Genomic DNA, 72089 nt, shown 5'->3' with positions numbered 1-72089 from the left:
AAAGTTAAAGTTTGGGTCTGCTAACATAAATGGCTCTGGATCAGCTGCATCCTGCTCATTATCTTTATCAGCATCTGAGTCTAGACTCTTCTAAAGAGTAGGATTCTGGTGGATCTGGAATTGGCAAGTCCTCACATGGGGTAAAGGACGCAGTGCGGATGGAATGTTTTGGAATCCCTTTTTCAATTGGGGGAACCATGCAAAAATAGCAGTTGCTACTATGATTGGTGGGTTCCTTAAAAACCATTGGAACTGCGAAAGGCGTGGACTTTTTCTTCCTATTTAGCCAATTCGCATATACGATGCACATGTAATGCAACAATAATGAGGGCTCCAACTTTTGTCCTGATCCCCTATTTTGTATTCAAAATATAGGTGGCATTCTTTTTACCACTGTGTACTGCACTTTTGAGATGCAAATGTACCCTGGCCACAAATGTAGCAAATGTTATCTGCGTTGTTTACACAGTTTTGAGGCGTCTTGGCTTCTGAGGAAAAATATATACAACTTTTCATTGGAAATGTTAGGCAATGACACTTTCACAAGCCACCAGATGTAACTGTATGATGCGTAGATCTGACCAAGACAAATGTACCTTGCAATAAAAGAACAAGAAAATAAAGTTAGATAATAATTTTTAGTCTCAAAATGAAGATACATTTATATACTTCCATGTGGTATCATTTTCTTTCAAATAACATTTTATTTGTGTAGTATCAAACAGTACATGTCATACACTTCAATGCGACATTGGTGGAACCAAAAACAAAAAGTTAACAAACAATAAGAGCATACCAGCCTGTGGAGTATAGCCACTTGGAGCAGGTACTAACCAGGCCAGGTAGTGCTGTCCGCAGGCATTAGAATCATCCTCAACAGTGAATAAAAAGTAAAGATCAATCAACAGTAAACTGATCCTCAAAACTCTTTGTCTAATGAAGAATTACTTGCGGAGACAGCAGGTATCGACTTAAAGTGCTATATACTAGTACATAACATTATCAAACATATGTTCCTGGGAGAGTTTGGAAAGAAAGAGAAAAGTGAGAGAAGAGCCAGGAGCTGGGAAAAGAGAGGGATACTAAAAGAGTGTTAAAGAAAAGAGAAGAGGGGAAAGAGAGAAGTAGGGGAGGGTAGTCACCGTAAACATTCCGCATGTCTGTCAGGTCCGGCTCTCCCTGAGGTTCCAGAGACTCCAAACCACATCATGCGCCTCCAACTGGTCCTGTATCCTGGCGGTCATCTTTTCCATTAGTTCCACGTCCCTGATTCTGGCGTGTAGTGCACCCGGGGTAGGGGGCTGTGTCTTTTTCCAGTGCAGGGCCACAAGACACCGCGCTGCCGTCAGGATGTGCCGAGTTAGTTTTTGCAAGAATTTTGACAGTTTGAGGATGGGGACACCAAGTAAAAAAGTTTTAGGAGTCAAGTCCAGCGGACGGTCCAGAATACTGGTCAGGAGTTGTTGGACCTCCCTCCAAAAAGGCACTATACGGGGGCACTGCCAATAAATGTGTAGGAGGGTGCCCTTGTGCTCCCGGCAGCGCCAGCACCTGTCCGTTGCAGAGGGGTATATGGCATGAAGAACGTCCGGGGTCATGTACCAGAAGAATAAAATTTTGTATGCGTTTTCCCGATAAAGTGTGCACATGGAGCTTTTGGATGCCTGTGACCATATCGTCCACCATTGCTCCTCCGTGAACACCTCACCCAGAGCCTCCTCCCATTTAAGCATGTATGCATGTTTGCCTTTAGAGCCCATAGAAAATGCATTAAGTATTTTGTAAATCTCTAAGATCATCCCTCTCTGGGCCGTGCCCGCTAGAATAACGTTTTCAAATGAGGTAGGCGGAGAGAAGCGGAGGTCGGAGGAAATGGTCTGGGCAAAGTGACGGATTTGCAGATAGCTATAGAATCCCTGACGGGGGAGGTCGTATTTGGCTTGGAGGTCAACATAGGGCAGAAGTCTCCGTGATCTGGGGTCCGCGAGGGCCCCCAGGTGGAAGAGGTTCCGGGAAGACCAGGGGTGTGACATCTGGTGGGATAAGCTATCTGGCACCTGGGGGTTGCATATAAAGGAGGTCAGGAGCGATTTATCCGAGGCCAAGCCAAACTCTTTAGAGAGCTTACGCCAGAGGCGTTGCAGATGGGACATGGATCCCAGCAGTCGGGACTGGGGGACCGATGTCGCGCGCACTCCAGAGCATGCAATTAGGGTGTGTCGGAGCCAACCATAGTTTTTCGATTTCCGACCAGCGGTTGTGAGGTCTTTGGGTATACCAGGAAGCGACCGCGCGGAGTTGGGCCGCCTGGTGGTATTTAACCAGATCAGGGAACGCTAAACCCCCATCCGACCGGGAGGCAATCATGACAGATCTAGGTACTCTGTGCCGCTTATAATTCCACGTAAATTGGAGTAGGTCTCCTTGTATTTTTTTCAAGTGTGATGAAGGTACGGGGATGGGGAGAGTCTGGAAAAGGTAGAGGAGCTTCGGGAGAATTGTCATTTTCACAGAGGCTATTCTACAGAGGAGAGAAATTTGGTGTTTCCGCCATTGTAAGAGTAGTTGCCTAATATCTCCATAAAGGGGTGGGTAGTTCGCTTGGTATAGGGAGGTGAAGGTTGGGGTAATGTTTATCCCCAGTTATCTTAGGGATGTAAGTTTCCAATTGTAGGGAAAGTTGGATCGTAGATGGTCCACCTCCGGTGGAGGGATGTTAATTGGGAGGGCCTCCGACTTCAAGGCGTTGAGGTTGGGTCAGGGTGAGGATAACATCGTCCGCAAATAACGAAATCTTAAATTCCCTGCCCCGAACCGGAATACCCCTAATAGCTTGGTTCCGTCAAATGGACGCCGCCAGGGGTTCTATACAGAGGGCAAACAGTAAGGGTGACAGAGGGCATCCCTGACGTGTACCGTTGGAGATAGAAAAGGTCGAGGAGGTGGCGAAGGGGGTCCTCACTTGAGAAGATGGGTTGGAGTAAAGGTGGCGTATGGCCCGCAAAAAAGGTCCCCCTATCCCAATATGGGTCAGCGTGGCGAATAGGAAGGGCCACCCCAATCTATCAAAGGCCTTCTCCGCGTCCATGCTCAGAAGCAAGGACGACATCCCCTCCCTGTTCGCCACGTCGACCAGGTCTATTACCCTCCTAGTGTTATCCCCCGCCTGGCGGAGGGGGACAAAGCCCACCTGATCCCTGTGAATCAGGGAGGGTAGGACCCTGTTAAGACGCAGAGATAGCAGTTTAGTGAAAATTTTTAAGTCTGGGTTCAAGAGCGCTATGGGCCTGTAATTGGCGCAGAGGCTGGGGTCCTTATCTGGTTTAGGGATCAAGGTAAGGAAGGAGCGTTGCATATCCGAGGGGATGGGGGTGTTCAGTAGGAAAGCGTTAAAAAGTCTACTCATATGCGGAAGTAGGAGGGGTAGAAAGGCTTTATAATATTCGTAAGGCAGGCCATCCGGACCCAGGGATTTGTGCGCAGGGAGGGATTTAATGGTCAGTTCCACCCCCTCTTCCGTGATGGGCACATTCAAAGAGGCCAAGTCTGACTCTCGGATACGAGGGATATCACTGTCGGATAGATACTGCTGCATACGGTTCGAGAGCTCTGCCGGTATAGTACGTCTGTTTAATCCGCAGTAGGGCTTTTTCTACCCGGCGTAGTGCCAAGTCTCAGAGCGCCGTGCGTAGGTTGGTGATTTTTCTGTGGAGTGGCACGGATGGAGATGTGTGCAATTTCTGTTCTAATTGTCTGAGCTCCTTCTCTATGTGTAATTTAGTGGCCGCGACGTCCCTCTTCATGGCTGAGGAAAGTGCCATGCACTTACCCCATACAACCGCCTTGTGGGCCTCCCACAGAGTGGGGAGGGTAACATCTGGGGTCATATTTTCTGTAAAGTAGTGGCTGAGGGTCGAAACTAATTCCGAGTGGGAGGGGAGGTGTTGTAGAAGGAATGTGTTCAGCTTCCAATTATAGGGCCGAGCTGCAGAGGAGCCCAATTACAGGGTAAGCATGATCGGGGCATGGTCCGCGGGGCATGATCCGACCATGAGATCGGCAGGATAGACGCACTACGGATCGCTCTCAACGTAGTGTTATTGGTGAAGAATGAATCTATGCGGAAGTGCATTTGGTGGGGAGCTGAATAATACGTATATTGCCAATCCCCTGGATGGAGGGCTCGCCAGGCGTCAAATAGTGCATGCCGTCGGGTAAGTTGCCGAAAGAGTTTCGAGTCCCGGAGGGCCTTGATCAAAGGCACACAGGTAGCCACCACTAGGCGGTCCGCCATAGCCAGAAAAAAGAAGAAAAAGATCGCGCTACAGAATAGTGTATACAAATCAATAATGCTGCAGTTCTAATATATACCAAAAAAATATATGTGAGTGAAAAGAAAACAAAGAGAACCGCGCAATCCCTAAAGTTTAAAATAGGGTAACTGGTCCCTCCAATCGAGAGACAAAAATTAAAGGGCACACTAGTGAACAAATGTAATATCCCCTAATACAGGGGCCAATATGTGATTAAAAGAACACTGTGTATAAATTGTGAACTTAATAAACAACAAAAGTTCTGTTAAATATACAAAATATGCGTTTACATACAAAAGCAAAATTGCAGAAATCATATGTGTAAACAAGTGACCTGAGTGGAAATACCACTCTATAGTGAGATACAGAACGTGAGGCAAAATTGGTCAGAAAATAATCATAAATTATAGTCCATAAATAAAACTAAGAAAGGAACACCACGTGTATCAGATAGCCTCAGTATTCTGGTTGCCGCTCCGACTTATGGAAAATGCTATAGTGCACCACCACCAAAGGGATAAGATGGCTTCTTACCAGATATCCTGGTAGATCACGCTTTGACAAATCAAACCGAACACCGTGGGTGTCTGATTTCCCAACTTTGTTAATGCTCAGATGTCCTGGTAGATCACACTTTAACAAATCGAACCGAACCCCGTGGGTGTCTGACTCTCCAACTTTGTTAACACTCTTAGACCAGGTCCCAGTTCAAAGGTATTCCAATGGATTGAAGGGAGGTTGACCATAAAACGGAAAGATACTCCAAATAGTGAAATACCGTTTATTAAAATATATAAAAGAGGAAGAAATACACTTACAGTGTTGATGAAAACGAAGGTATATCAAAAAGGGATGCGTCGGCCGAACACAGTATTCCACAGTTTGTATCCTTATGTTGAACGAGAGGCAAATCCTAGCGTGTCACACCGCCCTACGCGTTTCGTGATAAATCACGTCGTCTTGGGGTACGGGTGACACACCATTCTGCCTCATATTTATATGCCAAATAAAGGCCTAAGCCCCCTCCTCCGTGGGAGGCCCAGGCCTTCTATACCGGAAGTGACGTAAATGCGTCTGAAACAGCTACCCAATGGCCGCCTCCGGCTATCGCCGAGCGGCCAATCTAAGGTCTTATATACATCATGTGTAGGAATAAATCCTGCCCTAATCATTGTGCCCAATCGGGTGATCGAATTCCCGTCATGGATGGGCGGAGATGACGTCCGCCATCGCCGTACTCCGCCCGCGTAAGGGCGGAAGATCCCACCTCGTACATTGTGCTCGATCGGGGGATCGAATCCCCGCAATGTATGGGCGGAAATGACGTCCGCCCTTGCCGTCCTCCGCACACGCAAGGGCGGAAGTGACGTTTATGCTAATCCCCGCAATGTATGGGCAGAAATGACGTCCGCCCTTACCGTCCTCCGCACACGTAAGGGCGGAAGTGACGTTTGTGCTAAGACGGAAGTGATCGTCTTCCTCCCAACACATGTGAGGGAGGAAGAGGACACTCCCTGACGTCACTGCCCAAAACTTTGAAGCCCAACTGCGGGACACCTTCCCACGGCACATGGGCAACCAAGCCTCGCCCTCGATCTGCACCAACGTCAGCGTGGGCGCGCACACTCCCCCCCGCCGACGGCACCAATCGAGAAAACTAAGCCCTACTTCCGCTTGTATCGGAAATTAAGGCTCGGACCAGAAATTTAAAAAGAAGAAAAAGTACATTAGGGATAAAGGGGACTATCAAGCGGGAATGGTCTTCTCGTGGCAAAAAAAAGTTGGCTGCAGAGAAGGAGCAGATGGATATACTCCCCCATATTATCCCTAATGACTCCATAAGAGGTTCCCTGGGAAATGCTATAGGGGGTAATATAATCCATTACCCCACAGGGGAGGAACAGGGCCCGAGAGGGATGACTAACAATCAAGCTAATCCCGGGCGGCCTTTTCAGCGACCGTGGGGCGAAGCCCCTTTTTGGCCCTCTCAACAACCCTTAGGGGGAACCCCAGTGAGGGGACCCAACAATAGGAATAGGAACAAAAATAATAGGAAGAATTCCTACCAGAATCCAAGGCCTCTTCAGAATCAGAGGTCAGAAAACCGTGAACCATGGGGTTCTATTCGGGGTTTTGACCAAGAAAGATCTGTGTACCATAATGGAAGAAATCAGGATTATGATATTCCAACTCATAATCGATTCTTTCCATTATCGGATTTTGAAGCCCCTAATATGAGGAGGCAGAATGAGGGTAACTACCAACAAGGATCATATCCGAGTAGACCCTATGAGTTGGGTTTTGGCCCGAGATATGAATCCTCCCAAACAAGATATGACCCCAGGGATAACCAGAAATGGGATTTTCCCATGGACCACAGAGGCCTAAAAAGGCCGGTGGAACTAAGAGAGGAGTCAGAGGGGGAGGCGCATACAGTCAACAAAAGCGAAAACGGTCCTAGGTAAGGGGATTTTTAATCTCAGCACGCAGGAACTCACTGATCCAGAGAAAAAACTTTTAGATAAGGGTCTGAAATTTGCTCCGCCAAGGGGCCTGAGCAAGTTTCAGACCTACATGGATGTGCATAAATATGTACGGAAACTCAATATCAAGAGATACATGTTGGGTAATCCTATTAAAGAGAGTACCGCACCGAGATCTGAATTTCAACATTCTGGCCTCGCTAACGCATCACTTTTCAATCCCCCAGGCTCTTTGGCACCTAGCATTAAGGTCTTTAGGGATGTAGTGTTGCGAGACTTAGAAAAAATAGAAGTTAAGAAAGTCCGGCTGCAGGGTTATTTACAAAAAGGTTTGGATACCTTATGTAACAACAAATCCCTTGTAATTAGACCAGCCGACAAAGGGGGGGGGGATTGTGGTCTTAGATAGGGATGACTATCTAAAGGAGTTACATCGTATTGTCGATGACGGTGAGACCTACACAGTATTAAATAGAGACCCAGTAGTCAAATATAAGAAGGAGCTAACGAGGATAGTTGAGGGTGGTTCCCGAAGGGGAATTCTTACCGATAAAGAGAAACTCTTTTTGATACCGGTAGCCCCACGGACACCAATAATATACTACCTTCCTAAGCTACATAAGAGCATTACTTGCCCCCCGGGACGTCCAATAGTCAGTGGGATAGACTCAGTGACGTCACGGGTGGGCAAGTACATAGACCATTTCCTCCAACCGTTAGTGCGGAAGATTCCATCTTATGTGAAAGACACCAAACAAATTCTCAACATGTTGAGTGACATTAGGCCTAAGGAAGGTCTCTGGCTCGTGACTGCTGATGTCACATCATTGTACACCATTATCCCTCATAATCTAGGGCTGGAGGCAGTTAGATTGTACCTAGAGCGTGATTCGAGTCTTCCTCAGATTCAGATAGAATTTATTTTAGAGCTCTTGGAATTTGCTGCAGGGCACAATTATTTCTGGTTCGATAACCAGTTTTTCCGCCAGGACAAAGGGGTGGCCATGGGGGCGAAGTATGCCCCCAGTTTGGCCAACCTGTTCATGGCCAAATGGGAGAAGGACGTGGTCGATTCTCCAAGAAGATCTGAGATAGTGCTGTGGGCACGATATATCGACGACGTCCTCCTCCTATGGGATGGGGACGAACCGGAACTCCATGGCTATATGGACATGCTGAATAGCAACAATAGCATTAGATTTAACTATGAAGCCAGTAGGGAGGAGGTTAATTTTTTAGATTTAAACATCAGGGCGAATAACAACACCTTTGTCACCTCCACATTCTTTAAATCAACAGATAGAAATTCATTTATTCCGTGGGGGAGTTGTCATCAAGACTCATGGTTGAAGTCAGTCCCCCTGGGGCAATTTTTGCGCCTAAGGAGGAACTGTACGGAGGTCACCATGTTTGATGAACAAGCCACTATCTTGTCCCAGAGATTTAAAGAAAAGGGATATGAAGCAAACTTACTTACAGAAGCAGTTACCACTGCACGCAATAGGGACAGATCATGTTTGCTGGCAGAGGGGGGTGGTGATAGGGACAGAAATACGGTGGTCATGCCTTTTGTCACCACCTTCTCTGTTCAGCATCAGAAGGTCAAACAACTAATTCGCAAACATTGGTATCTGTTGACTAACGATCGAGTTTTGGGCACTATCCTACCCGAGACCCCTAGAGTTATTTTCAAAGGGGCCTCTACGTTGGGGAGTAAGGTTGCCCCCAGTGTACAGAACCCTCCGGAAAGGAGTAGATGCTTCTTCCAGAATTTGAAAGGGTATTACAGATGTAAAAATTGTCAAGTTTGCTCTTTGAATAAAAATAAAAACTCTAAGATATGTGAGTTTGTTTCAACCAGTACCCAAAAAAAATATACAGTTGAACCTTTCATTACTTGTTCTTCGGAGGCTGTGGTATATCTCATACAATGCCCCTGTGGACTCCAATACGTGGGGAGGACTAAGAGGGCCTTAAAAGTGAGACTAAACGAACATATCGGTAACATCAAACGTGGCTTTGACAAGCACCCTGTGTCTAGACACTACGATGAGGTTCACGATAGGGATCCCTCTAGTACCCTATTCATAGGGATAGACAAGTATAAACCACACTGGAGAGGCGGGTCATTAGTGAGAGAGATTTCCCGCTTAGAAATGTCGTGGATCTATAGGTTGAAAACTTATGCCCCCTTCGGGTTGAATATAGATACGGACGTCAATGCCTTTATAAACAATGCCTAGTTCAGAAATATGGGCGATAATAATGTCCTGAGTTTACTTGGCCACCTTCCCCCCCTTTTTTTCTTCCTCCCCTTCTTGTAGAGGAGAGAAGTGGAAGGGTGGGAAATAGAATGAATCAATTCCAAGTTACTATTTGCATCAGAAATATATATCAATAGTTTGTTCGAATAAATTGATCGGATCTTGAAGCATAATAGATGCTGAAAAAATAAAAACACATAAGAGTGGGATTTTGATGTGTTTGGTTATCATATATGTCATTTCAGTCTGGGGTCATGATTTCTTTCTTTTATTATTTATTTTATTATTTTAATGTATAATTTAAAAAAAAATTTTTTTTACATATTATAAATATTTCGGTTCAGTGTATCCATGAAAGTATGTATAGGGTTAATATGAATATGGAGTAATAGGCCTATTTATTTATTTTAAGGAATCTTTAGGAAGTGTCGGATTGAGCCTTGTATTAGACAACTGTCATTTGTAATGTAATGTTTATTGATTTGCTGTTAGTAAAATTGCTAATGGTTTGTATGCTGGGGGGTGGGCTTCTTCCTCCGTTGGAGTCACCCAGTGCCTGATGAATTATATTTAGGGATATAATGTGTCCTAATGTGTGCTCCACCTCCATCCCCCCAATGGGTGTGTGGTTGGGAGGAATGCATGGTGGGCATTGGGAGAGACCGCTTGTGTGTGCGGGAGGTGTTGAGTCACTAAATGCCTGATACACTGGGAATGGGGCTTGGGGTATACCGAGCCTTAATTTCCGATACAAGCAGAAGTAGGGCTTAGTTTTCTCGATTGGTGCCGTCGGCGGGGGGGAGTGTGCGCTCCCACGCCGACGTTGGTGCAGATCGAGGGCGAGGCTTGGTTGCCCATGTGCCGTGGGAAGGTGTCCCGCAGTTGGGCTTCAAAGTTTTGGGCAGTGACGTCAGGGTGTGTCCTCTTCCTCCCTCACATGTGTTGGGAGGAAGACGATAACAATGGACGTCACTTCCGTCTTAGCACAAACGTCACTTCCGCCCTTACGTGTGCGGAGGACGGTAAGGGCGGACGTCATTTCCGCCCATACATTGCGGGGATTAGCATAAACGTCACTTCCGCCCTTGCGTGTGCGGAGGACAATCCCCATACATTGCGGGGATTCGATCCCCCGATCGAGCACAATGTACGAGGTGGGATCTTCCGCCCTTACGCGTGCGGAGTACGGCGATGGCGGACGTCATCTCCGCCCGTCCATGACGGGAATTCGATCACCCGATTGGGCACAATGATTAAGGCAGGATTTATTCCTACACATGATGTATATAAGACCTTAGATTGGCCGCTCGGCGATAGCCGGAGGCGGCCATTGGGTAGCTGTTTCAGACGCATTTACGTCACTTCCGGTATAGAAGGCCTGGGCCTCCCACGGAGGAGGGGGCTTAGGCCTTTGTTTGGCATATAAATATGAGGCAGAATGGCGTGTCACCCGTACCCCAAGACGACGTGATTTATCACGAAACGCGTAGGGCGGTGTGACACGCTAGGATTTGCCTCTCGTTCAACATAAGGATACAAACTGTGGAATACTGTGTTCGGCCGACGCATCCCTTTTTGATATGCCTTCTTTTTCATCAACACTGTAAGTGTATTTCTTCCTCTTTTATATATTTTAATAAACGGTATTTCACTATTTGGAGTATCTTTCCGTTTTATGGTCAACCTCCCATCAATCCATTGGAATACCTTTGAACTGGGACCTGGTCTAAGAGTGTTAACAAAGTTGGAGAGGGGGCGTGGCCTGAGCATGGCTGAGTAAAGACGTGTGTCTCTGAGCTCCAGGCCGTCTGCCGTATATCCCGACCGCCTCACATCACCGGAGGGAGCATGCACCCCTCGAGGAGGAAGACCACCCAGCGGAAGAACAGACAAGGCAAGTCTTCGCCCAAAACGCCGGCTCCCGGGGAACTGAGGCGCCTGTTTCAGTTCTCCCAGCGCAGCACCCCGGGAGAGGCTGCCTCGCCGCACTCAGAGATGGCGCTGGAGGATTCGTTTCATGACACGCCGCCGGACCTGTGCCCGGAACCGGGAGGCTCTCAGCAGCTCACCCCGCTTGCCTCTACCATAGACCCGGAGCTCCGCTCCCTTATCCAAGCGCTTCCCACAAGAGCGGACATTCTTGCCCTGATTGGCTCGGTGGAAGCAGCGCACAGGAAAGACATTGCAGCGGTTAAGTCAGATATACAAGGGCTGACAGTGCGGGTGTCTGAGGGGGAATCGTCCCTGTCCTCACTGGACCAGCGTGTGGCAGCTCTGGAGGAGCAGCAGGAACAGCAAATGGAGACCCTGAGGGACCAGCAGCTACACCAGGAGGACCTTGAAGACAGGAGTCGGCAAAATAATATCCGCCTCAGAGGACTCCCGGAGGCGACGGGTGTGGAGGACTTGGCGGACACTGCACGGGCCATCTTCCGTAGCATTGCGGGGATTGATCTCCCAGACAGAATGTCTATTGACCGCATACACAGAACGCTGGGACCTAGATCGCCTGACCCTGAGAGACCCAGGGATGTAATCTGCAGGATGCATCACTATGCCCACAAAGAACAGATCGTTAAAAAGGAGTGGGAATCGGGGGTTCCTGACTTTGATGGCGCAGCTATCAAGATCCTCCCGTACCTTTCCCGTGCGACGCTCCAGCGCAGAGCGCTCCTTAAACCCCTGCTTGATGTTGCCAGACGCCGGAATTACACCTACAGATGGGGATACCCGTTCTCAGGGACGTTCAGACGGGATCAAGGGTCCTTCACACTGCGGAAGCCAGCTTCACTCCCAGCCCTCTTTGAATTTTTGGAGGTGGAACCCTTCACAGTACCCGACTGGCTGGAGCTCATCCCGCGATTCCCCACACGCCAGGATCGCCCGCTTCCGCGGAGGGAGGGGTCTGCCTCACGTTTGAGGGGTCGACGCCGTTTACGTGTACCCTCGCTGGAGGAGAATCGTGAAGTTTGAAGCCGTGGAGCTGTAAGTACATCCTTCTGACGTTTGACATTTTCCTTTTTATTTTTTACTCTCAAATTCCCCATTGCGGCTCTAGACTGTGCCTCCCTCCCAGCTGGTTATCCCTACTTTGAGAATGCTCCCACCCTCTATGGTGACCGCTCCGGATGACGTGTGGGATCTCAGCGTGGCCTGTCAGCAGTTACTCCCTCCGCTGTCGCGGTCCCAGGGTCACAACATCATTAGAGTGGCTTGAGCCAGAGAAGTGACGACAGATCTACGAGAAGCTTCCTGTTCCCGTTTTGGGGTGGGTGGTGCCGGCTGCTCTTGTTGAGGGGGTGGAGGGGTGCATCGGCCGCTGAGCGGAATCCCGGCTCAACAGACACTTCTGATAACCTGACTCCGTTCTATTCCACGATACGCTGTTGACTCTTGCTATACCCTGAAGTGAAGTCTGGTTGATACCCATGCAGGATTCTCTACTGGGGGTGGAGGGGCTTTGACATGTGCAAGTTCTGGGGGAGAGGGAGTGGGGGTTGATATTTGGGGGATGTACGGCTTTGTTTATTGCTGAGTTATTGCACTTTTCCAGCAAAATGTGGGTGCGCTGTTTGAGTGGTGTGGGGTTTTACGATTGATTTCGTGACCAGATGAAAGTTAACTCCTTTAGTGGGTGCATGTTGTTTTTCTGTTCATTTACCAAACACTGCTGACTGAGCGGTCGGGGTGGAGGGACGGTACTGGGGGCTCATCTATGGTGCCTTGCCCTCCCTCACCCCCCAATTAGGATTGCGTGCTTACTCTGGGTCCAACTAGGCTCCGGAGTAGTTTCTACGCAGACACCGTGTGTTTACACGGCCTCTAGCCTTTCTAGGCTGAGATTTAGTGGTTTGTTGTTTTTTTTTTTTTTTTTTGATACCCTCCGGCTCTCTTGCTCGGACGGCTTTCTCCCTTTTACCTCTATCGCTCTGCTCCCCGTCTCTCTGATCTTGTCTACCGTCTCCGGTGGGCAGGCCTCCGCTCTCCCTTTCCCTTCCCCGCTATTCCATTCTCCCTTTCCTCGGCCTCAGACATGACGCTAGACGCGATCAAGGTATTGTCCCTGAATGCTCGAGGACTCAACACGCCTGAGAAAAGGCGGATGCTGCTTGCGGACCTTAAAAGGATGAGTGCTGACATTGCCTTTGTGCAGGAAACGCACTTTAGGACTGATAAGCTAGCTTACTTGCAAAATAAATCTTTCCCGCTGGCGTTCCATTCCACTAATCCTAAAGCTAAGTCCAGAGGGGTGTCCATACTGATCTCCAGGAGCACTCCCTGGCGTACGCAGGCCACCCAGATGGACCCCGCGGGACGGTTCGTCTTTGTTAGAGGTCTGGTGGGGGAAGTGCAAGTTACCCTCGCGGCAGTGTATGCCCCTAATGACAGTCAGGCAGCGTTCCTGGAGACAACACTGAACAAACTGCGAGAGTTTCAGCAGGGACACCTTCTTCTGGGCGGGGACTTTAATGTGCCACTAATCCCATCAATAGACACCTCTACGGGTAAATCGTCGATCCCCCCAAGTCACATTAGTCGCATTGCCAAATGCTTCCACAGGAGCCAACTGGTTGATATCTGGAGGCTGCACCACTCCGGTGAAAAGGACTATACGTTCTATTCGCCCCCGCACGGTGTATACACTAGAATTGACTATTTTATGATTCCTCATAGCCAACTACACTCCGTACGGGACACCGCGATCGGAAACATCACATGGTCGGACCATGCTCCTATCCTAATGACATACTCATTGACTGACTGCACGTCACACAGACACCGTTTCTGGCGGCTAAATGAGAGTCTCCTGCAGACCCCAGAAGTTCTAGCAGAGGTTACTAGGGAACTGGATTTCTATTTCCGAACAAATGACAGCCCTGACTGCGACCCCGGTGTACTTTGGGAAGCCCACAAACCCGTTATTAGGGGCATTCTGATTAAGCACGGGGCCCGCATCAAGCGGGAACGGACACGACAACTTTCTCAACTTCTGCAAAAGCTGGACTCTATGGAGTCCAGGCATAAACATAACCCCTCCCTGGTTTCGGGGGCGGACCTGGCGACTGTTAGAGGGCAGATTACTGACCTAATGCTCTATAAGGCTAAAGCAGCTTTACAATTCTGCCGTAAGGTGAGCTATGAGGCAGGTAATAAATGTGGGAAGTTGCTGGCGAGACAGGTGCGAGAGCACAAACTCTCCTCATATATCCCCAGAGTGACCAGACACGACGGACGCCATGTGTCCCTTCCAAAAGATATAGCTCAGGAATTTGGAGAGTTCTATTCCCGACTCTATAATCTGCAGTCGCCCGGGGCGCCTCCTACGGTCCTGGAGGATTATATTCGTACGTCACAGATGCCGTCTCTTCCTGCGGAAGTTTGTGAGGCATTGGAATCTCCTATTACTCTTGCGGAGTTGCAAAAAGCGGTGGGCGCGATGAAGCCAGGTAAGGCTCCGGGCCCAGATGGGTACACCCTGCAATATTATCAGACGCTGCTTCCTATTTTGGGTCCGAGACTGATTCAACTGTTTAGTGCTATAGACTCGGGATCGACGTTCGCCAGGGAAACGCTTAAGGCCCACATTTCGGTAATCCATAAAGATGGGAAGGACCCCACATTATGTGGAAGCTACAGGCCCATTTCACTCCTCAACACGGACCTTAAATTGTACACCAAGATTCTAGCGACCCGACTGGCCCGACATGTTCAGACCGTAGTCCACTTGGACCAGGTGGGTTTCATACCCTCCAGGGAAGCAAGGGATAGCACGTCTAAAGTGCTCAACCTTATACACGTTGCACGTAGCACCAGGACCCCATGCATTTTCCTGAACACGGACGCGGAAAAGGCGTTCGACCGTGTGAATTGGTCGTTCATGTTTTCCGTTCTCAGGCACGTGGGTCTGGGGGGGGTCATGCTGCATCGAGTAGCAAGCATATACTCCAGCCCTGCGGCACAGACCAAAGCCAACGGACTTTTGTCTGATCCCTTCCAGATTAGAAATGGGACAAGACAGGGGTGCCCTTTGTCCCCCCTGCTGTTTGCCCTTTCCTTGGAACCCTTCCTGTCTACGATAAGAGGGGACCCCAACATACAGGGCGTGCAAGTGGGTGAAACACAATACAAAATCTCGGCATACGCTGACGATCTCATGTTTTCCATAACGAACCCGATTATATCCCTCCCGAACTTGCTTAAACAATTCGTGAACTATGGTAGAGTATCGAATCTCAAAATTAATTTTACAAAATCAGAGGCGATGGAGATGAATATGACGTCGGCCAGCCTTGAACAACTGAAAACGGAATTTAAGTTCAAATGGGCACAGACTGCACTGACATATTTAGGTACGAAAATTCCACGTGATTTATCTCAAATATATGCACTCAATTTTCCACCCTTGCTTTCCACGACCAAAGCGATACTCGCTAAATGGCAACTGCAATTACACTCCTGGTTTGGGAGATGCAATCTCTTGAAGATGTGTATACTCCCAAAATTTCTATACCTATTCCAGGCCCTCCCGGTCCACATACCGCAATCATTTTTTCTACGAGCGCAATCGTTGTTTACTGGGTTTGTCTGGGCACACAAGCGACCTCGCATTCAACTTACACAATTGACTATGCCTAAACACTGCGGCGGCATTGCACTTCCGGATGTTAGGGGGTATTATTTGGCAGTACATCTCGGCAGGGTTATTGACTGGCAACGACACGGGGAGCTGAAGTTATGGGTGCAGATAGAGCAGGAGCAGTCGCCCATTCCACTGGCTAGAGCTTTGTGGTGCTGGGAAGACACACCGCCCGCCCTTAAGTCACACCCCTTGATCGGTAATACCCTGACGCAATGCACAAAAGCCACGCTTCGAATACAGCAAACGACCAGGTCGTCTCCTCTGACCCCTGTTCTGGGGAACCCTGGTTTTCGCCCGGGCCTGCCGCCAGCGTCTTTCCAGACTCTGCGGGACTCTGGGAGCGTCATCGCTGCTAAGTTTGTGATGGGAGATAGATGGCCTACCATAGCTGAACTCACTGACCCCCTAGGGCGTTTTCATCTTACATTCTGGCCGGCCTTGCAGCTACACCATTTCCTGCAAACACTTAAGACGCCAATGGCATACACAAGACACCTCACTACTTTTGAGGAATATTGCTCGGGAATAGAACCCCTCCCACAAGTACTATCCAGGACGTATAGCCTACTTAACACACCCCCGGACCAACCGGAGCTACCCAGTATAAGAAAGTGGGAAACAGACCTGCAGCGCACATTTTCCGCTGTACAAATACGGAATATGATTCACTTATCCCTCAAATCCTCAATCTGTACCAAGACTCAGGAACTTAATTATAAGGTTTTGACGAGGTGGTACCTGACACCCAGCAGACTTCGCTCTATTTTTCCTGAGACATCAGATAGATGCTGGAGGTGCGGGTCGGGCATAGGGACGATCTTACACATTTTCTGGGAGTGCCCTAAACTGACTCCCTTCTGGACAGCAGTCCGTGAGATATTGCAAAAATTTACGGAGCTCTTACTCCCAGACGACCCAGCTTTTTTCCTGCTGCATGTCTCTGCCATGCCCGTCAAAACCTACAAAAAAGCCGTTCTCCGCCATTTAGTGAATGCTGCTAAAGCCTGTATCCCTTTGCTTTGGAAACAACGGCATCCACCAACTGTAGCAACCTGGTTGCGAAAAGTTGAGGAGATTAATAGGATGGAAGATCTGATTATGACTGCGAATAACAGAAGGGAGGTATATCAAAAAACCTGGACCCATTGGAATTTATTTAAATACTCACTGGAAGGCAGGTCCCTTATGGGAACGAGCCTCCGCATTTAGGAACGATGAAAGACGAGCCGATACGCAGGATAGCTGAGTCCTGTCTGTCATGTCTGTGGCCGTTTCCCGTCCCTTCTTTGCCCTTAGTCTCTCTGCCCTGCTACCCCCCCTCTCCACCATTTCCCCCCCTTGTCTTTTGCTCTTTCTCTTTTCTAATGCTTTTTGTTTTTCTCCTTGTGGTTGGACCCGCAGATTACCGAATCTCGATAGCAGACAATACTCGGAGAGGAAAGTGGCATACTATGCTGGGCTACATACTATGGTCTTTAGGCAATATATGAGTAGTACTTATGAGCCATTACTTCCTGGTCGGCTGACCTGGTAACGCTTGATCCTCTGGGGAAGATATATGCATATTTCTGTGTGCTGCTGTGACAAAACATATGAAAATCCCACGTGTGGGCCCGACTGTGGGGAACTGTCTTTGTATATCTGTTATGAAAACTCAATAAAGTTATATTTGGAAAAAAAAAAAAAAAACAAAGTTGGAGAGTCAGACACCCACGGGGTTCGGTTCGATTTGTTAAAGTGTGATCTACCAGGACATCTGAGCATTAACAAAGTTGGGAAATCAGACACCCACGGTGTTCGGTTTGATTTGTCAAAGCGTGATCTACCAGGATATCTGGTAAGAAGCCATCTTATCCCTTTGGTGGTGGTGCACTATAGCATTTTCCATAAGTCGGAGCGGCAACCAGAATACTGAGGCTATCTGATACACGTGGTGTTCCTTTCTTAGTTTTATTTATGGACTATAATTTATGATTATTTTCTGACCAATTTTGCCTCACGTTCTGTATCTCACTATAGAGTGGTATTTCCACTCAGGTCACTTGTTTACACATATGATTTCTGCAATTTTGCTTTTGTATGTAAACGCATATTTTGTATATTTAACAGAACTTTTGTTGTTTATTAAGTTCACAATTTATACACAGTGTTCTTTTAATCACATATTGGCCCCTGTATTAGGGGATATTACATTTGGTCCGCCATAGCCGAATGAGCCAAATTAAAGTCCCCTCCCACCACCAGATATCCATGATCGGGTCTAAAAAGACGTGTTAAGACTCTGGAGAGGAAGCTATGCTGACGGACATTTGGGGCATACAGAGTGCACAGGGTAATCGGTTGCGACTGCCACGCACCCTTAAGTATCAGGAAGCCCCCCTGAGGGTCGCTGTAGTGGTCAATATAGGTAAACGGTGCTCCATGTCGGATTAGGATAGCTACCCCCTCTCTCTTATGGGACCCCGAGGATTGGTATACAAGCGGGAAGTTTCTGGAGGCGAAGGCAAAGGATTCCCCTTTGTCAAAGTGCGTCTCTTGAACTAGGATAATAACCGCCCCTGACTGTTTAAACTCCCGTAGTGCCAGATGCCGTTTCCTGTTTGAATTTAGGCCATGGACATTCATGGATAGGATCTTAGCCATCAGTCAAGTTGTGGGGGGGGATAGGTGTGAGGGCGGAATCTTACCCGGTATCGACGTCCAGTGAAGACCGCCAGGAGTCAGGAGCGGACGTGCTCCAGCCGGAGGGCCCAGCCGCTGCTTTTCCGGAACCTGCAGACTGCGGAGTGGCGACTTAAGGGGAAGGAGGGGGGGGGAGGAGAGAGAAGAGAGAAGAGAGAAATAGGTTAGAGCAGCAGCAACGAAATCATAGAGAAAACTTGGATCCGTAATCGGACCAAACATAAAACAATACTCGACCCTGAGTGAGCGGATCACTTGGGTCTTCTCGGAATCCCAGGGGGCCACCCGACCCAGCGCAAAAGGCGTGGGCCGGACGGGCGCATGGGAATCACGGTCTCCTCATTCAGCACCTAAAAGTGAGTAGAGGAGTACGGGCTGAAAAAAAAAAATCGCTAAAATATAAATCGTAACAGTAAGTACAAAAAGGAGCCTAGGGCCCCAGGTACACCACTTGTGTACTCTGGGAAAAAGGGGGGGGTCGTGAGAGCGAGGGGGGGACCCACTCTCCCGAGTCTCCCAAATACCAGCCTAAGAGTAGAAAATCAGTAGTAAGGCACCATAGGGGAAGGGGGAAGTAGGGACAACGGGGACCAACATTAATGTAGTGTCCAGGGACTAGACTGCTGATCGGTCAAAGGAACAGCGGACCTTCATCTCCACTGCCAGTAGGGCCAGGAGGGCCAGGAGGGCCAACTAGTAATACATAAAAGAGTCATCAGGAAAAAATGAGAGGCTGGGTGTTTCAGCCAGGGCTCTGTCTGTTAGGTTTTTTTGACGCGTCCCGATGTCTGGGTCGTTGGCGGGGAGGAACCTTCTGCCACAGCGTCGGAGGTGTAGGCTGAGTAGCCACAAGGTCCCAATCGGGGATCTGGGGGGGGCAGATGCCCAAGTCCTCACAGAAGGCCTGTAGATCCTCAGGGTACTTCAGAGAGGCTGATTTGCCTTGATGTTTGGCGGTAAGGCTAAATGGAAAACCCCAGCGATAGGGAACATGGGCGTCTTGCAGGATGCGGAGCAACGGTTGGAGAAGTCTGCGTTTTTGCAGGGTGATCCAGGAGAGGTCTGGAAAGAGTTGCACTGAATGGTCCCGGAAGGTCACCACGCGGGCTAAACGGGCCTGCCGCATGATGTCTTCCTTGAGGTGAAATGAGTTAACTCTACAGATGATGTCCCTGGGGCCGGAATTAGCATTTTTGTGGCGCAAGGCCCTATGGGATCTGTCCATCTCGATAAACTTGGTGGTGGGTTCCTCAAGGAGGGTGTTAAAAATTTCCTGTAAGATAATCTGAACGTCCTCCGGGCCATCGGACTGGTTATCCCCCTGTTATCCAAGTCCTCCACATGACGTTGCATATCTCTCAGTAACAGATGATGATCTGCCCCCTGTGTTTGGGTCCGGGGAACTGCTATCTTGGTCTCCTGAATCTCCTCTTCGGCCATCTCCACCCAGTCCGCAAGATGCTTGAGGCCAGAGTGGAGCATTTGTATTTCTGCTCTACATGTGGATTTGACGTCTTCAATCAATTGCTTAAAATCCTCTTTGGTAGGAATCGCTTGTAAATACAACTGCCACTGTGGGTGTAGCGGTGGGGGGTTTGATTCCCCAAGATCCCTCTGATCTGGGCGAGGGCAGGGAGGCAATGGTCTAGGACCCACGGGCCCTTCAACATGTGTGGGAGAAGGAGTCTCAGGAGTGGAGTCCCACACCCCTGCCCACTCTGACGCATGGGCCTGGGGAAGTGACCTGTGCCATCCCCCTCCTTGTTGAGAGGAAGCTGTGGGGTCCCCGGAGTATGGAGAGCAGGTCGGAGATCCCCCTTGGTAGTGCAGGGGGCTGGGAGCCCGCGATGAGGCCAGTCTTTGAGCTTTAGGTGGCGGTGATTCTGGGATGGGGTCTTGCAAGGGTACATCCTTCCCTCCGGGCCCCTGGTACACCCAGGATAATGGCGCCCTGCAGCGGTGGTGGCAAGGTGGTAGGCCTCAGGCCTAGCTGGGCGGCATAGCTGGCGGCCGGAGCTGGGGGTGGACTCACCGCACCGGAGGTAACAAGGGCCAAGGACGTCTGCTGTGGTGTCCCTCTGTGTGTGGGTCCTTGCTGGCGGCTTGAGTGGACTCCGCGGGCCGGAGAGGTGGCCCGTGACGGCGCAGTGGTAGGAGTCGGCGCCATTTTGGAAGGCTCGCCGGCCGGGGGCTCCGTCGCCAAAAAGAAAGAACGGAGGTCCGTAGCGGAGCACGGCGGAGCTGCGGAAGGTCCCCTGGAGGTAGATGAGCGGGTAACTCTTGATTTCCCCATCGGATGGCTGGCTGGAGAGCAAGGGAGTTGGGCATCCATCAAGGTCGGCTTCCGGTCACGCCCCCCTTGGTACCATTTTCATTGTTCTACCTTACTTTGTCGAGAAGTTAAGAGGCATCATGATCCTTAGACACCTCCCTGCCTTGTAGGCAAATATACTCGCCTGTGTATACATCTTTATTGTGAAATATCTTGAAAACTTTAGCCAACAGCACCTTTATCACCTGATCATCTAATCAAAATAATAAAAAAATAATAAATAATTAGCACATTTTATTTTGGAGGTCAATAATTTTCCCAAATTTGTAGACCTGTGTACAAAACAACCTTCAATGAGGATGAATGATTTATCAGGTTATGGTGGACGCCATGATCTAAATCGTGTAACTTTTGAAGTAGAGGACTCTGAAAACAGTAGCATTAAATTGGCCTCGACCACTTCCGCAAGAAATATTTCAACGGCCTTTTGGGTCTGAGATAAACCTGACACTGGGGTTCCTCTGGAGTAGATTCTTCAGATGAGTGATCTTCCCATATCCCCTTCTGCTGGAAAATGTTTTCCCCCCATCTCGTCCTCTATGCGTTCCTCATCCGTTAATAAGGAGGAAGAATGCTCTTGCTTGTGCCCAAGGCAGTCCAAGCTGGACAGAATTGCAAAAAACTGAGGTTATAAACCAGCAATGGCAGATGAGAATTGCCAGAGACAAAAGCACAGGTGTTAGGAGAGGGTACCAGCATGGGCCATTGCCCGAACTCACCATTTCAAGCAGCAGGACCCCAAGAGGGTCCAATCTTAACCCTTAATGGTGGGCCTTCAGGGACTTAAATCCCTATCTTTGGATCACTGCCCTAGACCTATAGGTCCACAAGGCAATATAGCATTGCACAGGATCACATTATACAGTCATGCCTGGGAGAGAACTTCCCCCTTTTTTTTGTCCTTGTTCAATCACCTTAAGGTAACCCTATTGTAATGAATTTGTAGTTACCCTGTGTGCTGGGATATAGGGTAAAGAAACATATATAACATCACAGGCCTACATGAGCTGTACAGCAGCAATTGTGCTATAGCCTACCTTCACTTCAATGTAAAGCTCTTCTGCAGCCTGACAGACTGACCCACTGAACCAAGTGGAGCCTGTGGCACACCTGAACCAATACAGCTAAAAGATTTTTGAAGATTTTACACAGACCCTGTTTCATTGCCAGCCATACAGTAAAGATCTGGGGAAAGCAATATTTTAAATATATAATTTTCTCAATTTGTAGGAGTAAGAACGGATAAGTGTACTAGAAGCCAAAGTAGGCAATGCTGTGCCTGACCATGTCCTTCATGGGAAGTATGAAATATGTATGTATATGCAGTTTCCCTAACTGTTTCCACACATACTAATGTTAAGAGCCATGGAGGCTTCATACACAGGAAAGGGATGATGCTAATAATGTAGAATGTGCATTCCCCCTCTCCATTTATATATACTATATAGCACTTATGGCATAACTGAATTCTCCTGAAACCAGTGGTATATTTAAATAATCATACTGAGCACTGGGGCTTGTGCAGTAACTCAAAAGACATGATATTGTGGCTGAGCCAATCTGGCTAGGCAAGTTTAAGAGATAGGCACACACACTCAGTGCACTAAAACTTCCCTCCATCCCACTTACTAAATAACCCCACATTGTAAACTACAAAAGATTCTAACTCATTTGGATTTTTGACAACATTGAAATCATTATTAATGTATATCACTTCAATCCCACTGAGAGCTATAGACTATCGGAGATAAGGGGGTGGTGCTAGGTAGGTCTACAAAGTAGAATTAACCCACATCCCTGTTAAGTCTGAGCAAATGGAAAGATATTCCTCTTGTGGGACTTTAAAGGGAAAAAAGCTGCTTTGGATTAGTAATGCGTATATGTTTTATTTAAGCAAAAATGGGGAAGTGTAGATATCACAGATCTACAAAACAATTACAGGATGCATAATAGAACAGGCATGCAATACAGTATGAGAGGTTCACAATTGTTACATGTTGGACATATGAAACACATATACGGAGAGTACTCAACGCATTTTGAGTTAAACGCTTCTTCAGGGGTATCTGAAACATTTTAAAAGTAAACTGTGAAGTACAGCTTGCCACTGATCCTAGTACTTGCTCCTAAACTGGATTGGGGAAGGCTGTATGCGCCAGGCCCAGCAGAGCCCTGGAGGGAGATTCCCCAACAGAGGGTGCCAGGACACCTCGTAAGTGTGGTAATTCTTGGGGGATGGGCCTCTGCAACCTGGGAACACATCCTAGTGTGGGAGTGTAAGGTCCTGCCAGACAAAAATGAAAGTTGTGGGCACAATTTCTCCACCCAACCCGGGGAATGGTGGAGTCCGGTGTGGGAGGGGATCCTGGTGTAGGGAGACCAGTATCCTATAACCGGACTCCCTGTCGATGTGAGTCATGGGACTGCTGAATACTGCTGAAATATATACAAGTGTGAACCGGACACAGAGTCAGGTAGATCTCTGGGATACCGACCTTCGAGGTGGTCCCAGGACGGGAAAGTGGTGCCAGTGGTAGGTATCTTGATACGAGGTAGCAGGAACCTGTGAGCTATAGACCATCCAACAAAGAATTCAAGGTCATCCCAACACTGAGTTGATGTAGCTTATTTCCCTTACAAAAGATATGCAAATGAACGGTCACAGTGGGCTTGATTTACTAAAACTGAAGAGTGAGAAATCTGCTGTAGCTCTGCAAAGGAACCAATCAGCTTCCATTTTTTTTGTAAATGTTTAATTGGTCAAACTTAAATTAGAAGAGGATTGGCTACTATGCACAGCTGCACCAGATTTGCACTCTGCAGGTTTAGAAAATCAACCCCAGTGTGTTTATGTCAATTTGCAATCAAACTTTCAAGCACTGAAATGGTTAGTGTCATAGCTAACCACAAGTGCAGCACTATGGCTAATGATCGTAACAGACAGGAGGGCATACATGGACTGAAAATAGTTTTGCAGGAACCAGCCAACTTTTTGTTTATGTACTGCTCTGCTCAATAGAAGCTGGTTTAGCAACTGACTTCTGTCAAAACATCAATACTGGAGACCTGAAAAGAATGACTGCAAGCGGCTATCTGTGTATTCTTTTTTTTTTTTTTTTAATTAATGTTTATTGAAGAAAAGAAGCATGTACAATAACATAGTAGACAATACATAAACCAGCGTAGGGGACAGTTATATCACATTGTCAGCAGCCATGGTTCAAAACAAAATACCGCGAGGGCCTAGCTAATAGAGGCAGTATACGAACTGGAACCATCATCAGGATTGCAAAGGCGCATTATCAGGTGATCGGTACGAATCACTGCCGCTGGAACCAGTCAACCTCTGTGGTAATAAGAATACACCCTTCTCTTCTATTATTAAAGAGAGAACACAATTGACAGAGATAGGGAAAGAAAAAAGAAAAGGAAGAAAGGAAGAAAAGGGTAGGAAATAAAGGACATAGAGAAGTGAGGGGGATGTGAAGGTGGGGGAGGGGGGGGGAGGCAGGTCCACCTCTGATATCAGCTCCAAAATTACATTAAAAGCCTTAAGAGTTATGATTACATCACAGTGGTTGAGACATTATATCTGCATAGCTAGAGGAGTATTTAAAGGCAACCAAACAGGCCCAAATCTTTGTTGCCAGCTCAGATTTGCCACGGAGGGAGAGAGTCAGGTCCTCCATGTAATAAGTGGTGTCCACGTTGAGTAACCAACGTCAGAGCGTAGGGATCTTCCTCAGTTTCCAAAATTGTGGAATGAGGGTTTTTGCGGCATTAAGAAGGTGGGGTGTAATTGATCTTTTATAAGGGCCTGTTGGCTTCCCCGTGCAGTGGAACAGAACATACCATGGATCATTAGGGACCTCCCATCCCTGGATCTCTTTAATCCAATATAGAATCGCTAGCCAGAATGGACGGATCCTCGGGCAGTACCACCAAATATGAGCATGAGTAGCTTCCTCACCGCACTCCCGCCAACACAGTGGTGAGGTCAGGGGGAAAAACCTGTGTAATACCACAGGCGTGTAGTGCCATCTGGTTAAAAGTTTATACGCCATTTCCGACGTTTTAGAGGATCCGGAGGAGGTATGTGCCAAGGCTAGGATTTGTGATTTTTGGGTCGGTGAGAGTTCCATTTGTAGATCCCGTTCCCAGTTGCGTAGGAATGTGGGAGTACTAGAAGAAGTGAGGGACAGCAGTGCTTGATAAAAGTATGAGATTGGCTTCTCAGTTGGGCTAGTGTCGGCAAATGCGGTTTCCACAGGCGTAAGCTCCGCCAAGGAGCGTAAGGGTTTTGGGAGCGAACGAACAAAGGCCAATAATTGATGATGTTTCCAGCGGTCCATATATGATATGGGGGATGCACCCATGATGGAAGAAAGCGGCAAAACGCCGGAGGGGCCGGCGATTTGATGCAGGTAGATGTTATTGCCCAGCCGCCATGGATGAGTTTGAAGGTCCATATTACCAGGTGGGAAGAAATTGTGTCCCACCAAGGGCATCAGGGGGGAGTTATACGACCAGCCATGCGACTTACACATAGAGTCCCATACCATCAAGGATGAGTGCGTTAGCGGTGACGTAGTAGGCAAGAGAGTCCGGAATTTCCTCTGGATCCACATCAGCGTGGAAAGTTCAGTGCCACATAGGTCCGTCTCTAGATTAACCCATAGTTTCGTCTCTTTGCAATATTTCAAGTCAGAGAGCCTAGTCAACACAATGGATCGATAATAAAGTTTAAAATCTGGCACTGCTAAGCCACCCTTACACTTAGGGCGGGTGAGGAGAGATCTAGGTAGTCTGGGTCTTTTCCTATTCCATATGTATCTATATACCATAGAGGTCAAGATCGTAAAGAAACCCACCGGTATCCCGAACGGGACCATCTGAAGCATAAAGAGCACCCTGGGCAGCAAATTCATCTTGACCAGCCCGATTCTGCCCAACCAAGAATGTCGTAGCTGGGACCATTTCTGGATATCTGACCTAAGTGTGTTAAGCAGGGGTATAAAGTTAGCGCGGAATAGGGACGACAGGGAGGGCGTGAGTTGAATACCTAAATATTTAATTGAGCTCATCTGCCAAGTAAAGGGGTAGTTCCGTTTCAGGTGAGACACCTGTCGGGCGGGGACAGAGATGTTTAACAGTTCCGATTTGGACATATTCATTTTAAAATTCGAAACCAAGCCATAGGCCGAAAACTCAGACATAAGATTGGGGAGGGTGATCAGCGGTTGTTGTACATAAAACAATATATCATCAGCGTATGCTGCGTATTTGTGTTCCGTTTTGCCTATTGATATACCATGTATACTCGGGTTGCACCTGATGAGGGAGAGGAATGGTTCTAGGGAGATCGCAAACAAAATTGGCGAGAGTGGGCATCCCTGGCGGGTGCCATTGTATAAGGTGAAGGGGTCACTAAGGGTGCCATTAATCCGTATTTGAGCAGTGGGACGGTGGTACAAGGCCGATATTTTAGAGCGCAAAGAGGGGCCAATTCCTAGATGCGTCAGCGTAGCCATAAGATATTCCCAGTCCACCCTGTCAAACGCCCTCTCAGCATCTGTGGAAAGTAACAGGGTGGGCTGGGAAGTTCGCCGTACATACGCCATCAGGAAAAGTGTGTGAAGAGAGTTATCCCGCGCCTCCCTCCCCGGGATGAACCCCGTCTGGTCCCGCGAGATCCATTGTGGTATCAAGGGGAGCAGCCGGTTCGCTATAGCTTTAGCATAAATTTTTGCGTCAATGTTCAATAGCGAGATAGGACGGTAGCTCGCGCAATCACTGAGGTCTTTGCCCGCCTTGGGTAGAACAGTGATGTGAGCATGAGTGGTTTCCGGACGAAGGTCTCTGCCGGTCGAGGTCACGTTAGCATAGTTGGTCAAGTAAGGGCGCAGTATGTCAGCGTACGCTCGATAATAAGTCACCGTGAGGCCATCAGGACCCGGGGCCTTGCCACAGGCCATACTCTTCATGGCGCCCAGGAGCTCCGTCATTGTAAACTCACTCTCCAAGGAAGCCAGGACCTCCGTAGGGAGCGTGGGGAGGGCAGCACGGGCCAGATAGTCCCGAATAAGGCGTCCCCGTGTATCTCCATCCCGGACGTCCTGGTGCACCTGATACAGGCGTTGATAAAAGTCCCTAAACGTCTTGGCTATGTGGGGGGTATCAAACACCAGGTCTCCCGAGGGGGTCTTAACCTTAGCAATGAACGCCGCGTTTTTACGCTGTCGCACCGAGTTGGCCAATAACCTACTGGGTTTATCCCCCCACTCATAAAATCGGTGAGCCACTAACCGAGAGCGTCGCTTTTGGTCCAAATGAAGGAGGGACTTCAGGGTCTCCCGTTTCTCAGTCAGGGCATGGAAAAGGGCCGGGGTCTGATTCAGTTTGTGTTGGCGTTCTAAGCCTGCAATTTCACGCAGCAAGGTAGATTGGTGTAGCATGCGCTCCCTCTTTTTCCTGGATCCCAATTCCATAAACTTACCCCTAATATACACCTTGTGGGTCTCCCACAACACTCCCGGGGAGACGTCAGGGCTTACATTAGTCCTAAAATAAAACTCTAAATTGTCTCCCATCACCTTTTTATCTACCTCCTCAGCTATCAGGTCTTCATTCAACTTCCAATTAGTGGATTTCAGGGGTATGGACTCTACTTTGATAGTTAACGAGATAGGTGCGTGATCTGACAGGGGAGAGGAGTCAATGCTTGACTTCACTATGAGCGGTAGGTATTGATGATCAATGAAACACAGATCAATTCTGCAATACGTTTGGTGTACGGAAGAATAGTAGGTAAAGTCCCTTTCCCGTGGATGAGCGATTCTCCAGACATCCATCAACTGCAGGTCATGGAGTCGTGAGCGTATAAACCTCAATCCTCTGCCGGATAAAGAGGAGCCACCCCTAGAGGTGTCCAAAGTAGGTTCCAGCGGAACATTAAAGTCGCCCGCTAGTAGGATACATCCACGGGCAAAACTCCGCAAGGAGTTGAGTGTGGAGGCAAGAAAACTCGCTTGATTCTTGTTAGGGGAATACAAGGTAGCTAGGGTACACGGCATGCTGCCCAGGGTGCCCCGGAGAAACAGAAAGCGTCCCGCAGGATCACTCAGCATATCTTCAATCGTGAACGCGGTTCCCCCACGAATCCCAATGGCCACACCCTTTGCTTTGGGAATGTCGGAGAGGCTGTAGTACCACGTGGGGTACTTCGGGGAGTGTAGCCTGACTAGGGTCGTATGTGTGAGGTGGGTCTCCTGGAGGAAGACCACGTCCCCCCGCAAACGACCCAGCTCTCTATATAAATTGTGTCTCTTCCCCGGGGCATGGAGGCCCCTTACGTTAAAAGATACAAGGTTCACCGTGGCCATGAGGTCTCAGGAGGAGGAACCGCGAACACCAACACATAACCAGTACAATACAGAGGCGGACCACCGCTAAATGGGGGGGGAGAGGGCCGGGGAAGGTGTAGGAAGGAGCCAAGGGAGGGGGGAGGGAGAAGAGAAGAAGAAGAAAAAGGAACAGAAAGAGAAAAGACCACATAGTAGTGGGGAAAACAAAATATACCAGAAAAAATGCTGTCTGACAATAGCTAGTGGTGCACGCATAAGCATGCCGTGCGAGAGCGGGCCACATGTCCGCCACAGGGCCCCCGCGCCCCCCACCCCAAAAGGGGCAAGGACACCAGGGCCCCGCGCCGGGCAGCCCCCGCTCAAAAAGGGGGAGACGGGACTCAGGCAACTGGGCGCAAACCACACCATGGGGGTCTGAAGCACTGCCCAGTGGCCCGGTGCCGACACCACAACAGATAACTCACATCATCCAGTATGTATAACAGTAGAACGCCTGTATAAGAGAATACGGAACTAGGGCGGTACAGCATGCAGGGGGAACCCGCAATCCAACCAAGTGCAAGAAACAAGGGGAGGGAAAAGAAAAAGTAAAACGACATTAAATAAAACATAGCACAACAAAGTCAGGGGACCCAGAACAAAAAGATAGCAATGTTCACCCTCGGGTAGGGGCCCCCAGTGGGGCACAAAGGTGTAGTCGGCACAGCAATCAACGTCCTACCCATAACCTAGCAAGGTCCAGCAGCTGCCAGAAACGGTCCCTGTCTTTGCACAACCAGGTTAGGGAAGACCTCACAACCTCAGTAATGCGGTACTCCCTGCGATTGCAGCTCATAATCCAGTGCGGGAAAGCAAGCGGCAGGGCATTTCGTCGTTTCAAGGGCAGTGATCCTGGGCAGAGGTGCGACGGGCACGGCCCACTTTCTGCCATCCCTGGTCGGCCCCATTGGGTATAGGCGGGATGCCATCCTGCCAGCCAGGTAGCTCTGGGACAGTGACATTCATATCGTTGCAGAATCTGGGCAGATCTTCTGGGAAGCGAAGTATCGCGGTTTTGCCATCCTTAGAAGCAATCAGGGCCGCAGGGAAGCCCCACTTATATTTAATGGACGCCGCCCGAAGTAGTTCCGTGAGGGGACGCAGGGCTCTGCGTCTATCCAAAGTTTCCCTCGCCAAATCTGGGAAGAAGGATAACATCGCCCCATCAAAGTCAAATGGCGTGGCGCCCCTGGCCTTCTGCATGATCAGCTCCTTCTCGGGGTAATGGTGGACCCGGCATATAACGTCCCGTGGGATGTCCGTGGTGAGGTTGCGGGGTCAAAGAGCTCTATGCACCCGATCAATCTTTAAGGGGGCATCTGCTGCTCGGCCAAGAAGGCTGTTAAAAATGCCTCGGACGGACGGTAAGAGGTCGTCATCCCCAGTTGCTTCGGGGAGACCCCGAATCCGAACGTTATTGCGTCTGTTGCGATTCTCCTGGTCTTCGAGCTTGTAAACGGTCGTTCGATGAGCAATGGCAAGTTGACGTGTAGTCGCCTGCAAAGACCGAATAGCGTTCGCATGTCGATCTAGACGTTGTTCCGATTCTTCGACTCGCAACAACACTTGAGACAGGTCCGATCGGACTGCGGAGACCTCCTTCTTAATGACCCGCTCCAGGTTTAGCAGCATAGAGGCCAGGTCAGAGGTGGTAGGTAGGCCGCTCACCTTCGTCGCCGCGCCGGCAGAATTAGGTAGGTCCTCTTCATCGCCCGAGTACGCAGAAGACTCAGGCGAGCGCAGTCTCCATTCCGGCCTATCGCGGGAGGCGGGGTCTACTCCACAGCGCGGCGAGCGGCCTAGGCCATCCTGCCCCTCCGCATCTTCAGGTTCCACGGAGAGGAACCGCTTAATCGACCCCGTGGAGGCACCTTTCTTGGGCAGAGACTTGCCCGTTCGCCGGCCCATCGTCAGGCGAGAAGGATGAGGGATAATCCGGATATTTTAGGCTATTTTAGCGGTGTCGGCCCCGGAGCTCACAGAGCACACGTCCGCTCTATTGCATCGCCAGGCCACGCCCCCATCTGTGTATTCTGATAGAACTGCGTGTGTATACATAGTTTAATATGGCACCTTCCTCAGCTGTACAAGGTTTAGTAACTTCAATTTTGTTGAAAAAAAAAAAATATTCCTCTCTGAGTGATCTATGTACATTGCAAAGTCACTTTGTTGTAGAGTCCTAACTTTTGTTATTCTGGAGAAATTGCTGTTTGTATGTGCCCATGTGCAAAGTGACTCTGTATGGGAGTTATTTTTTAAATAATAAGCTACTGCAGTGGTTCTCAACCTCAGTCCTCAAGTACCCCCAATGGGACAGGTTTTGTGAATTTGCTTTAGATAAAATAGCTCTTATCAATATCACGTCATTGATTTAAAGCAGCTGTGCAAAGTAAAGGAAAAGCTGAAAACATGGCCTGTTGGGGGTACTTGAGGACTGACATTGAGAACCACTGGGCTACTACACCTGTCAGGGCCTGCATCCCTTTAGAACCGAGTTCCCTTTGGGAGTATCTCATCAAAAATGATTTTTTTTTAGTTTCAATATATTTTTATTGTTTTTACAAGGCCATGAAAACAGATAGAACAGACTATCACATATGGTACTATTGCCAAGTATACACCAAGGTTGTGACAGATATTTATAATAACATCATAGTCCATCAGGCAAAAACATTGCAAGTAGCAGGGGAGTAAGAGGAAAAGGACTGGGGTGGAATAGGAGAGTTAGATAAGAAGAGAATTAAACAGGAGAGTAGAAAGAGAGGCAGAAGACAGGTATGACACCTTTTTGTAGGTTTTTGGATAAGTTGAAATGAGTATTTTAGATCAGTGGTCATCAACCTTGTCCTCAGGGCCCACTAACAGGCCAGGTTTTATGTATTACCTTGGGGAGATCCAGACTAGAATACTGCAATCACTGAGCAGCAAATGATATCACCTGTGATGTTTTTCAGTTATCTTGCAAACCGGGCCTGTTAGTGGGCCCTGAGGACAGGGTCGATGACCACTGTTTTAGATTACATAAGGCTGCAGGTAGCAAAGAGGATGAGACCAAATAAAGTGGTCATTTCTAAGTCGTAACACAGAGTAAGGTACTAGTTGTGTGGTTTGGAATTGACCGAATGATGCAAAAGGAGAGGGGTGAGAGATCCAAGGAGCCCTTGTGGTCATAAATTTGTCCAGCTGTAGGTGGGCTTTGGCGAGTAAAGCTTGTTCATTCAGGATACGAATAGTGGTTGAGATATCAGAAGTTGCTTGTTTCCAGTTCATGTATAGTGTGAGTTTAGCTGCTATGAATATTTGGGTCAGGATAGAGCGAAGTAAAGGAGACCATGAGTCTATCCCTATTGCCAGTAGTGGTAGATTTGGGTCTCCACTAATTTGGTGTTTGATGATGGAGGAGGTTAAGGTGAATACGGTTGTCCAGAACATCATAATTTTGGGGCAGGTTCACCAGATATGGGGGGGGGGGGGGGGTGAAACCGTATAGCCGCAGTTCCTCCAGCATTATGGAGAGTAGTTAGTATAAATGTGTGCTAGTTTGTCAGGAGTAAGTTAACAATTACGAAGCAGCTTCTGTTGAGATTCCCAATGTGAGAGGGCTCTCAAGTATTTCTGAAGTAGTCATGTGGCTCAGTGCCACTGGTTGAGGTCTGCTAAAAATTGGAAAGTTTGTTCCCAGTATAGCATAGAGGGAATTTTTTGAGTGGGTGTGCCCAATATAAGTTGTAGAATAGAGACAGTCCAATGCGAAGAGTTAAGGGAGATTCCATTAGGGAGAGGAATATCTCTGAAAATTTTATTTTTGAGAAGGGAAGGATTTTTTGGAGAGCATGTCTTGCTTGGAGGTGCTTGAAGTGGTAGATTTTAATGAGTATTTGGCACGGAGTTCTTGGAAATAAAGTAAATTGTTTTTGGAGTATAGCAATGCTATATTGTGGATTCCAGCTTGGTCCCAGTCCGCAAAGGAGGCATCAGGGATCAAGGTCTCAAGCGGTTTTAATGGGAGGAAGTGGAGTGCTCATTTTGGAGGACCATGAGAGAGATTAGCTACCGAGTTCCATACCCTAATAGTTGCTTTAATGGTGTCTAAGAAATGTGTTGGAGTGGTTTGATGGATCCAGGAGGTTCCAATGAGAAGCTTTAGATCAGCCTTGGTTGTTGCGGCTTCGATTTGAGTCCAGGGTAACCTCATGTCTAGTATCCACCAGGGCCTGGATTGAGAAAGAACAGTAGCCTTCTAATAAGATGTTATGTTGGGAGCCCCCATTCCTGCCATGTTTACTGGCATGTGTAAGATCTCTTTCTTAAGATGTGATTCTTGTAGTTTCAGATAAAGGTCCGGAGAATATTATGCACTCTCCTAAGCTGTATTTGAGAGTAGGGAAGTGGCAGCATACGAAAGAGGTATAGAATATGTGGGAGTAGAAACAATTTTGTCAAAGAGATGCGTCCTGCCCATGAGGGTACTCCAGATTTAAGGGTAGCACAGATTTTTATTAAAACATTGGTAAGTGTGGAAATATTAAGAGATTGAATCTTAGAGGCTGAGGAAGAAAGCTGTATTCCCAAGTAAGATTAAGTATTGAGGGGAGCCCACAAAAAGGAAGAGATATCCACAATCTGGTGTTTGATCTGTAGTGTGAGGCCTATAGACTGCATGTGGTTTAGTTTGTATAGAGAGATCAAACCGAAGTGGTCAAGTAAGGTACAGAGGGGTGGGAAGGATTGTATAGGGTTTGTCAAGAAAATGAGAATATCGCCTGTGTAAAGGCCAATTTTATGTTGGACTTCGTCAACAGTGAGTCTTAAGATTGAGGTGTGTGACCTAATGTGTTTTGCAATTAATTGATAATTGATTAATTAAAAAAATAATTGGGGAGAACAGGCAACCCTGCCTTGCTCCATTTGTTATGGGAAAGGAGGCTGGCATAAATCCTGAGGTCCGAACTTTAGCAGAGGGTTGGGCGTATAGGGTAGTTATGGCTGAGAGTATTCAGCCAGTAAACTCAAATTTAGAAAGGAACGGTTGCAAATAGGACCAATGAACGCGGTTAAATGGTTTCTCAGCATCAACTGAAATAAGCAGCGAGGGTATTTTGTTATGCTCTGCCCATTGTATTAAGTTTAGAAAGCGTCTAGTCCCGTCAGATGTTTGGCGTCCATACACAAAGCCCACTTGGTCTGGGTGGACTAATTGGAAGGGTAATTTTTGCTATCGGGTTGCGATAAGCTTGGTGTATATCTTTGTGTCTGTGTTGAGTAGCGAAAATTGGCAGGGTCGTCTGTGGATTTTTCCAAGTTTGGGGATAGTGACGAACAGATTCTAGAAATTCTGAGGGGCAGGAGCCTTTCTCAGCAATATTGTTCAAGGAGTAGGTAAGGTGGGAGATTAGGTGTCAAGAATGTTCTATAGTAATCATCAGAGAATCCGTCCGGACCTGGGGATTTAGGAAGATGTAGCGTGTCTACCACTTTGGCAACCTCTTCGGTGAAGAGAGGCTAAGTAGCTGCTCTATATTGAGAGTAGGGAGATTTATTTTATCCAAAAACGTTTGTATATCTAGGAAGGTTTGGAGGGGAAGAGGAAGCTGAGTCTATTAAGTTGTATAATGAGTAGCACTTACAGAATTGCCCTATGTCAGCAGGGTTAATTTTTATTTTTTTTACCTTAGCAGGGAATTTTGGAAGCAACCGCCTTTTGTATTGCTTTGTTAGAAAAGCTCCCGGTTTATTCCCAAAGGCATTGGAGTTGGGTTTGAGGCGTCTAATATAAAAGTCAAAGCCTTTATGCAATATAGAGCGGAGTTGTTTACGGAGATAAAATATTTTGTCAGTTAGATGGGGGGCATAATGGGCTTTGTTGCGGGTTTCTAGGTTTTTAATTTGATCTGAGAGAATAGATTTGCTGCGTGCATCTCTTCCTCACGTAGGCTGATAGTTTGATAAGTATTCCTCTTAGATAGGCCTTGTGGGTATTCCACAAGAGGATTGGGTCTGTGTCAGGATTATGATTAGTTTGAAAGAAAAAAAAAAACAATATCAGATCCAATTTGCTTTTGGATCTTCTGCTTCTTTAAGAGGGAGGAATTGAAACTCTGGGGGACGGGGAGCTGATCACCTTGGAAAGGTGTATTTCAATGGATATAGGTGCATGGTCCGACCAAGTGATCACAGAAATGGAGGACGCAGAGATCTTTTGTAGGGCGAATGTGACGTTAACAATAAATTCTGGAGACTACCCCATGAGCAAAGGAATAGTAGTGTAGTCTTTTTCGTCGCGATCTGCACACCACCAGACATCATATAAATCCTCAGGAGAGCTGTGTGTGTTTGGAGTTTACGTGGTATAGTAGCATAACATTTTGAAGTAGAATAATTTGGGGCGTATAGATTTATTATGGTCAGTGGAGAGTTGTTATAAGATGTGGAGAAGATCAGGAAGGGGCCATTAGTATCTGCGTCTAGCAAATGAAGCTGTAATGCTACAGATGCTTTCACCGCTATCATGACCCCTCATTTCTTAGAGGCTGCACTGGTCAAGAAGGTGTGGGAAAATTTTGGATGGTTGTATTGTGGGGATTTGTTAAGTGGAAAATGGGTTTCCTGAACGCAGATCTTGTTGGCGACAGTGCACCAGTCTCCATGCACAAATTTGGCTGTTCTTTGGGTGGGGCCTCCTGCTTCGGGTGGGAGTAAACTCTCCCACTCTGATGCTTCTTTTCATTTAGTCCATTATAAGTAATTATCAAACTATAGCCACTGTAATCCAGCCCAAATCGCATATTACTTACTGTTTAAAGAAATTTAAAAAAAAATTGTTTCCAGGGGTAAGGCAGCGCCATCTTAAGTATTGTTTTCTGAGTCCACAGTAGAGTGTATCTCTGCCCTTACATTGAGCACTTCCTGTACTGTTAACCAAGCCTCCTTCTCAATCCAACGTTTCTATGGCAACCCCGTTTCCCTGTTCATAGGCGACTTGTTTTATTTCATAGTATTTACTTGTGCTGATTATCTAGTGTTTGCCTGTGTGAGTCCTATCAGCTTCATCTGATAAGATTGCAGTAATGCTGTCCCATGCCCTGCTTTAAACTGCATGTGATGTGACATGGAGTGTAGGAGGAAGCTCTGAGTGATTATGCAGCCTCCTGTGAGTTCAGTGGTGTGTGCTGTAGGAAGTCCTGATAACAGATAGATAAGCACATAGAGAGGGTGCCGTAAATCAGGGGAGATCTGAGCATGCTCAGTGACGTCATTCTAAAGAACAAATAGGATTACAACAATACTAAGCAAGTAAGGATATATCTACAAGCAGTGCTCATTAGGGTTTGTTTATGCTGATTTACATGGGACAAAGTTATGGGGGAGGGTTTGCAACCACTTTAAGCCCCAGTTGTGAAGCTGCTTTAAGCCCTATTTTAAGTGGAGGACGGTGGTGGTTTTGCCCTGGTATGTGATGGAGAGTTTAATAGGGAAGCCCCATTTGTATGGGATGCTGTGTTGCTGAAAAATTTTGGTGACAGGTGCGAGATCCCTTCTCTTTCGTGCCAGGGCAGCAGAGATGTCAGAGTAGATGGCGAGTTGGCCACAAGGATGCAGGAGGGAAGGCATAGATTTAGATGTTTGAAGAATCTTCTCTTTCGTTTTGAAGAAATGGATGCGAGTATGGCATCTCGAGGTATATCTGCTGGATTGTATGGGGGTTTAAAGATCCTGTGTGCCCTACCAATCATTAGATCTCGTTCTGAGAAGGATGGTACAAGGGCTTTAATACGAGTTGCAAGTATTGTGACAGCTCTTCGGGGGCCACTGACTCAGGGATCCCACGTATTTTTAAGTTGTTTCTACGAGAGTGATCTTCAAGGTTGGCAAGTTTAATCTGAATGCAGTGAAGCTCAGTTGCCTGTTCCTTGTGTGTATCCACTAATTCATTATATGCCTCTGTGAAATCACTGAACTGTCTTATCAGTGTGGTCCCCCAGATCACCTGCAGCTGGATATGGGAAATTGACCTATTTAGATCTTTTTATATACCCTTTTGCAGGGTCATGAGCATCTGCTTCAATGTGTGCTCCGAAACTGCATTGTAAGAAGCAGGCAGATCTGCTAAGGAATCAGTCATTTCCCTTCCATTATCTCTCTCCTCCTCAGCTGTGTGATATTGTAAGGATTTCTTGCTTCCCAGTGCTGTGTGGCTTGGTGAGCTGAAGGGGGGACGAGACTGCTCTTTTGTTCCCATCGCTTTTAGGGCTGGTACAATCCATGTGACATGCAACCTCCTGGGCAGAGCGCAGCAGGGAAACATGTGAGCCTGCACTGCCTGTGTCCAGTGCCATTTTGGGAGCTGTGCAGCCATGAGTCACTGAATAACTGAGGCTGTGGGGCTTCAGCGGCTTATTATTCCGCTTGCGGGACATCCACACTTGTTCCCTGGGCAGAGGGGAGCTGGTTGGTGCTGTGTGAACACTGCTTAGTCTCCCCATATGTCGGATCACTCAGATTAAGAGGCCATTTTCATTCGTGTCCAAGCTCCGTTCCGCCCAAAAATGACATTTGTATTGCAGGGGATGCCAAAAATCAAATATGTATCTTAGAGCAAACTTCTGGGAAAATCAGTAAGCCAAATCACACAAGGAGGAAATTATATACGTGGAGATGTTCTGCACACCATCTGTATCCAGTACACCTCCAGGCAGCCATTTTACAGAGAACTACAGAGCTGCAGCTTGAAAAGGAAAGTTCATTTTTATTAACATTCACTTACAATATGACTTGTGTTGCAATTGTAAACGCTATATTCTGCCCCCGCCACCCAAAAATTGGAGTTACCCTTTAAATGCACATATCTTAGTGGGATGATTGTGGTGGAAATTAAAGCCCGGTTGAGTCCTTTCAAGTAACCCAAGCCTTGTCCCTTCCCCAGTCTGTGGAATGAGGAGCAGCAGACTAAAGAGAGCTCATCTCTAATGCCTCCTTGTAGCACATGCACTGCAGAACATCTGGCTTGCTCCCAGTGCTGCTTCTCTCTCCCCCGGTCCGAGCTCTACAAGATGGTGATACCAAGTAAAATACAGGAACTTGCACTTAAATGTGATGAGTTTTTGAAAACACAAAACTGCCTTAGTTTGCATCTTTTCAATCTGTCTGACTTTTAAAGTAAGCACATGCTAAAGTGAGATCTAGCCATTTCATAAGTCAGTCTCCATTTTCCCAAGGGAATAATTTTCGTTATTCAGAAATAAAATTTGAATCATTGAGACAACCCACATTCCTATTTAGATTTTTAACCACTAGAATACCAGACCCCTTTCCACCTGCATAGGCCAATTTTCAGTGCAGTCACACTTTGACAAATACTCAGTTATATACATTTTAATTTGGGTGAAATGTTGCATATCATTTTTATTCACACGAATAGAGCTAGCTCTTTTAGTGCTATTTAAGCGCCACTTTTTTTGCTATATATAAAAAAAAAAAAATCAATGCACCCCCCCGTTTATGATAAACTTTTGCAAATAAATCTTCATAGATTCAGGTCAAAAATGTATTCGGCTCCATTTCTTTGATGAAAAAAAAAAAAAAAAAAAAATCCAAATAAATGTATTATTTCCTTTATGTGAAAGTTAGTTTATATTTTCCGAGGTACTAGCGGCCTCTCTCAGTTCTTGCCCTAAAATGCCAGCATAGTACAAATAAACCCCAGATTACCCCTTTTTCGGAAAGTAGACATTCCAAGGTATTTAGTAAAAGGTATGGTGAGTTTTCTGAATATACACATTCATGTGTCTGAAAAAGGGGTAATCTGGGGGGTACTTGTACTATGCTGGCGTTTTAGGGTAACAACAGAGAGGCCATCAGTACATCGGAATATATATATATATATATATATATATATCTATATATATATATATATATATATATATATATATATATATATATATATATACACACACACACATACATACACACACACACACACACATATACATATACACACACACACACATATATATACACACATACATACATACACACACACACACACCTCAAAAATTCTGTTCGCATTTCGCGAGTGGTTTTGAGGGCTGGCGAGCTATGGCTGCCTGGGATGAATAGGAGTCCTTCTCCCAGCGATTGCAGAGAGATATGCCCGGATGATCAGAGTGCAGGGAACACAAGAGAACAGATTTTTATTTCAAGAGCTGTGTTCCCCGCCGCTCGCTGTCAAATACAGTCCCTCCTCCTGGTCCCAGAACTTTGACAGACAGACAGATTGGCTGTACATGACGTTGAGTGGCAGGAACACAATAACTGAAATGAAAGATGTTATCGATGTGTTCCCTGTGTTGCACTCTGATCATCCGGGCGGATCTCCTGTTCCTCTCCTCAGGCAGCCTGCATTGGTGGGCACAGATAAAGTTGTTATAAATTTTTATGACTTAATTCTGGTTCATTTCAAATAATTTTTTAAAAATATAATGAGGGGGTGTTTAGGGGCATAATCGGGGGCAAGGCAACTGGTGGCGAGTAACCCTTGAGGTCTGGCAAGTAGCGCAGGACTTGACGTTTTTAGATAAAGAAAAGAAAAATAATTTAACATTTTGATTTTACATACTGTGACCAGAACAGTGCAATGTTCACCATAGTCACACTGTGCTGCTCTGGGGAGATGATCATGATTTTTTTTTTTTTTTTAACACTACGATTGCCCATTACAGTGAATAGGCCACAGCCATGACATGGAACAGGTCCACTGTGCTTATAGTCCTGTAACGTGATCGCTGTGACCAATCACAGAGAACACAATGTGTACATCTGATATGTGATCGCTGTTGATTGTTTACAGTGACCACGTTACCACTGTGTTCCACTGTGTAAAGTAGAAAAAGCGGGTCACAGATCCCATGGCTGCTGCACAGCCCCTAGGGTCAAACGATGTCTGCAAGACAGTTCAGTGCCCCATCAGGCTAATAAGATTTATGGGAAGGGGTGCCTATTAGAAGCAATATGCAGGATGGCTTACGTTAAAGAAAGCGTGTTGGAATCTTACGGCTAGAAAGTGATTTCGTCCACCGACAGCTGAAGTATGACGACTGGATAGCCCTCTTTCCTGCCAGCATGTAAAGGGGTGCTTAACACCAAATGAGTTACCTGGGCTTCTCAATCATGTGTACACTTATTTATCAGTCATAACAAAACAAAAAATTTATATATATATATATATATATATATATATATATATATATATATATATATATATATATATATATATATATATATATATATATATATATATATATATATATATATATCACATGATCGAGCACCCATCCTACAGGTTCCCAATTACAAGCCATGGCTGGGAGTTGTCACTAACAGGCTAACAGTGCAGGGGGTACAAAGTGAGTGAATTTCCAGCTAAAAACAGTAGAACCAGCTGCATGAAAACATGTGGCAGCACGGCAATAAAGCCCATTACAATGCTGCCATGTATATTGCCTACGGCTGATGAAAACAGATTAATACAAGACAAAACCACACATATTTTAAATATATGTTTACTTTAAATTCCATCTTTCATCCTGCAAGGTCGCAATCTGAATGGAGGAGGGTACAGTCCACTGTGGTGCTGGTTCAGCACACTAAAAGATGTAGTAAGTAGAAGTATATTGTTGTAACGCTTTCGCCAGTATGAACAGTTGACTGTCCTCTCAGTAGGGAAGTAGAAAAGGCTCTTGGCAGGCTGAAACAATGTGCATTGAGCGTCAAGAAGCAGAGTCATGGTGAGACAAAGTGACTCGAAGTACCAGCAGCAGTTTCCTTCGCTAGATGTATTCAGTGGTGGTACAGAGTAATCAATTTAAAAGTAGCGCTCTTTAAAAAGATGAACTGGGAGATTAAAGGCACAACTTCGGAAAGGAATGATGTAATGTCCCATTCACGGTCACGGGAGGACTAAGATAGAATCTTGGGAGTCGTGTATTTTTGTAGAGAACAATTGCTGATGCCAGGGAGGACAATCCTACATGGAGAAAAAAACAAAAAAAATAAATAAAACTCAGGCTAAAAATGGTCTAGAAACTGTTTTCTATACAGATATTAGATTGTACACTGGCAACATTCTTTGAAGTATCTAAACCCCCTGGTGCCCAACATACATCCATTATTGATCAAAAATTCAGAAAAGAGGATTAAAGCGGTAGTAGACTTTTTTTTTTTTTTTATTAAAAGACAAAACATTTCCACCTGCAAGAGACCTGTGACATGTCCCAGAACAACACCGGAAGGGAGAGCCGCCTAGGCGGCCAGAAGTTGGACAGGAAGTCCTACTCCAAACCAGGTACGCAGCGCCCCGCCCCCCAAAAATGACATGACAAAAAAAAAAAAAAAAATTTAAAAAAATAAATGCATTACTATTTTGACTCTCTCTGCCATTAACACAAACTCAGAACTTGGGGGGCTAAATTTCACTGCCACTAACCACCAATGTGGGGCAGTGTTAATAGAGTTAAAAGAACCTACTGTAACGTTAATGGATTACTCCTCCAAATAAATAATTTCTTCAGTGACAAAGAATTCAATGGTCTCCTCCTCCCAGTCATCAATATTGCTGTCCAACTCATCTGTATCCACACCTAACAGATGCAAGAAATAGAAAGAACCAGATTAAGACACATGTCTGGTAGCCTGTTATTAGGAGACAATTGCACTGTATACAAACCTCCTCTGAGTTCCAGACGGGCATCTTTTTGCTCAAAGTATAACTTTTGTGCCTGCTCACGATATTGCTTGTATTCTTCCATCATTGTTCTTCTGCGTTCAACCAGTTCCTTTGAAATGCAAAAGTAAAGTTTCAAAACAGTGTCTATGAGACTATTTTCAGATAGGTACCAAAACCAAACGACATGTAACTAATTGTTCGCCAGCACTTTTTTTATTTATTTTTTGATCAGTTACTACAAGTGTAAACTTCTAGGTATCTGCAAGCTGTACAGTAATGTTCCTGCGCATCGATACCTGTGCGTAGAAAATGTAAAATCTACCTTCATCATCTGATAGCTGAGATACCACACAGGTCAACCCTACTAGTGCTCAGACTGCTGTTTCCTGTTGCTTCAGTTTGAACTAATGATCAGGAACCAATAAGTGCACTATGCCTTAAGAAAAAAAAGCAGTTTGCTGACAGGAGACGACAGTGATCATTGCTAGCCGATGTAGCAGTAAAAGCAAATCCGGCAAGCTGGTTGTGCGCAAGTTGATCAATAAACTTGGTACGTTCAGCCTGCCCATACACTGTTCGAATCTCAGCCGGTTTAGCAGGAATTCAAACAGTATGGCCAGCCTTACTGAAAGAAGGGATTTTCTGTGAAACTTCGTGCAAGAGTGGCATACTGTATTCTTCCAAAGACACTGTGGTATAAAACCCAATAGTGGTTTGGGACTGAGCATCAACATGTTGTGATTTGAACAGTTTACTGAAATTCAACTGCACTCTCACTTTTCTGCACTGCCTGCTATTTGAAAGCATTTAAAAAAAGTTTTAGCACTTAATACTCAATGCCCCATCAGGCTAATAAGATTTATGGGAAGGGGTGCCTATTAGAGGCAATATGCAGTACATTGTCTTTCTATGCCCTACCTTCTATAGGTGAGGCCTACATCGAGGTACCCATCTGACATTAGGAAATGCTGCACCTTCACTGTCCAGTAGGAATTTAGAGCTCAAGATCTATTTGCAATATTTTTTTACCTTTGAAGCCTTAGATTGACTTAATCGATCTTTCTGTTCAAATATTTTTGAGTACTTCTTCAAATCTTTCTTGATAGTCTATGGAAAAAAAAAAAGTCACATTAAAGTCAAGTACATTCTACATCAATCATTTCAAAAAAAGTTAAGGAATACTTCTATAAACTGGAGTTCCTCAGGTACAGGTATTTCAACCATTTCCATGCCTGTCACTGGTATTCCATTAATAATTTATAATGGTGGATTTTTGGCACAAGTATAAATCATATCCATAGTAGGGCAGCTATAAGGTCAGATTGCCTTACCCTTTTCTTAGATTTCTCATATGGCATTACAATGCTTTGGTCTACCATATCAGTTAACATCTTTACCCTTCAACATTAGATAGTAAAAGGTTTCAGTTTATGCATGAAGAATTGACGTTGCTATAGTCTTGCAAAATGTAAAAAACTAAAAATCTACAAGTTTAGCTTTTAGCCCCCTTTGCGGTCAAAGTCAGCAAGCAGCTAACAATAGGTATCCTATAAAGAAACCAGTGGTGTGCTCAAAGGACAAAGCCTTCTTTTAAAATCCAAGCCCTACCACATACACTGCTCAATGCATACATAAAATAAAAAAAACATACTAGTGATACAGGCCACACTATGTACCTTGATCTCATCTGCAGTCAGCAAAGTTGGGGGTCTTGGTCTCCACAAAAGCTGACAGAATCTATCTTTAGTGTTCTTCTGAAGAAGACGACCTTGGAATGTCCACAACCAATACGCATTATCCACCTATAATAGAAGAGAACCTCTTAAATATGACGGTTATAAAATGACTGTTGTCAAACTGTGACAAGGACTGGTGGGCTTAACCCTCAGGGTTTTTCACCTTACAGAATTTTATGCATTAGGGTGGAAAACCCCCTTTGTGCTGTAGCAGCCCCCCTTTTTCATACCTGAGCCGAACATTCCAGTAATGGGGGACAAGCACAGCAGCTCCAGCCGCTTTCTCGGGTCCTCATTGGATAGAAGCCATTGGCTCCTTCTGCTGCCAATTAAATCCAGTAGCACAGGAGCCGGGGGAGGGGGGGGGGGGGCTCGTAAAAGGATGATCAGAGACACTCAGAGCAAAACCCATGCACAGAGGAAGAAGGTATAAAAAATGTTTTTAAATAAAACGCCAAACCTTTACAATCACTTTAACATTTAGTTTAGGAAACATTAGCATTTTAGAAGGTTGATAAGCTCATTTCAGTAAACCTGGAGGTTACCTGTGCAAATAGAGCTAAAACTAGATGGCAAGACATGCTCATCTTTTGCTTTCTTGCTTTGGCCATCTCCCAAGAACATTTGTGCATGTCTAATCTATTTCACTTGCAACCCATCCACTCAACTTGGCCATGGCAACATATGAAAAACATGGAGAAGGCCAGACCTAAGGCTTAGTTTTAAAAAAGGTGCACCTTTAAATGCAGAGAAACAGACATTACATGCAGCGCCTACAGGTGAACTTCGGTCTGTTGTGTGAAAAGGCATACGGTATGCCTTTTTTGTCACCGTTTAGGACTTAGGGGCTCTGTTGCAGTGTGAACAAAGCACAAACAAAACAAATGGTGCTGTTGATCTGATGCAGGAAAAAAAAAAAAAAAAAAAAAACACCATTCACAGCAGCTAGTGTGAAACAGCCCTGAACTTGTGTTTAGAAGACCTTCAAATAGGCAAGAGGCAATTACGTCACTGTGCATTCAGTACACAGTATGTGCCATCAAGGCAAAAAGTGCTGTGCCGCAATCGTGACTCCTGCTTGCATGCAAGGGAGTGACCTCATTGTGGCCAGGCCATTTAAAAGGCTGCACATCGCAAACCCGTAAGGAAGATCGGGTGAAGGAGGAAGCAACTGAAGCGGAGACAGAGCACTGCTGGAGGGCTCCACTTGACAGGCAAGTATGCCATATTATGCTAGTGTGCAAAGATTACTAGCACAACAACAGTGCAGGGGGACCATTTAATCAACTTTGTTAGTAGAGTTGACTGCCACTTTAAAACAAAAATTAGTTCTTACTTTATGGCTCCACCAGGACACAGATGTGACAACGTAACGGCCTGTTGGATCCCATTCGACATCAGAGGCTGTATAATGCTCTGCAATATTCATGATGGTGCAGTCTGAGGTGTCAACAAAGGCCAGGGCACCATTCATGCTGAAAGTTAAGGAGTTATAGGATTAGATATATGCATAAAACTGCCATTTTGGTACTATAAATCCAAGATGAAACAAAAAAAAAAAAAAAAAAAAGAAAACACAAACGGCTGCACTAGATTATTTTGGAGAGGAAGGAGTAAAGCAAAGCTGAGAAGAGATCTTGTACATACCTTCTCAATCCTGCCAAGACCAAGAACTGTCCCTGTGGACTCCAGAAGATTGTGTTGGCTTGTTGTTTGTCATATGTCTCTAAAAAAAAAACAAAAAAAAATAAATAAATAAATAAATAAATAAATAAAATAAAAAATAATACACATAAAACCATGTCAAAGATAGATCACAAAAAGCATTGTTATGTATGGCTGCCTATTTAGTAATACCTAAAGATTGAGGGGAGGACAAATCCAGACTTACTTATAAGTTCAATCTTGCCATTGTTCTTCACATGGTAGAAAGTTACTGATATCCGAGGGACTTCTCCATGGAGCACGGCAAACTTGCTTCCATTGGGTTCCCAGGCAAAAGCAATGATGCCATCTACAGGAGAACAAGAAAAAATATATTTATACTTTTCCCAACAGTGCATCTTGGTTTAAGAGCTCTGCCTTTAGTCTGGACATTACAAAATAAAAGGAAAGCTACCATCTAGTTGTTAGGGATTATTTCTACCTAGATCAATGTATGTGTAGTTGTCCATTCACAATAGAGGTGCACTGAATGTATATTTTAATGCCAAAAGTGAAAATTCAGGATCCACTTAGAAACCGAAATTTAGTGTGTGTATAATTATATATATAATTTTTTTTTTTTTTTTTTTTTTAAGCTGTAGTTGTATTATATTCAACTTTTTCATTAATATCATGAATTTAAATGAATATGATTGAAAAATGCATTTCCCTTGCGCTTCTATTATGATGTTAAAAATGTTGCTTGCTGTATATTTTGTCAGTATAAAAACAGCACCAAAAACACACCTTTTTGTTTAAAAACATTGAAAACATAGCAAAAATGCATCAAATAACGCATGTGTTACTTTTTGATGCAGTGTTTGAGTCACATGACCTATGAAAAACACACCATAAGCACAGTAAATCCTGGAAGAAGCATTTTAGCACCATTATCTGCACCTTTTTCTTGATTGGTAAAATGGCAAAAAAATAAATAAAAAAAATTTTCGGCTGCCAAAATTTTGGTGTATCTCTAATTCATAAGGCAAGTAACCTATAATTCCCATATAATTTATATACCCTCCCTAAACAAGAGCACATAATGGAGGAGGGTGGCTAAGCATACGAGCGCTAGAAGTGCTCACTCATCCGTGTCTCTGCATACACTTCGGTCCCCCACCTCCATTTTGGGGAGCAAAGCCGAGAGGTGGAATTCCGGAGAGGAAAAAAAACAAACCACAATGTGGGCGTTCTCCTGTAGCACTCCACGATTAGCCGTCAGTCAGGCAACTTTGGCAGAATTTTAGTGTTTGTTTCTAACTGCTGTGTGCACTATCTGGGCTGGTGAAGGCTCCCTCCTAGTCACAGAAATGCATTCAGTGATCTTTTCTCTGCTCAGCAACATATGAGCACACCCTGGCCCATGACATCAGCAGTCAAGCAGCTCTAGCAGAATTTCGGCATTTGGTTCTCCATGTGTACAGTGTGTGTGTTGACCAGCCCTGGTACACAAGTAATTGCTATAAACCTCATACAGCTGGCTTTGTCCCAGCTATATAATAGGCACATACCCTAGAGCAGTGATGGCGAACCTTGGCACTCCAGATGTTTTGGAACTACAATTCCCAGGATACTCATCTACACTGCAGAGTGCATGAGCATCATGGGAAATGTAGTTCCAAAACATCTGGGGTGCCAAGGTTCGCCATCACTGCCCTAGAGATAAAGAGATGTATCTCTATCCACCTATAGCTCTCTTCATTTATATCTCTCTATTCTTTAACCTGCACAATACTACTACCTCTGGTTGTGATTGCAGTTCAGGTGGGCGGTAAAAAGGCAGAACAACTGTCTGTTTTTACTGCTTTCTTGGTGAACCCCTTACTGAAAAACAAGCCATGACCTCCGGCAGGCGTTTTTTTTTGTTTTATGAAAAAACAAACATACAATTTACCTTTCATTTCAACCACATCTACTGGGACTTGTTTCTCTCTCATTCTGAATATCTCAAAATTGGTCACCACACCCTGCAGGCAGCAAGACAAAACACCAAATGTAACAAAAATACTGTCAGACCACTTATCTAAAAATTAAAAACCATGTTCGACAAAGGGACAGGGTAATAAAGTAACTAAACCCACAAACACAAATGTAATACTGCAGTCCCCATGTGTGTCTGCATTGGTTTTCATTTTCCCCTTCATGCTCACAGAGTGATCCTGCCAGTAAACAAAACCCTTGTATAAGGGTGGAAACACTCAATAGTTATATTGTACCTATGGTTATACAAAGTGATTGGACTAATACTAACTTATAACAGGTAGCACAGGAAGTTATAAGCTGCAAAGATTTATGGCATGATCCACAAATAATTTTTGGCCTAAACAAGAAAACCTCAAAAATGTATATTAAACAGAATTTCTGGTCCTGCTGGAAAACCAGCAATCACTGGTTGCAGCGCATTTTGACAGGGGAGAGGTCCCCACTGTCAGAATACAATAGCACAGTGGGGGAGTTTCCTGCAACCACATTGTGTGGATGCAGGAATCAGTTTTTTTTTTTCCCCCATTAAGCCTGCTGGTTGGGGGAAAAATAAATAAATGAGTACCGTGCTTTATTTTTAATACATGTGCTACTAAACATAATCACAAGCCCGACTCCAAAGAAGCCAAGGCTTCCATTTCCTCAATTTAGTCCAACTATCCATAAACAGCTGAATACAGTTTTGAAGAAATTGCCACTATACTGTATACGGTGTAAACCAGCATTTCTGGATTCCAGTTGGCCTTGGGGCAAAAGGGAACAATGATTTTCACAAATACATCTTCCCCTAAAGGAAGAATAAATCCCTTTTTAGATTTTGGGATGGAAGTGAAATATGCAGTTTACTTGAGGAAGACTCTGTGCTTCAAACATGTTCTAGAGATGAAAGAAAGGAATCAAACTCTTTTCTTGACTACCCTATATAAGATCTGACCATGCATACACCATACAAGAAATAGCTTGAGCCAGATAAAATTACCTGGTACCTACCTGAGTTCCCTTTGGCGTCCTATCCACCTTCACACAGAGGTAATCCCCATTCTTCTGCCAGTGAAGCTTGCAGTCAACCACATTGAAAAGGTTTCTGACTCTGATCTCTTGCCTTGATGGAAGCTGCATTAAGGTCACTCTAGCAGGAATATCTTTGTCTTCTGGAACCCAGAACGCTATGATATTACCCCCAGGGGACCAGGAGAAATCTCTGTTGAAAAACAATGTGCCATTAGGATTCACACAAAGTAAAGGCTGGCTGATAAACCAAGTCACCAATAATAAGCAAGCTTACTTTATTCCTGTAATCTTCAAACTCTTCTTATCCAGCAAACCCATGGACTGCATGAGAACACAGATGTAAAATTGTAAGTCATGTCATGCTGCTACTAATAAACTTACTATAAGAGCATTACAAAGCTTTTGAGAGTCCAAAAATAGGGACCTCCCTTACTAATCATTGCTTTGCCGTTCCCTTATAAACAAACGCTGACTTATTTGAATATACATGGCTTGTATTCTTGAATTACATTCTTTAGTGCATTTTATTTTTACCGTTATTTTCCAACACAGCATGGCTTGTTTTAATATAAACCTCTGTGTAATGATTTGGCACTAAGCCTTTTAAACATATTTGCAGCCAATAGTAACATTTTATTAAAGTTGGAAGCTTTTCCGGGATCAAAGCAAAGGTTCATTAAAATACTGTAAAAACGACTTACTACCGTTATCCAGTACAGTAAAAAAACAAAAACAAAAACAAAAACAAAAACAAAAAAAAAAAAAGGTAATAAATGCCTATTTTCTATTCACAGATAAACATCAATTTACGTAATGTATGCAAAACATTAATGAGAACCTGCCTGTGTATCTTTAAAAAAAAAAAAAAAAAAAAACTATTTTATTGGGTTTAAAGAGAAACCAACATACGAAAAAAAATCATTGATTGTTCATTGGTATACATCAACAGGCAGTACATGCAGTCAAACAAATGGCAATGCACCCATTGCGTGAGATTAATTGCATAAGTACAAGAATCTATCATATCAATGTGAACTTTAGATCGACAGTTGAGATCAGCACATTGAATTACATGGCACGACCAAGAATTAGCATTAAGATGTATTTATCCTGGGTTAAGGGTCAAATGGCTAGCTATCCATCTACCCCAGATTTTGTGAAATTTTTTATTCAGTTTTCAGAGTTCAAATGTAAGCTTGTATAGTGGTATAGAATCATTAACTAACTTTAATCAGAGTGATTTCAGAGGGGTCTGTGTTCCCTTCCATGGCAGGATAGTTTTTTTTTTTTTGGAGTCTTATCCACATTATAACACGGGGGCCAGAGCCCTACAGCTGTAAAACCTGAAAGATATGGCCATTCGACGCTGTCAAAGGTGTCTAAGGATACGATGGCATGGGTGGGGGAAGTCACGTGGGTAATGTATATTGTAGAACAGTCTACAGATATTCATTCTGGTGGATCTGCCAGGTAGTAAGCCTCCTTGATCACTGCTGACCAAGGTCGCATCTACAGCATTCAAACAGTACACCAACACTTTGGCCAGGGTGGGCAACACACAGCAATTGAAACGAAAGCTGTTACAGCGATGTTTAAGCGCTCTTATGATCCGGCCGGCAAACCTCTTCCTCTCCTCCCCTGTACAGGTGACTACACATAGATTTATTTATTTCCCTTGCTTTGCAACAATCAATCCCTCTGTATGTGTATATATATATTTTAGCAACACAAGGCTCTGGGCTGTGATTTGACACAGTCGGTCAGCAGGTCCCAGCTGACTCAGAACTACATAGCGAGAAGCAATAAAACTAAATATCCCCCCCCCCCCCCCCAATACAACACAATTTTAAACAAGTTATTTTTAATACATATACAAAAACAAAATCCTATACATTTAAAAATTGAAGAGAAGTATTATTTTGTAGATTCATACTTACCCTAGCTGGATGTAGCATCAGACCAAAGCTGCATCTGTCCCTCGCTGCCTCTTCACTGCGAATCGAGCCTCCGAACATCGCTAACGGCTCGGTTCTCTCACCTCACCGAGCAGAGAGCTGCTGACTGTCAATCAGCATCTCTCCTGCTCTGCTACTCCACGCTGACTGGAGCGCTGAGCTGTGGAGGGGCGGGAGCAGCCAGTCCAGGCAGCTGGCGGATCCATACTTCCTAAGTCAGGATGACACGCTGCCTGGACTGATTCCAGTGACATCAGCGGACAGTGGACTTCAGACCGCTCTCCACTGAAAACGGATCACAGGAGTGCATAACAAATTGCACTCCTATGGCCCATAGGAGAAGCCCAGCCTAAAGTTCAGGCTGGACTTTTTCTTTAATGTCAATTCAGACTGCAGCTGTAATAAAAAGGAAAAAAAAAGGAAAAAAACTAAAAGCTAAAATACTTACAGGTGTTTCATAAATGCTGAGTGTATCTAGTGTCATTCGGGCAAAGAATTTGCCATCGTGACTCCACCTGAGAAGAGAATGGAAGATACTTATTGCTGTCCCAAAAAAATAAATAAACCAGAAACAATCAATCAATAACAAAAATCACATACTTAAAGATAGGCCAGTGAGCTGAACTTTCGCAATGGAATCCTCTCTTTTTCTGTCCAGTTAGAGTGTCCCAGATAATGATTGCCTGTGGGTCATCCTTAGTGTCCATAAGAGGGCTAAAAGTGACAAGATACCTGCAAGAAGAGGTTTAGAAGTTATATTGCTAAGCAAAACTTTTTTATTTTGGATACAGCAAGAAAGGGTTCGTATTTATTGCTGTGTTAGCCATGTGATTAACAAGTTTCATAATGAATGTTATGTCATGGTTGTGAACGGAAAATAAATAAAAAATAAATAGGAAATACCTATGAGCCATGCACCCTGGAAACAATTAACGTGAATAAATATAAAATTGTGCTAAATAACTTTTAAGGAGCAGCTGGTAGTGAGACCAAAGGTCTAATGATGTGTTAAAGAAATCAAATGAATTTCATACCGCGCTTTAGATAATCATATATACACACAAACAATAATAGTGATAAAAAGTAACTGAATTCATAAAACATGTGCTAAAGCACTAATGTTAAATATCTATATAATTTCCACAAAAAAAATAGTTAAAATTCATATTAAATGTCCGTGAACTATCACTAAAATCTTCTACCAAAGTGAGCGATGAGAGTCCTTACTAACTGGGTGAGATAAGGTCTTCCACCACTACCAGGCAAAAATTTACTCGTAGAAATTGACACCCATTACAGGTAGTCAGACCAAGTGCGGATAACAATAAGAGTGTGCCTTCTGAAGGGAGACTGGTCCATGACTACTGACGTCAGACGTTCCTGATGAAATGCGTTGGGTCGTAAGGCACGTGATACATCACTTCCGCTAGTTGGAATGCAGGTGGAGTGCAACCAGATGCAACTGCATGCTTTTTTTAATTGTTTTTACTGCATTTCATGCCGATGCCTCGTATGGAATGAAGGGATTTTTTTATACTACACAATGAGAAGCCCCTTCTTGTTATCTGTTAATATATGATCAGAGTATAACAGGCCGTGGACCAGTCTCCCTTCAGAAGGCACACTCCTATTGGAATCCGAGCTTGGTCTGACTACCTGTAATGGGTGTCAATTTCTTCTGGCGAGTAGATCGTTTGCCTGGTGGTGGACGACATTATGTCACCCAGTTCGTATGGACTCATCACCCAGGTTGATAGATTTTGGTGTTGGTTCACGGAAATTTAATTTGAATTTACATTTTTTGGGGGAAATTATATGGACATTTACCATTAGTGCTCTAGCACATTTTATGTCTTCGGTGTCAACAGCCATGCCGGTAAAGCCAGCAACTGAGAAGCAGAATAGAATACATGGGTATTGGGCCAGGAAGTCTGGTCCCTTTGGAAAAGACCAACGCTCAGCCCGTCAGACCATTTTGGTGCAATGAAAATCACAGGGACCCCTCTACCAACAAACCCCATTTTCTTCTCCCTTTTTTCTCCTGTCAACTACCCTCCCATCAGTCCTCAAAAAAACAAACACAAAGTAGACTTTACACAAGTAAAAAGGTCAGGCCACCCAACACTGGTATTTCTTATCTAAAAGTGCAGAAACCACACTGTTGAGAGACTTCATGCCATGTGCCGGATTTCTTCACTCAAAAGTAACTGCACTAGGAGCAAGACTCAAACAGAAAAAATAAAACACACATTTTCACTGCCCACAAGCAATTTAAATTAGCTCAGTGCAGAAATTGGAATCTGTGCCGATTTCCTGAATTAGCATGTTTACATATTTTCAATGTACGTGTGGTGCAAGACACTTTGCTTCAATTCATCATTCTATCTGTAAGCAGAGACAAATAGACAGGATACCATAAAGAACCTACCTCTCACAAGGAGAAAAGTCGATGAGTTGTACCCCCTGATGGCTGAACCTCTGGATCTGCTTAAATTTCTCTCCTCCCCACAAAGCAATACCTCTCTGATGGAAGGTAGCCAAGTAGGTTCCTCTTGGAGACCAACGAACATATGTTTCAGTCCATCGCTACAAGAAACATTTTTACGGTGGGTGTGTGAGAGTGGTATGGTGATAAATGCAATACACATACAGAATGAGAACTATCATGCATTCACTTACAGGTCTCTCCTCAACAGGAACTGGTTCTTTCACATCAGTCCAGAATATGGTCGTTCTGTCACCTGCCTCATATATAACACTGAACTGATCACGGCAGTCTTGATCTTCAAGCCAAGACCGAAGATTACCCTAGAAGAGAAAAAGCAGCATTAGGCTCCTTCCCTCAAAAATGGTGGGGCTGAGTCAAGTGCCCACAAACATTCAATAGCAAAAAAAAAATAAAAAATAAAAAAAAAAAAAAAAAGTTAACCGGTTATTAACTAATATAAAATTAACCAGCATCGCAACTTACATCATCTATCAGTATGCCAAAAAACATGGGAATGGAGTTATTTTACGTAGAACAATCTGTACACTTACAAAGTCTTTAAATGGCTGCTTTTCAGGAACCTCCCACTCATCACCTATGCCCATATATCTGTCAAGACAAACAAATTGTTATAGAGAACATAAGACCCAATAAAGGTGCCCCAATATGAAAAGGAAAAAACTTCAAAGACTTACTTATCAAAGTCTGTGAAAATGTTTACTCTAAAGGTGTGCTGCTTGTCCAATTTGTAGCCATCTGCATTCTTGACTGCATCCTGAGCCTGAGCTGGTAATGCATACTCCAAGAAGATATACCTAAGTGTGGAAAAATTAGAATAACCGAATATTAGAATAACTGAAGAGGGGACAGGAGAAAAAAAAAAAAAAAAAAAAAAAAAAAACACACAACACAAACACAAGTCTTCTTAAAACCAAGATGAAAAAAAAAAAACTTACGTGCCCAAAGGCTCCATGTTTTGTGGGTTTAACCCAGCGTTTGTCAACAAAGTGCTGCCTACAGCAAGAATCAAAGAGCCTTTCATTAACTTACTTGGGCAGAAAAGGCTCTTTACCTGTCTGAGACCGTGTTCAGCTAGCAAAGCCTTAAGGGCCCTTCCACACAGGGCAGATTCTGTTCCAATCCATACACAGATCCCCCTGCTAATCAGAACAAAATCTGCTCCATGTGGAAGCGCCCTTAAGGCTTTGCTAGCAGAGTGGGAAGATGGCTGCTCAGTTAATGCAGAGCAGACACAGAATCCACTTATCTCTACGGGCAGCTGAGAGTAAACGGACTCTGGTCTGCCTAAATGATTGAGGACAGAACCCTCAAAGGATTTCTGTAGAAGACCCGATCGAGACCCAGAGGTAGGCAGGTGTAAAATGGACACAAGTTCATTTAAACCCACTTATCCACAGAAATACATGGACCTTCCAATCAGATCCACCTAACTAATGGAAAGGTGGACCCAATTGGAGTGCCAATCTGAAAGCAGCCTAAAGCTTGAACTGAACAATAAACTCTATCCATCAACCCATGTCTTATGAAAATCAATTGCTGGCTGCAACAGAAGCACTCAATGGACTCAGTGGGCAGGCAGGGCGTAATATTGGGCACCCTTCTAGCAAATGAAAGCAACCTCAGGTGAATCAATCAATGAAGAGTCCTTTCCAGATAAGGGAAAAGATACCAGGCAGTGTTACCGTTCTAAAATGCATGTCCTTCTACCACCACAAATAGAGCTAGATTTCTGTGATCACTTTTTCTTTTGTGCTATGGACAAAAGACAGAATGAGATTTATGATAGATAGATAGATAGATAGATAGATAGTTGCTTTTACTAGGGGAAGATATGGATTCTAATTTACATACGCAGACCACAGTTCTACCTTTCTGCCCAAGGTTGCGGTACCCACCAATCGGTTCCCGCTGTGTGTAATCACAGTGGGAGCGTGCGACTGGCGGGGAGCATGCATGCCCCCTCCCTAGAAGAACTGGATCACATATTATAAGATATATTACACACACAATCCAGCACAGAGGCGCCACCCTGTAGCAATAAAACAGCTACCGGTATATGGGGACCTTAAAATATCACCTTGCACATTCAGGCAAAGTGACATTGCCTTTGTAAACCACAACCTTCCCCAATACACTTACGCCATGTCAGCTGGTTGCAAGACACTAAGAGGAGTGGTGGGTTTGGTCTTTCCCTGAGCCATGTGACATTGCTGAGGCCAAGCATTCGATTGGTAGACCCAAACAATGTAACATGGGAGGAGAGGCAAGGGGACACCATTTACAAAGGCACGGTCACTTTGCTCTAAATGGCCAGGGTGATGTGCCACTGCTGATTTCCTTCTAAATATATATCAATTGCCTATCTATCCCTGGGTTTTGATACTTCCCGAGTCAATGATCTGCAAATAAAATCAGACTTTTGTGTAAAGCTAAAGCCAAAAAACTCCTAATAAAATCAGACTCTAGGTATAGCGGAAAGCATAAAAATAACTTGTGCGTCAACAACTGACTGTACAAAAAAGTAACAAAATGTATATTTACTGCTTCTTTGCCATTTTGTACAGTCAATGATTCACACTTCATGCTTTCTGTTCCCATTATAATAATTGAGTGATGTTCAGTGTTCACGCCTCACCATTTTCATCAAATGCCATTTTGAGGCGGTAGCCCATGGACCCATCGTTCATACAGGCACCTATTTCCTGAACTTGACAACAGCACAACGCAATTAAAATCCACTCAGCAAGGAAAAAAAAAAAAAGTAACATCCCGGGAACTGCTGCATCTAATGCTACTAGTTATCCTATTGTCCAGAGCTCTCTGGCCCTTACATCTTCTGGGTAGACCCACCTACAGCCCTGGCCAAAAGTTTTAGGAATGAGACAAAATATAACTTTTTGAAGACCTCTGCAATTCGCCCTGGTATGCGGTCAACTACTGGGCCACATTCTGATGGCACATTCTTGCATAATCAATGCTTGGAGTTTGTCAGAATTTGTTTTTTGTTTTTGTTAACCTGCCTCTTGATGATTGACCAAAAGTTCTCAATGGGATTAAGGTCTGGGGGGGGGGGGGGGAGAAGTCTCCTGGCCATTGACCCAAAATTTTGATTGTTTTATTCCCCAAGCCACTTAGTTATCACTTTTCCCTTATGGCAAGGTGCTCCATCATGCTGGAAAGGGCATTGTTCATCAAACTGTTCTTGGATGGTTGGAAGAAGATGCTCTCGGAGGATGTTTTTATACCATTCTTTATTCATGGCTGTGTTCTTGTGAGTGAGCCCACTCCCTTTGCTGAGAAGTAACCCCACCTCAGCTTCTTTGCTGCCCTTCACACCATCCTTGAAAAAGTCTTTGTATCACTATGCGTGCAGATGCACCTCACACCTGCCTGCTGCTATTCCTGAGCAAGCTCTGCACTGGTGGTGCCATGATCCCACAGTTGAATCAACTGTAGGAAACAGTCCTGGGGCTTTCTGGACTTTCTTGAATGCCTTGAAGCCTTCTTCACAACAATTGAACCTCTCTCTGTGAAGTACTTGAAGATCCGATAAATGGTTGACTTAGGTGCAATCTTAGTAGCAGCAATAATCTTTCCTTTGAATCCATTTTGGTGAAAAGCAATGATGACTGCACGTTTTTCCTCGCAGATAACCATGGTTAACAGAGGAAAAACAATGATTTCAAGCACCACCCTCCTTTTAAAGCTTCCATTCTGTTATTCTTAATCAGCATTAGGCCCCTTTCACACAAGCTTTCCGATCAGGTCCGCCAGTCAGGTTTTCAGGCGGACCCTACATTCACCCTTATGGAGCGGCAGATGTCAGCAGTGACATACCCGCTGACATCCGCCGCTATCCGATCTGTAAAATCCAGACACAGGGTGGTCCTATTTTCCATCCATCTACAGGATTGGATGAAAACGGACAAAACAGTCTGGTCTCCCCATGAAGAAGAGTGGGACTGGGCCTGTCTCCGCTCGGTAAATGGAGACAGATCAGTCAGCCACCTGCTCAGCGAGGATCAGCGGAGCGATCCCCCGCAGCAAGCAGAGTCTGCCAAGCGGTGGCACTGGTGTGAAAGCGGCCTTACAGAGCGATTTCCAGCCTTGACCTCATCAACACCGAAACCTATAACAAGAGGATCAGCTTGTCCTTGGGGGGGGGGGGGGGGGGTTTGGGTCATAAGTTCATTTTTATGGCAAAGAGGGACTTTGCAATTAATTGCAATTCATCTGGATCACACTTCATAACATTCTTTAATAAAATTGTTGGGAATATATGAGACAACTGCTGCAGAATTCATATGTCTCCATCCCTGAATCACAGAAAAAAAATAAAAAAGAAAGAAATAAGGAGGAAGGGGGGGGGGAACAACACCAGAACCAAATAAAAAGAAGTAGATACTATTTAATGGTGCACATGGATGCATGTGGGTCAGTATATAACATAATACATATAAATGTATTGACACACACACACGTTCATACATAGTAAATAATATATATTAAATGTAGCCCAAACTTGTATTCAGATTTGATTGCACGCGTGATAAATGTAACATTTATTTAGATTTACCTTTACCGACTACATCAAAGAAATTTGGATCAATTTTACACGTGTGAAACCAATCATGTCTATATGCAAGTTTGGGCTACATTTAATACATTTTAATATATATTATTTACTATGTAGGAACACGTGTGTGTGTGTGCGTATACATTTATACGTATTTATTATTTTATTATGTGCACCATTAAATAGTATCTACTTGATTCATTTGGTTCTGATGTTGTGCTTCATATAAAGTCCCACCATTCCCCTCGCCCCTCTTTTTTTCTACACTCTTCATAACATTCTGAATTATATACAAATTGCCATAATAAAAAGGCAGCAGACGGAAAATTAATTTGAGTCATTCTCAAACTTTTGGCCACAGCTGTATAAAGTCAAATGACTTTATCCACTTCACAGATCCTGTACACCACATTCAGAGCACAACACTATGCTATGCTATATATTTATTTTTCCAAACGCCTAGTCTTGTCGTCTATCAAGTCTCCACACTATGCTGCAAGCAGTAATAGTATGAGTGCTTCTGCCCTACAGGTAGCAAGGCTAAATAACTGTCCATGATAGATGGGAAAGCAGAGATCACGGCATTGTGAACAAGAAATTGGCCAATTTCCTGAGCAAATGTGTTCTGTAAACCAGCAAAGCTCTTAATGAAATTGCCTTTTTAAATCTAAAATCTGAAAAATTAAGCCTGCACAAATATGAAATGGTAGATAGCATTAACACAGTAAATGATTCAAGGATAATAAAACATTGCACAACACCATCAAGCAAAACGGCATACACACCCTTTAGTAGTTCCTTCTGTGTCTGGGTAGTACTCATTCGTGATCTTTCCAAACTTGGAGAAAATCTTGTTGATTACATTTTTCAGCTTCTCTAAACGGTCAGGTCCAACCTGAGGGACATTATCCACCACAACAACTGAGTCTATGCCATCGGCTTCATGTGGCTGTTCTTGCAAGATATCGCCAAGCAACTCTACAGAAAGAAAAGAAAAACAATTTGCAAAACGTTCTTAGGACCAGTCAGCATCAGTTTTATCAGACCTGCATTTTTGCAGCATCCTCCAACAAACCCTACAAATCAAGCATCTTACACAAGTATGTTGTTTAGTTTGATCTTGCCCTAATATCCAACATAAAGTTTGGTTTAAGGCAGACCTTTATCCGCACCTTCAAAATTTCAACTGAAGACATGAACCTTGTGAAAAGGCAACTCAAAAAGACTATTTCTGTAACATGCAAGCCATTAATTATCTCTTTATTTCCAGGCTGATCACTTCTGAGCAGAGAGCCGTGACTGTCAGTCTCTGCCCCTCCAGCTTTCACTGGAGCTCTGGGCTGGGGAAAGGTGGGAGCAGCTGGCCAAGTCTCCCAGGGGCGCAGCTGAGAGGCTACTTGGGACTGCAAAGTCGCATGACAAGTCGTACCCCATTATTTGCAATGTGTACCATTCATATCTGTGTGAATTCAAAGTAGTTCCTGTACTACTTTGGTCCAACTTTGATGCGAGTTGTGGTCCATAGACCTCAAGTTTAAACAGGTATTCTCTGAAATCGCGACAAAAATTGCATGACTTTCAAGTTGCGGCAGTGTGAAAGTGGCCCAAGTCAGCTACCGGTCTAAGTATCTGGGTGGATCCCAAATGTAAAGTCTGAATTTTTCCCCAGCTGGGTAACAAGAGCCCACAGCGGACTTTAGCCTGCCATTGGCTGAAAATGGATCACAGAAGTGCAGAACAAACTGATCCTTCAAAGAAGTACAGCCAAAAATCTTTGGCTATACTTCTACAAAGTCTACCTAAAGACCAATGTTTTCTGTTTGATTTTAATGTAGTAGGATATGGTTTGATCTGTTAGTGGCCACAGATATACGTGGCTATTCGCACAACTAGCGATTACCTGTGGTGCTGGATGGACTATGCAAGTTCTTATATGTATATAACTTGAATTTAGCCATCAGCTTAGCTTTGTGCCTGAGGACAAAGTCACCTAATTGAATTGTTGTACGGCGGGCATTTAAACAGAATCTGCAGTAATGCGTGAAAAACCGCTATGGCATTCCTTGGTGCACTGAAGAAAAAAAAAAAATGCAGGTGTGTATTTAGGTTCGCTGTGTGAAGTTTGCTAGATTAATAAACAAAATGGCAAAGTGTACATATTGAATACAAGACGCACACTCCTGTCACGGCAAACTAAGCAGAAAAAAAAATCCATGTTAAAAAAAAAAAAAAAAAAAACAAATTCAGCCGGACACACCCATTGTTCATGTTACTTTTTGACTGATCTTTGTGTGGCTTTGGCTCTGTACTGTAACTGGCCATCTTTGTATCAAAAAAACAAAAAAACACACACGCACTCAGTACAAATGTAATGTGCTAATTTTCAGTTAAAGATTCAAACTGATAGATTTGAAGCACACAACGTACTGCCTCATAACATTTCCTCCAACTTATGACTGCCGTAGTTCTCTTGTATTACATAGAGAATGTGATCATTGCACAAAGCACCTCTACTAAGATTATCTCTTGTAAGGGCTGGGAACATATACAGATGGGCTGTGCTGACATGACAAGTTTATGAAAAAAGCCAACCGACTACGTGTCAGCTAAACATGCCTTACTTCTAACAGCAGGACAAAAAAAAATAAAAAAATAAGCATATATGTACACACACACACACACACACACACACACACACACTAAAATAATCCTCCCAGGAGATGAAGTGCGGTAACAGCTTCATGTACAAAAAGGGAAAGTGTTTTTGTAGCCAATATAATCCAGCAGGCATCCAGTTGTCAATTTATCCAGTACAGACTTGAAATTGAGGGGCAGATCTGACAATCCCCAATGAAAAAAAACTTTTCATACAATTTTTTTTTTTTACTTATCTATTTTGTATTGCTGATTACTGTGCTCACCTAACACTGCCATTTGCATTTAAAGATGAGATATTCTATTTTGACAAGAATTACTTCTCGATAGAAAGGGCAGACTGGATGTGGCTTTTGTTAACATGGATTGAGGGCCGGTTCACACTTGTGCAATGCGAGAACCCTGCAAATCCACTGCGGGTTCCCGCATCGCACCCGACACGCATGGCGGTTCACACTACCATATGCGAACTGCTGGGGAGTGTCATGTTAACGGCACCCCCATTTCAGCACTGCGAACTGACAGTGCGGACACGAATTGGACCGCATACGTGTGAACACCCATGCGATCCGATTCTGGTCCGAAAAAAGGGTCCTGTGCGTGTTTGGACCGAATTCGGCACGATATCAGCCATACTATCTATATGGCTGATATCACACCGCACAGACATCTCTTGTAATGTGAACAGCAGTGCGCTGCGAATGACATGTGACGTCTGGTATTGCACAAGTGTAAACTGGCCCTTAAGCTGCTTTTTGCCGACCCTTTGAGCTGCAAATGCCAATACCCCGGCTTCAATACTCTGAGTCACTGACAAAAGAATAAAGTATGCAGATAAGGACTGGCTTCTCTGATAGCATACTCATATTGTACCAGTGCAACATATGGAGCAGCACAGTGGCCTATGGGTTAGCACTCTGCCTTGCAGCACTAGGGTCCTCGGTTAAAAGCTTCTTTAGGACATTATCAGCCTACTCTGCCTGTGCGGCTTTTCACCCACACTCCGAGGACATGCTGGTAGGATAATTGGAGTCTGTTTAAAAGTGGATCTAGTGTATATGCATTGGAGACCTTAGATTGTAAGCTCTTTGGGGGCAGAGACTAGAATGAATGTAAATTGTGCTAAACACCTGTAATAATTTATTTGATCTCTTAAATCGCATGGGAAATCTGCTCTATTGTGAACCTAGGCTTAAATCCAACAATATTATTGTTTAAAGCTTACACCCAAACAGCTAAAAACCATCAATAAAATATTGGGAGTGGTTTTACCTGCCAAGGAATTTGCATTTCTGTCCTTCCAGCCCTGGGATTTATGCAATTCTCCCACATAGCTAAGGTCTGACTGGAAGGGGAGATGAAACCTTTCTATGCTGCATTTTCATATACTGTACCGGTGACTTAGGCCTAGTAAGTTTTTTTTTTTTCTCAACCCAGCGGGGTGAACATAAAAAAACCTAAACAGATCAGGAGGGGCCACCGCACTAACTATACAAGGTTAGTACAGCAATCTCCCCAGCTGAGCTTTTCTGTTCTGACAGGGGGATGGGTCCCTCTGTCAGCACTATCAGCCATTGGAGATGGCCGGCAGACCTTTTGGCCGGTTTCTATTGAACCGGCCAATGACACCCGACATTCAGTCCATGTGTAGGCTTTAGTTCCCTACTAAGCAGAAAAAAAAAAAAAAAAAAAACATTTAAATGATGTATTGATTACAGAGCTGCATTAATCTGGGTATTTTAAATCTGCCTAGAGTTGGACTTTAAGCACAAGGTTTTGCTGTCCACCACAGGGACTACAATGGTAGCAGAAATAAATTAACATGTCAATGGGTGCCTGGGATGAGATGCCTGCAAACCTGGGGAGACTTAAACACTGGATTATGTAAGAGCCCATTCACACCACAGCGCACACATGCACTGCTTTATTTTTATTTGTCTATGATACAAAACCACAATGCTGTGCAAAAATGCAATGTGTCTTTTTCAGTGCACACCACATTGATATGAACGGAAACAATAGGAAATATAGATGAGTTGCCTTGCTCTCACTTTGGGCAAAAAAAGCCTGACAATGTTGGTGTGAATGGGCTCACAGGTTAAGGTTGGGTTCACACTACTATGCTGCAGTGCAGTAATGCACACAATACTGCAATATACATTACATGCACACTATTATGATGAAAAAAATAAAATAAAAAAACTTTCCTATGAGGCCAGTTTACACCACCCTTCTACACTGGAAAAATAAGAAAAAAAAAAAGCACCAAATGTAGTACTTTTTTCAGGCATCTGTACTTTTCACAGGAGATCTGTGAATGAATAAACTATGTCCACCACCACGGCAGACAGAATTTAAGTTTGCATAAATAAACCGTGGGCACACGGATTAGCACACCTGCAGATGATTCACACTGCCAACAGCTCATGGGCAGAGAGCTATAAGCAGTGTGTGTCATTGCACCCACAAAAAAATAAACTAAACTTTTTTTAACCTTCAAAATTATGTGCATGTATTTTTTTTTCCTCCAAAAGATGAATTTAGCCTTTAACTAAATATCACTTGTGAAAAGTTCCAACAAAATAAAGAGACAGAAGTAAACAGTGAGGATTGGCACATTGGTAAAGTCTCATCCCAGAGCACACCAGCAGCCGTGTGATACGAGCCCCAATGCCACCTTCATACAACCACTGATCTGCAGCATGTTAAAGCACACAATTTATTTTGAATATTGAAAAACAAAAAATGGTTGCGCTAGGTGTCAGAAAATAAAAAATTATAGTAACTAAAAAGTGATAACTGCACTCATTAAATACCCACATACTATAATTCATAAATATGCTGTGCTTTTAAATAAAGTGCAAGGGGTGTCAAACTAGTGGCCCTCCACCTGTTGCGGAACTACAAGTCCCATCATGCCTCTGCCTGTGGGAGTCATCCTGGTAACGGTCAGCCTTGCAAAGCCTTTTTGGACTTGCAACAGCTGGAGAGCCGCCAGTTTGACACTTGTGTAGGCAGTGCAAAAATACAAAGATGCAAATCCAAATACATAAAACCAGTGCATAAATATAACAAACACCAACATGTGAAGATGGATCAATTCATAAAATATCCAGATGCAATACATTATAAAGTGGCCAGTGCAAAAACAGTCCAATGCTTAGTGCAAACAGTTCATGAAATTGATGCGTTTATTGACTAAATCCGATAATCCTGTGTGAGCATACACCACTTCACACCCAGGTGCACACCCCACTCACAGGCCGCTTACCAACAGCTAAGACTTCAAGGGTGGAGGTCTGGCTGCCCTTTGGGAGAAATCCTCACTGGGATGGATGGCAACACTCCATGGCTCAGGATCATGGTTTCCAAAGCAATACACAGATAAGCTCAAGTTGATGTAAAGGCAAAAAGAGGGATTTATAGTGTAGTAGTGGTTACATCACAACCGTAGCTGGGTGGAGCTACAGCGGTGACAAAATCATGCCCCTGAATCTGCATATCTAACTAGATGAAATCTTTTTACCTGCCATATGAGAGCAGTTTTTTTTACTTAATAAATCGGTGGAATTTTGCATTACTACACTACAAGTCCCCTCTTTTGTCTTTACATTTCCTTGGACTTTTCTGTGAAATGCTTTGGAAACCCTGTTCCTGAGCCCTGGAGTGTCCCATCAATCCATCCCAGTGGAGATTTTTCCCAAAGTGCAGCCAGGCCTCCACCTTTCTTTGACGTCTTACCCTTCAGCAAGCAGCTTGTTAGTGAGGTGTGAAGTGTTGTACATTCACACAGGATTATGGGATTTGGGCAAACACATCAATTTCATGAATGGTTTACACTAAGCAGTCTTTGTTGGACTGTTTTTGCATGTAGCACTTTGACAATGTATTGTGTCTGGATATTTATGAATTAATCCATCTTCACGCACTGGTTTTATGTATTTTCACTTGATTGAGTTATAGCTTTGTATTATTGATGCACTAGCACTTTAACCGTTTACCGAGTGGCTCAATGGCTCTCCTGGGCGAAACCCTGTACGGGTACAGCTTTCCCTTTAGATGCCGTGCGATCACGTGCAGGAAAGACAGCACAGGGATTTGTGTGTGTTAACACAAAATCCCTGTTATGTCAGGGGAGAGGAGACATATCGTTTGTTCCTACTAAGTAGGAACGATGATTTCTCCTCCCCCAGTCAGTCCCCCCTAGTTTGAACACACATTTAACCCCTTGATCGCCCCCTAGTGTTAACCCCTTCCCTACCAGTGACATTTACACAGTAGTCAGTGCATATTTATATCACCGATCTCTGTATAAACGTCAATGGTCCCAAAAACGTGTCAAAAGCGTCCGATCCATTCACCACAAAGTCTCAGCACTGATAAAAAAAAATTGCAGATCACCGTCATTACTAGTTAAAAAAAAAAAAAAAAAAAATGCCATAAATTTTTGCCATCGTGTGTAGATGCTATAACTTTTGCCCAAACCAATCAATATAGGCTTATTGCAATTTATTTTACCAAAAACATGTAGAAGTATATATATTGGCTTAAAATGATGAAGACTTTTTTTTTTAAATTTGGGGATATTTACTAAAGCAAAAAAAAAAAAAATTCAAAATTGTCACTTTTTTTTGTTTATGGTGCAAAAAATAAAAACCACAGGTGATCAAATGCAAAAAAAATCCCTTACAATTACTCTGACATCTATTCTGACTAACCTGTGGAAGAAAGATGTATTTTAAGATTAGATGTATCCTGGAATTCTACTTTTGGCCAGGTCCACAAAGGTGGAAAAATTGCAAAAATGCACAGTTGAGCTGTGTTTATGCCACCCGGCTTATCTGTAGGTACCGTGAATATCTCCTAAACTTGCACAATTTAGGAGATATTCACTGCATCCATATGTGTCGACATCATCGGTACATGCCCGCTCGTGCCGTTTCTTCAGCAGCCGTGCCTGGTGGCTCCGGCCAATCACAGTGCCGGAGCCCGCAATAATGCCAGGAGACATGTCACCGGTCACATCGGTGTATGGGGACTGCTGCAACAGCTTTGTTCTAAAGTAACCAGATGAAAGAAAAAGGGCGCCTCCAAGTGCAGAATTAAAACTTTTAATATCCCCAAACAAGATTAAAAACACTTACAGAATCAAGGATAAGAAGAGGCATAACACGTTCCGGCATCAGGAGGTCTCAGTGTATCATCACCGCTTTCCAGAGGTAACGATATGCAGCAGAAGGTCCCAGCATAACCAGCAGGTGAACACCTGCGAAGCAATCGCGCCGTCTGAGTCAGCGTGGAGCATGAATCCCGGAAATGGTATCAGAGGGAGGGGATGACAACCACCTGACTCAGACAGCGCGATTGCTTCACCAGTGTTCCCAGAGCCTGGGGTGTTCACCTGCTGGTTATCCTGGGACCTTCTGCTGCTGCATATCGTTACCCCTGGAAATCTGTAATGATACACTGGGACCTCCTGATGCCGGTTCTCCTGCTTCATACATCCATGTTATGCCTCTTCTTATCCTTGATTCTGTAAGTGTTTTTAATCTTGTTTGGGGATAGTAAAAGTTTTAATTCTGCACTTAGAGGCGCCTTTTTTCTTTCATCTGTTTTCTATTAGACCCCTTTCACACCAGGGCATTTTGCAGGCGCTATAGCGTTAGAAATAGCGCCTGCAATCCGCCCTAAAAAAGCTGCACCATTGCCTGCAGTGTGAAAGCCCCAAGGGCTTTCACACTACAGCGGTACGCTGGCAGGACGTCACGGAAAAGTCCTGCCAGCAGCTTCTTTGGAGCAGTGTGTCTACTGCTGCTCCCCATTGAAATCAATGGGGCAGTGCTGTAATACCGCCGGCAAAACGCCGCTATTGTGGCATATTGCTGGAGGTTTTAACCCTTTCTCGGCCGCTAGCAGGGGGTAAAAGCACCCGTTAGCAGCCGAAATGCGCCGCAAATCCGACGGTAAAATGCTGCTAAAAAATAGCTGCGTTTTACCGCCGACGCTATGGGCGGCGTGGTGTGAAAGGGGTCTAAGAGATAGCTTCCCTCTTTGAGTGTAGCCCTAAGTGTTTGAAGGCCACTTCATGCGTCCAATAAAGACACTATCTGCCTGGTCCTGACATACGTTTTATCTTGTTCTAAAGCAAGCATTTCATAATGAGCTAGTATGCGATGTATACTAGCTCATTACGCCTTTGTCTTGCAGGGTTTTTTTTCCCCTTAGGAGTTTACAACCACTTTAAGACCCCTTTCACAACAAGCCGACCCAGTTTCGGCAGTAAAGCAGTGCTATTTTTAGCACCGCTTTACCATAGTTTTCGTGGCGCTATTCAGCCGATAGCAGGACGGTTTTAACCCCCCACTAGGGGGCCGCTGCCCCATTGATTTCAATGGGGAGCAGCGGTGAGTTTACCGCTCCCAAGAAGCTGCTGGCAGGACTTTTTCTGACGCCCTGCCAGTGCACTGCTCCAGTGTGAAAGCCTGAGGGCTTTCACACTGGAGGGCATGGAGCAGCTGTTTTGGGGCGGTTTGCAGTCGCTATTTAACGATATAGCGCCTGCATAACGCTCCAGTGTGAAAGGGGTCTAATATGTGTTCAGTTTTAAAGGGATGAGGTGGCAACCCTAGCCGCATTGCTTCCTCGCCGCCTGTCTGTAGCCTCTGGAGTGCATTCCAAACGCAGATCAGGCTTCAGAGGCAAGGGAGATCTGGGCATGTCTAGAGCTACCCTACAAAAAAAAAAAAAAAAAACTCTTTTTCGCACGTACAGGAGCCCATTCACATGACTAAATGACTGTATGCACATACATGAACCCCAGCTTAAAGGGGTTGTAAAGGTTCCTATGCATGAAGGTGAGAACACACCTTGCAGTCAACCTAGCCCATCCCGTTTTACTTACCTGAGACCCAAATTTCCCTCTCGCCACTGGTTCCCAGCTCTTAATTGGATAGATTGATTGCAGCGCAGCCATTGGCCCCTGCTAATCAAATCCAATGACGCGGGCACCTCTATCGACACTGAATGCTGGACTCGGGAGCGATCCCGCAAGGAAACCCCCCCCCGGAGAGAGCTTCTCCAAGGGGGTATCTAATGCGGGGGGGAACCCGGGACAGCCACCGAGGAACCCCAGAAATGGATGTTCGGGGCCACTCTGTGCAAAACAAGCTGCATGGTGGAGGTAAGTATGATATGTTGGTTATTAAAAAAAAAGTGATCCTTTAGTATCACTTTAACCTACGGTGCAACAGCAACTCACACATTTCATGAATGTACATTACGTGTGTTTTGGGGGAGGGAGCGTTATCCAATACACACATCACACGTAGACGCACACAGTCTCTCAGCCCAATAATGTGAATGTGGCACAGATGATACCCCAATGCATCTCCAATACACATGTGCATTGTGAAAAAGGGTGCAGATCTGCTTTGTGGCAGTTGTGTTGAGTCACCGGCCCATTCATGGTACAATGTGATCCTAGGACAATGCTGGGAGGGGGGAGATACCCCGATATACAACACTACAGTATAGGTGGGCGCTCATCCCCGTGTTATAATGGGAAGTCTCCTCCCAGATGTTGGGGCCTGCAGGTATGATCAGAGCAGGCCATGGTGGGGATCTCCACACACAATGAAGGCCCATAGAGCAGGCCTGCTCTCCCTTCCCCCGGTCCGCTGCTCCTTATAGTCCCCCAGCAGCCACGTGTGTCTGCACCGAGGCCTCCATCCTCCCCCCACTCCCGCCTCACCCTCCTCCGTGATGTCGTCCTCAAAGTCCTCCGGGTCACTGAACGACATCTCCTCCTCGGTGCCCTCCTCGTCCTCCATAGCGAGCTCTTCCGGCCCGTGCATCCCCTCCTCTGTCACCTCCGCTCCGCCGTGATGCTGTCCCCTTCTCTGGGCTCGGTCCACACGACAATCCGGGGGCTTGGCGCTACTAGCAGGCCATGTGCACCGGAGCCGGCGTCGGGCGGAAAAGGAGCGAACCACCGCCGAACAAAAGGGAGGTCACCTTCCACCCTCCCCGGGCTCCTCCTCTCACAGGCTCACCCACCGGTGCCCACACACCTACCGCTCTTTTCTGTGACCAAGAACCGCTTAGAATGTCACTAAATTATATTTATTTCTAAATGCTGTACCAAGCCAGCTTATAGTAAAGTGGTGACTCCCCACTTCTGAAAGTGGAATGGACTAATCCAACATGGCGGCGGCAGAGGCTGGCCTGTAATGGTGCTGAGGTAGCAGGCTCATGGTGTCTGCTTGGTAATGTGCCTCAGGAAAACTTCAACAAATCACACTCAATAAAAGTTTTTGTGAAAACACTACTTTTTTTTATTTTTATTGTTTTTTTTTTATAGAATTCCTGTGAGGTAATCAATGTGCTGAAGACAGTTGTCACCAAAAAATACAAAAACTGGAAGTTGTCGCTGTGTTAGAAATCTTCAGACTGGAATTTATTCCAGTGAGGACTTTGGAAAAACGCATTTACACAAGTGGCTTCACACTTCGCCACAGTACAGGTGCAGCACCGTGTACCCTAGGGTTGCCACCTGTATGGGAATGATCCGGACAGCCTGGGTTTTGACAGCTGTGCCCGGGTTTGTGTCCTTCCGACACCCGGACACAGCAGCATAGGCTCCAGACCAGTCCCAGGCTCCAGCCCCAGTGTGGGAAGTGCCTGCAGCACACAGCACCATGCCTTCCTTCTTCCCAATCCCAACCCCCCTCTGAGTCCCGCCAGAAGCACTCCACAACCACCAGCTCCCATGGCTTAAGTGATGAGTGCCTCCTCCTGGCTCCCTCCAGGTACCCGCGCTTTCCCATAGACTTCTGTTATGTCTTGCAGGTTTGGTGCCCTTTCAGAAAGAGCACCTAAACCACATGACATGGTAGAAGTCTATAGGAAACGCGCAGCTAACACACAATGAAACCGTGGGTACACGGCAGTGAACTCGCACTGTGGCCAAATTGCAGTGGGGCAGTCTGAAGCCACCCTATGTGGTTGGGCTTGGATATTACTACCCAGCCCAGGGTATCTCAACCTGGGTTCTTCCCAAGGTTGTTAGGGATTCCTTGAGCAATTTCTGCCTCTCAGATACACTATATTGTGAAAAGTATTGGGATGCCTGCCTTTACATGAACATGAACATCCCAGCCTTAAGCCACGTACACACGGTTCGATTGTTGGCATGGGATTGTCTGTTGACAAACTGTTGTCCTAAAATCTTACCATTGGTGCACTCCTTTTGACGATTGTTGTCCAATTTTCAGCCAACAAATGTTGGATGACAGGCTAGTAAATGTTTGGCGGACAAAAGCTTAACATCAGATTTTCTGATGGTCAGTACACAAATCTGTCACACAAAAGTCAAAAGTACAAACATGCTCGGAATCAATGTTCACCAAACACGAAATTAGCAGAAGGGACACAAAGGGTGGTGCTCAAGGGCTGAAATTCCTCATAGTATGTGATTGCGGCATGACAATTGTGTAATGTTAGTAGGCAAGACAACATCCTGGCACATGCCCTTTTGACAAAAATCAGACACTCGGTTAGCCAACGATTGTACGATATGTACAAGGCTTTAGTCTGTAGGGTTCAATATTGAGTTGGCCCACCCTTTGCAGCTATAACAGCTTCAACTGTTCTGGGAAGGTTGTCCACAAGGCTTAGGAGTGTGTCTATGGCAATGTTTGACTTTTCTTCCAAAAGCACATTTGTGAGGTTAGGCACTGATGTTGGACGAGAATACCTGGATCACAGTCTCCACCCTAAATCATCCCAAAGGTGTACTATGGGGTTGAGGTCAGGGACTTTGTGCAGGCCAGTCAAGTTCCTCCATCACCAAACTTGCTCATCTGTTCTTTGCTTCTAAAAGATTGGTCAAACATTCCCATAGACACACTCCTAAACCTTGTGAACAGCCTTCCCAGAAGAGCTGAAGTTGTTATAGCTGCAGAGTGGGCCAACTCAACATTGAACCTTACAAACTAAGACTGTGATGACATTAAAGTTCATCTGTGTGTAAGGGCGGGCGTCCTAATACTTCTGACAATATAGTGTAAGCTTCCACTGACACATTGATCTTTTTAGCTATTTGTAAGGATCTAAATCTTTCTAATGACCACAAGTGTATTGAGCATTCTTCCCACTGACCATTACACATACTGTATGTATCAAGAGTTGTAGATCTAGTCATTGTTGCAGGGGTTCCCTGAGACCGGAACATATTGTCAAGGGTTCCTCTGCGTTGAAACGATTAAGAAAGGCTGGTGTAGCACCCTGATGTTTAGGCAGGGTTGCTAGTAAGTTTACCTGCCAGGTATAGTAGCCTTAGTCTGGAATTGCTGCACTTCTGTCACTAGATTGCCGGGTATCTGGTGGCATTAGATAAGACAAGGGCATTGCAAGGACAGATTAGGAATAGATGGGGTATCTCAACCAATGGGCAAGGATCTTCTTGGGTCCCTTGGCCTGCTGGGAGAGCCTATTTATTTGGGTGGGGTCAGGTGATTGGGGTTCTGTGCCACCTGGACAGCTGTCTGAGTGGACGTGTGTTGTATTGTCCTGGGCTGCTAGGAGAGAGCCTGAGGTTAGGCTGTATGAGGGCCTATCCAGAAGCAAGAGAGTGCAGCGAAGGGTTGGGACTCAACCAGAAGTGATGGTTCTGCCAGCCGGAGAACCTGTCGTGGTCAGAGGTAGAGGGGAAGCTGTTGCCACTAAGGGATGATCCAACATGTTACCAAAGACCACTGTAAGTAGCTGAAGCAAGTAGCGAAGCAGTATTCTCACCAACTGGGGATGGTAAAGAATTGTGAAACTTCAGCAGGTGTCAAGCCAGGGACTCAGCCAGCGGAGCTGATGCTTGCAGAGCAGCCTTGTGTGTCAAGCCAGGGACCAAGCAGGCCAGTGGGGTGACGCTTGAGAAGTATCTTAGATGCCAATCTAGGGACCCAGCAGGGAATCGGGGGTGACGCTTGAGGAAGGTATTGAGCAAAAAGATTGGAAAAGCTCAGGAGATCCCGTGGCAGTGGATTCGGAAGTCTAGTGAGAGAGACTGGGAGTTCAGTTGAATGAAGATCTACAATAGGAGATTGTGGAGGAAGTGAAATAGTTCATTGTAACCTTTGTTAGGAACTGTTCAAGATTGTTGCCAAAGGAGACAGCTGTCTACACATGCAGATGTGGTATCCAGCTAGGTGCCTTTCCATGTATGGCTGTCTACCTATAGAAGTCTCAGAGTCTGCCAATTAACATTGCAATTACTAAAGGGTGTCCTGGCCCTAAACTCTCTATCCCACAGTTCTGTTTAAGAGACAATAAATCTCTTTGCATTCAAGATGTGTCTGGCACCCATGAATCTATCTTGCATCACACCCACCATGCCCTGTAACCCACTCTATATAGAAGGATGTCAGCTATCTCTAACTCTGGAGGTTCTCATTAGACCAAAGATGGTCCAGGACTTGGCTACACTGGCTACATATACAAGTAGGCCACGTTACACACTGATGTGGTCACAATGTGGCACACATGTCACATTTGACAGTACCACCCCCAAATGCAACCTATTCAAGTGGATTGGGACCACCCTGCAACCAGGTGTAAGTAGTTGCAGCACATTTTATAGAAAAAACCCTACTCATCCCTCTAGTCCACTCTGTACTTACCTCTGGGGATGCCTAGCTGTCAGCACTCCTGCATCCGCTCCAGCGGTCCAGAAGTTTGAAATACCCCTCTTCTCAGTTCTTCCAGGATGGACCAGTTCGACTCTGATTAGTCAGTGCAAATCACTGTGACTAGAGTTGACCAATCAGAATCAATTTGCTCCTCCTGGAAGCACCGACAGAGAAGAGGGAGAACAGAGGCAATTTCAAGTCTCCAGACTGCTGAAGCAACTGCAGTGAAGCTGACAGCAACCCCAGGAGGTAAGTACAGCAGGAAGTCGGGGGGGGGGGGGGGATGGAGAGGGTGTCTGGTGTTAGTTTACCTTTTAATTTTTTTTTGTACAAGCGAACCAACACGTTAAAGCTTAAAGCCCCCATACACACTATAAAAAAATTGGGCGAGAGTTTTTGTCTGAGGAACATTCGTATGATTTTCTGATAGTGTGTACACAACTTTCGACAGCCGATTCTGACCTTCCGAATGAAAATTTCCTGAAGGGACAAATTCCAAATATCACATATGAAAGACTGTACATGATCAGAAACAACAAATAACAACAACAACAAAAAAAAAGCATTTGTCGTATGAGAATTTTCATACATTATTTCCATCCTGAGTTCCAACTTTCTGTGAATCGAGGAAAACTGTCCGATCGTTTGCCCGTTTTTCTTTTATAGTGTGTACGGGGGATTAGTTTAGTCAAACATTTCAAAAAATATAAGCATAATGCTAAGTGTTCCTTGTGCTGATGACTGCAGTGTAAGGGTACTTTCACAATGGGGCACTTTTCAGTCATTTTAGGTCTAAAAATAGCACCTGAAATGTGCCCCTCATGCCTTCTCAGTGTGAAAGCCCGAGTGCTTTTACACTGGGGCGGTATGCTTGCAGGATGGGGAAAAAAAAGTCCTGCAAGCAGCATCCTTGCAGCGGTGTGGGAGCGGTGTATACCCAATGAAAGGGCAGCACTGCCGAAGCACCTGCAAAGTGCTTTTAACCCTTTCTTCGGCTGCTGGTGGGGGGGGGGTTAAAAGCACCCCACTAGCGCCCAAAAAGCACCGCTATAACAGCTGAGCTTTACCGTTAGTGCCTCTTCACACTGCGGCAGTGCCTCATCCACACATGTATCGGACTGTACACCCGAGCAAAGGGCCATTGAGGTGTTCCATGCAGCCAGCCTGTGCAAATCAGACAGGCGGCTGGCTGCACAGATCTCCAAGCACATCCCCAGGTGTACATCTGTGTGGGTCTGATGCGTGGTTTAGAATGCAGTCTAATCCCTGCATCGGACCCATACAGATGTACAGTAGGGGATGCACTTAGAGAGCCCTACCTGCCTAAGCTTCTTAAAGTGGTGTTCCACAGAAAAAATAATAAAAAATTCATGAAAATTCCTAGTCTGCCTCCTTCAGTGCCTGGGCTGGTGACATCACTTCCCCACGACACAGGAAGGGC

General features: G+C 45.1%; 1 protein-coding gene across 1 annotated transcript; it reads right to left on the bottom strand.

Moving 5' to 3' along the window:
* Positions 1–39659: 39659 nt before the first annotated feature.
* Positions 39660–66966, bottom strand: EIF3B (eukaryotic translation initiation factor 3 subunit B). Its single transcript, XM_077449142.1, has 19 exons — positions 66718–66966; positions 57098–57290; positions 52411–52530; positions 52267–52324; positions 51907–52035; positions 51656–51813; positions 49828–49959; positions 49676–49742; positions 47547–47593; positions 47252–47462; positions 46173–46245; positions 44466–44588; positions 44222–44300; positions 43911–44049; positions 42515–42640; positions 41868–41945; positions 40839–40947; positions 40640–40752; positions 39660–40139 (listed from the first exon to the last, which is right to left on the bottom strand). Exons 1-18 carry the CDS (start codon positions 66818–66820, stop codon positions 40655–40657), a joined length of 2043 nt encoding a protein of 680 aa, XP_077305268.1. The 5' UTR covers positions 66821–66966; the 3' UTR covers positions 39660–40139; positions 40640–40654.
* Between the last annotated feature and the right edge of the window lie 5123 nt (positions 66967–72089).

The sequence above is a fragment of the Lithobates pipiens genome, unplaced genomic scaffold (assembly GCF_037356315.1).
Source record: "Lithobates pipiens isolate NorthernLeopardFrog02 unplaced genomic scaffold, aLitPip1_a1.2 Scaffold_22, whole genome shotgun sequence".
Taxonomy (NCBI): domain Eukaryota; kingdom Metazoa; phylum Chordata; class Amphibia; order Anura; family Ranidae; genus Lithobates; species Lithobates pipiens.
Note: the sequence above shows the minus strand (reverse complement) of the source record. Positions and strands in the feature narration are given on the sequence as shown.

Bases quoted from the DNA above. Each gene is read 5' to 3' on its own strand.
- EIF3B (XM_077449142.1), bottom strand. From the start codon at position 66,820: ATGCACGGGCCGGAAGAGCTCGCTATGGAGGACGAGGAGGGCACCGAG. The intron at 46,246-47,251 runs GTAGGTACCAGG...TGCTGCCTGCAG, and splicing joins GGACGCCAAAGGGAACTCAG to GGTGTGGTGACCAATTTTGA. The intron at 40,948-41,867 runs GTAAAAAAATAT...TGCATTTCAAAG, and splicing joins GTCAATCTAAGGCTTCAAAG to GAACTGGTTGAACGCAGAAG.